At 43.7% G+C, this 72089-nt stretch overlaps 1 protein-coding gene across 3 annotated transcripts; it reads right to left on the reverse strand.

Moving 5' to 3' along the window:
* Positions 1 to 7888: 7888 nt before the first annotated feature.
* dag1 (dystroglycan 1) lies at positions 7889 to 48247 on the reverse strand. Of its 3 annotated transcripts, none has more exons than XM_066671752.1 (3): positions 47772 to 48247; positions 20183 to 20728; positions 7889 to 13758 (listed from the first exon to the last, which is right to left on the reverse strand). In XM_066671752.1, the coding sequence occupies exons 2-3, from the start codon at positions 20501 to 20503 to the stop codon at positions 11476 to 11478; spliced, it is 2604 nt and encodes an 867-aa protein (XP_066527849.1). In that variant the 5' UTR covers positions 20504 to 20728; positions 47772 to 48247; the 3' UTR covers positions 7889 to 11475. The 3 variants fall into 3 exon arrangements, with proteins under 3 accessions (XP_066527849.1, XP_066527850.1, XP_066527848.1); XM_066671753.1 differs by lacking the exon at positions 47772 to 48247 and adding an exon at positions 38155 to 38179; XM_066671751.1 differs by lacking the exon at positions 47772 to 48247 and adding an exon at positions 20828 to 20903.
* Between the last annotated feature and the right edge of the window lie 23842 nt (positions 48248 to 72089).

A 72089-nucleotide genomic window follows, 5' to 3' on the forward strand; every position in this document is an offset into this window, starting at 1 on the left:
AACATGGAGGTCATTAGTGTCTAAGTGTTGTGATTAATGTTGACTGGATGCAGGTATTGCTGGATCTCGCGAGGGTCTTGCGTAAGCTTGACATGTCAATTAAAATTTCACGTCCTCCTCGTGATGTCTGTGTTAGGTCTCCATCCCCCAGAGCCCTAAATAATAGAGGGATGCGGCAGGAGACGGACAGAGCCTCAATAAAACGGTGTTTAATGGTTCGACCCTCAGTCTGCGTGGAGCAATTTGTTTAGAGAACGAGCCACATTAGGCGGCGACACCCCAAATCCGTTATCCTGACGGATACATTTCCCATCCCGGCAGACGCTCTTTTATGTTTTGGGGAGCTTTTTTATTTCCAGGCAGTCATTTCCCTCTCCATCACAGGAGTGTAGGTTGGAAAGGCGGCGAAACAAAAAATGGGCGAGTATTTACATGAAAAGGCTTCATTAGGAGGGAATCACGTCGTGGAGGGCTTTTTGTGAGAGTCTGACAAGAGCACGGCAGGATTTATGTGGCCGCGTTAATGAAAAAGATAGAGTGTCATCCAGCCGGCGACTGCAATGATCCAATAATACAGTATGTGTTAAGCAGCCTGGCGAAAAGCTGCCTCTAATAGCCATGATCACGCTGAAGGGCCATTATGAGGTTATCAACACTGCATTAATTCCCCACACGGCCGCCCAGATTTACGCCGCCGTTCGCCTTCTTATTAAGTCCAGAAGAGGTGCTTCTGCCGATTGGTGTGAGTGCAAACATTTGGAGGAGGGCTGAAATGGCGGGTTGGTGGATCTGGATCACTCGCAGTTCTGCTTTGGCTCACTCTTTACCATCTTCTGACTTTGTAAGACGCCACACCTTAGAACGACCAAGCCTTTCTTCTCCACTTTTGAGAGCGATGTGAACGGTGAGACACATCTGTTGTTGCAGAATCATCCCTTGTGGCCGGGTAATGGGCCAGAAATAACAGTCTGTGCTCAACAAATACACAATAATGGATCTGGAGAATTAGTGACACGACTTCGAGAAAGAATTTCATCATGCACATAACACCATCCCGAAATTTGGCACTTGAGCACATGCTGTTCCAGTCTACACCAGGAAATGGGCACTGGGACTGGAGTTGAGGCTCAGGGAGGACGTCAAACAGTGCAGAACAACGTATTTCTTCGGTGTGGTGTGATTTTGGAATTCCATCATGTGTCTATAAAGGTTTGAAGCTGTGAATCTTTACCATATAAGGAGCTATGGGTTTAAACTGTAGTCACTCTGTAGATTGAGTCATGCCTGTAATTGGAAATCTTTTTTTTTAATCTTTAATTTTTTTAATCTTTTTCTTCTATGGGTGAAAGTAGGGTTAGGGGTCTTGCCCAAGAACTATAATTGGTGTAGAGTGGTATGCTTACCTGAGAAGGGAGCAGAATCTTCTGAATAAATGATAAAATGATGACCCACTACTCTCAATTGCCTCTTAGTTATTCCACAGATGATTCTGTAGGGGCAGTATGGGTTTCCACAGTGGCATCCTGGCTGTGGACGTTGAGGGAGAAGACAGTCCTGTTCCCTCAGGACTGTCCCTGCCCCCAATTTTCCTGTCAGTCGTGGGGATGAAATCAGTGACCTCTGTCGTCACAAGCCCTCTTCTCTAAGCAGTAGGCCGTGGCTGCCCTCAAAGTTTACTTTCATTTATTCATTTTCCTTCTCAGAGAAAAAGTCCTGGATTTCCTAATATGGGCATGACTTCTAAGGTCTTCACACGCCACCCCGGGCAGGAAGAATTTAATTCTTCCAGTGATGAGTAACCCAAAAGCAGATGTCTCTACATCCCTCTGCCTCCTTTTCATACCTGCCAGTGCATCCCCACCAGGTGTTTCTCACCAAGAGCCCACCAACAGGTAACAGCCTTGGAGCTGGGCTCTGAGCTCAACCTCCCATGTCCAAGTTAATGCTCCTTCTCAGTCATGTCTCCTCGCCAGGAATGTGGGACAAGGCCAGAATCTCACAAAGACTTTTATTAAGTTGATATCTCAGGGTATGATCACCCAAAAATACTCGTCTTTAAATGTCAGAGCCCAGAGTGGGAAAACACTTGTCCTTTCTTTCTTTTCAGCAGGAAAATCAGGGCCAAGCACTCTCGCCATGGCGAACACAATTTCAGGGGAGAGTTGAAAGCAATTCTCAGCCATTAAGAAATTGGAGCTTGGTTAGAATCCACATATCAAAAGGAATGAGTGAGTGCTGGGAAAGGACCATGAGCCTCTTAATTCCTTTTTAAATCACCCCACATTTCCTCTGCCTCTTCATGTGGCGAGGGGCCTTTACAGAGATCATGTCCCTAAATCAAACGCATTGGCTATAAACCTCGGCTTCATCAAACAGGAAGGTGATTTGCATTCGCCTACTTTACTGATGGTGCAAGACGTATGGAGACATGTATGTTCAAGATATCACACACAACATTCAGAGTCCATTAACGTCTTTCCCTGTTGTATCTCCTTTGATCCAATAGTGGATCAATACATCAAAGCCAGTGATTAGCATCAGTGATTCCCTTTGAGTAACATTTTTGGACATATCCTCATCCGCCATTTCAAGGGTATTAGCAGTGAGTATCATCCTCTTTGCTGAAGGAACAGCTTCTGATTTAATGTTGAACATCCTTGCCAGGATCTGATGGCAGCTTTCATGAGATACTGATTTTATGTTACATTCACACTATAAGCCTCAGTCGTCAATTAGGGATTTTTTTGTTCAGATCGGATTTGGCAGAACTCAAATGGTTCACATTCATCTGTAAAATGTGAATCTGTCCCTGACACAACAAAATCATTAAATTTGTTAGACGACTCATTGTATTATAACTGGAAAAACTGGGGTGTTAATGGCATCACATGTTGCTTGGGAATACTGCAAGCAGCTCATGGACATCATGATTAGGATGATTAGAAAGCAGTGGCGGATGCTGGTCTTTCAAGGAGGGGATGCTCAGTTTCAGCGTACATCATAAAATGTGTTTATTTATACGTAAATTCTACCCTCCGTTCCGTTTTAAGAAAATGATCTTTAACCCTGTCGTACCAACAAGACGTCTTTTCCAAGGACTTGACTAGTGTCCTCTCAATGGCCAGCAGAGCTAGTGCTCCCACGGATCTTTACACCAAAGGATCGCTGATTTGCTCATTTCGCTGTCAATCAAAAAGGACAGATCATCCAATCATCATGCAGAAGCTGAGCGTCCGGGCCAGCCGAAGCCAGCCCACTGCCCCATAGACCCCCAGAGACGCTGAGCGTCCGATGGGCAGGACAAAGCCCAGCATTTATCCAATGACTCGTCTCGTTTCGCTGCACTTTGCTGCTTCACTATTGAACTCTGTGGACGCTCAGCATTCTCACTGTTTAAAGCAATGTGAAGCTGCGGGAATGATTGAGAGGAAAGCCGCGTCTTTACCAGTGATAAGAAGCTGATTTTGAACAAAAGTTGAGTGCGTTGTAGTGCATATTTATTCAATGACATGCACACACAACAGTATATATTTGATCACTTTTTTTCTTTTTTTACATTTTAGGGGAAGCTGAGCTTTCCTTGCAGGCTTAGAGCAATCGCCGCTGTTAGAAAGTGAAAAAAAAATCCAGCTGACTTTTACTACTGCACCTCAAGGTCAAGATCAATCTTAAATGTAATGCTCCACCCTATGTAGTGCACAGTGTAGATAATAAAATAACCTATTCTGCATGCAGGGATGTAGAACTATAAAATCATTTATTTTCAGCAGTAAACTTAACTTGTCTTTATACCCCTCTGTCTGATCCTTGGCACTGAGCATGGTGACCTCAAACTCATCGTACGGTTTGTCGATGAACATTTGATAACATTCATTCATTGTCTGTAGCAATGAACTGTTATCCAGTTCAAGGCCCAGGTGGGTCCAAAGCCTACCCAGAATCATTGGCTGCAAGACGAAAACACCCCCTGGAAGGGGCGCTAGTCCTTCACAGGGCAAGACACAATCACACATGCCTGGAGTTGTGAGGCTGTGACTCTGTCTGTAGCACCACCGTGCCACCATCTTTTGAAAACCATTTAACAAAAATTATTTCCAATGTGGGAGAACAACAAAACTATTTTTCACAAACACTAACCAATGTTTAAGGGCTCATATCTTACATAATCTGTTGTCCTCCAGACAAGAGCTAAAAGTGAGAACAATGGAAGGCACACATGAGTAATGTTAAACTAAATTGTGGGTGTAGAATGCATTATTGTGGGATTTAACTGAGTGTGAAATTTTTAAAAGTATCCAATTCATCCTGTCAACCAAGTTAACAACTTCTCCCCAGATGTGTCTTCTTGTTATAGGATTACACACCTTGATGAGACAACATCTGGAGGCTTAGATTTAGGTTGGAATATGCACTCTTTATCATTCTCAATCTCCAGAAGCAAGGCTGGGCACATATGCCATGCAGCATTTCAGTGTTTTCAGATTATCACACACTTTGGAAGAAGCACCGCCACGTCTTCAGCATGCACTGTCATAACTCCAGGGCGATAATTTACACAAGCCACAAGCCATTCACAAGGCACAGATGGTCTACAGACTCTCTGCTACTGAAGAAGCTGCAGTAGATGTGGAAACGTGTCTGTCATCCATGTGAAATATCAGCAGAACCATCGGAAGTAGTCCCACACTTGAGCCCTGAGGAACCCCGATCTGGATTTCAAGCGTGTTGCACCAGTGGCGTTTTGGAATAAATCCCACCCCCGCCATCGAGTGGCGCCAACAATGCTCTGCTTGATGTTGACAGCTGTGTACTCGGCAGAGCCACATCAAATGTAAAGCACTGCTATTTTTTTATTTAGCTTTCAAACTTCAGAGGAACAAAGAAAGTGGAGAAGAAAGGAACGTTATTTCTTCATTTGTTTAACTCTCTCCTATTGAGGTTGTCACTTTTAGGACATGAACTGTTTTACAGCATGAATTTCAGAGACTTTTAAAAAACGTTTTGCTTTGAATTGAACTTGGTGGAGTTTCCAAAGCTTAAACCAACTCAAGAAATCCTGCAGGATCGTAGATTCCCAAGTGGGAACCCCTTGGTTTAAAACACACTATTCAAAAAGAGGGTTCTTCAAGCATTCTTTAGTAAGGGCAATAGACTCATGAGGTCTATATAGACACGTTTGCATGGTATGTAGTTCTTTACATGGCATATTGGTTCTCCAGAGTGATGGAGATCTAACAATCTATTAGATGTAGTTCCATACAGAACCAAAAATTGTTCTATGGTTACGAAGTCCTACTTCTTACATACCACTTTTTAAGATAATCATTTTCAAAATACAGAACCATAGACATACATCCTTCATCCATCCGCAGAACCACTCCACCATGCGAATGGATCTATAAAGAGTGGAAAAATGAGGGGAAAAATAGACATTTTTATACACAGCACTGCCAGTTCTCTCCATGACCCCCTGTTGTGTGTAAAGCTTGGAAGTAAAGCTCATTCATCCTAATACTTGCAGCTAAATAAACACTAGACTCAGGAAAGAGGGCCATCTGTGAGTTCCAGTGGGGGCCCTCTGTAAGACAGCTCACTTTTAATCATCATATGCATTGAGGCCTCGTGTGATGATCTGTAAACTACTGCAAGAACATTGAAACTGGGCGAGAGGCTCACAGCAAGCCACTGAGAAAAATTGTGAATGATGGAGTGATTTCAATCTTACATTTGCCTTAAGTCACCTCGATTAACTCGCGCTACTCCCAACAGCCAACAATCTGAAAACTGCTGAGGAAGCAGCTCAATTAAGTTTGGCCCCATGATTCCAGCTTTGAGTTTGGGAAATCTCCAGAGTCGCAGAGAGCTCTGTACATCAACTCACACATCTCGGCTTCAAATGCCTCTGAAGTAAAAGCAAGGACTGCTTGACAGTCGCTTCTTAACTCCTATGATACTGGCCGGAAAGGGAGGACTGAAAAAAACACTACAATCATGTTCACAACAAAGAGCGGCAGCAGCTTTTATCTCTGCTCTGTTTGTCAAAAAAGAGACACCCGGTCGGCTCCTTTACTTCTCCGTCTGGAGAAAGGAAACACACAGGTATAAATGTTAATCAGCTCCTTTGAGGGGTGAAGAGAGGGGATCTTGTTTGCAGTGTATGAAAGTGAAAGATAGACAAGGCCCATCCCAAGCTTCCCCACTGTTTAGGGGTTTAGAGACAGCTGTGCTGAAGTTTTGATCTCGTCTGGGGGATCCGAGCACTTTCCAAAAGGAAAAGTTGATGTTAGATAGTCCGAGAGAAAAGGTTACTGTACGGAAAGTCTGTTCTGATTCACAGCAAAGAAGAACCTTTTCAAGGAGAGTCATTTCAAATCACCTCCTTGTTTCTGCACTGTGTTCATTCTCTCAGTTCCGCTGACACACACAGGTCACTCTGTAGTTGTACAATTACAGACTGTAGTCCATATGTTGCTCTGTATAATTACGCTCAGGACCCCCACAGAGCAGGTGTGATGTGGTGGTGGATCATTCTCAGCGCTGCAGTGACACTGACGTGGTGGTGGTGTGTTAGTGTGTGTTGTGCTAGAGTGTAGAGTGGATCAGACACAGCAGTGCTGCTGGAGTTTTTAAACCCTGTGTCCACTCTCTATCCACTCTGTGAGACACTCCTCCCTCGTTGGTCCACCTTGTAGATGTAAAGTCAGAGACAGTAGCTCATCTGTCGCTGCACAGTGTGTGTCGCTCGTCCTCTAGTCCTTCATCAGTGACACAGGACGCTGTCGGCTGGATGTTTTTGGTCGGTGGACTGTTCTCAGTGCAGACACTGAGGGGTTTAAAAACTCCAGCAGCACTGCTGTGTCTGATCCACTCTACACCAGCACAAGACTGTAGAAACAAGGAGGTGTTCATAATGTTATGGCTGATTGATGTATATAAAGCAATGCTACATAAATGTATTACATTTAGACTGAGGCTCGCAATCAAGTAACGAACTGTAGCTATGATGGACACAAACAAACGGCAACCATTTTATAATAAAAAAATATTTATAAAGCTGTATTAGGCCTTTTTAAATTACTTATGTACAGTTTAATAAACACATGTACAGTGTTATTTCTTTAACGTCAGGGGTCAGGACACTGGCTGAGTTTTAATGCAATTTAAATGGATGAAAGAAACCTTGCAGTTGCTTGGGAGCTACTTGTTCCCATACACTCTTTATGCAAACGTTTTTTTCCATTTACTCAATGTTCAAATGTTTTAAAGCCTTATTATGTAAGACATAATTGTAATTCAAACATTCTCTGCTTGTTTTATGGTAACTGCTGTTTAGTATTAAAAATGACAATTGTCGTTTTATCCAACAAAAACAAAGCTCCGTTCCGATCTCTAACGCCGAGATCCCCATCTGTAAATCGTCTAAACCCACACTCACACGTACATCTGCACACAATATTATCCTCAAGAACAGAACAAATCCGTTTTCTGCAGCGCTTTCTCCTGATGGAGCTCATAATGAATGCAGCACCCAATAAACTTTTCACACTACTTCATTTTTAAGTAAGTTTTTGTTGAATCAAATGATAATTGTGATTTTTTTAATACACCACTGTTACCATGAAATGACAAAAGAGGAGGAGAATGTTTGTTTGAATTCTGAATTCCAGTTGTACATTACATTTTAATGCTTTAAAACCTGTGTACACTTAATTCCTCTGAAAGTGCACCGTTCTATAAAGGCTTTACACTAAATATTGGAACATTTCTGTGAGGATTTGATGGCATTCAGAGTAGTCATTATTGCCATAAGGAATATGTTCATAAAACCCAATAAATATATTGTTGTTTTAAGCTACAGGAAGCAATGAAGACACACTTCTTTGGTGAAAACACTTTGTTTTTAATACAAGATTCCAACGTACAGTGTCTAGTGGCATAAATTAATCAATGCTATTGAACACAGAAAGAAAAACAAATGCACTCTGTATGCGTTCTCAGTATTACTCTGTACTTGAGCCTGTATGCAACCCTCTCATCTCGATTGTAAGCTGCGGTAATTAGCTGTAATTGTCAGGCTTCATAAAAAGTGTGAACAAGCTCTGCAGTTCTGCTTTCTACTTCCACCATTATTGTTCTCCATTATCTCTGGTGTTTAGATGTGTACTAGGTCCAAGCCTCCCACACAACCCAGGTGTTAAAATTAAGCTAACTCATCTCGGAGCAGTGGAAGAAACGTTTTATGCAAAAGGGGGGAAAAATAGTGGGGCAAAATAAGGGAAAACAATCAAAGAAAATGAGAAGAAGCAGGAAAACATATGCAATAGCAGTCATTTCTATCCCTGAATGCATTGCAATGCATGCACACATTATAGCATCAACCTGCTGTGATGGTTAAAACCCTTCAGCTGCAATCATCAGGTTGATTAGACAGTTCTGTGCATTTTAAGCCAAAACCAAATAAACATGATCCCAAAGCCAACAGAGTGAAAAATCGATGCTGGGTACAAGTCATAAAATGGAGAATACACATGTACGGTTCACACTGAAAGGAAATACAATGTAGTATGGTGTTGGTTGAATATGAGTTGTGCTATCCCTCGTGAAGCATGTACAAACTAAAGATAATTATATATTTTCTAATGACAACCATTTAATATTTTGCATCTTTGGTTTTTCTAACAATTCCCCAGGTTACGTTTATGCCGTTTGATAAACAGCTGGACAACACCAGACTCATGTACAGCAGGATTTCATGAAATGCTTTACATTAAAACATAAACAAAAGGCCAAAAATGAAGGCAAAAATAAAGTCACTAATCTCTAAATCTCATCTACTTTCTTTTCTTTTTATTATTAATAGATTAACGCAGCGAGAGTAACTCACATTCTTGGGCAAAGTTTGTAACTTACTGATTAGCCCAAGGAGGTAGAGATAACCATGACGATGATCATAATAATGTTTGCAAGACAACAATTGACTGCATTGCATCCTTAAATCAAAATACAGAATCAAACCCAATACACGAAAACTCTCTATATATATTTTTATATTTCTGATTTTTTAATGATCAAAGCAAAAGGTGCTAAATATAATTCATTCCATTGTAAGTCAGTAGGCCCCACTGGCAGATCCTAACAGGAACACATTTACCAGCTCATATTGTTTAACATAAAATACAAAGGGAAAACAAAAATCAGTGATGGAACATGATGCGAAAATGGAAGCATTCATAAAAGTCTGTTACAACAAAAGCAAATGCACAAAAAAAAAAAAAAAAAAATCAAATCTAGGCTACGTATGAACACGTCGTTAAAGCTTCTGAACTGAAATCTCTCACACAGCAAGGAAATCTGAGGACTTGTCTGCTGTAGACTTTACTGGGGTTTATATTACAACGGTCCCCAAAAAGTCACTAATACATTGCTCATGTGAACACGGTTTTTACTGTGCCGAACTTTAATGATTTATTGCAATGGGTCAAAACTTAAACTCAAAAGCTGAACTAAATATTAACTGATATTAAATATATATATAAAAAAAATAAGAACAATAAAATTAAAATCTAAAATGGCAATGATTACAACAGGGTGATGTTTGATTTAGACACGCCCTCCATTTCCTGCCCCTTAAAAAGTATATATTAAAAAACAACAAACCAAAAACCACCCAAGAGACCCATGTGGACAAATACGTTGATGAATAAATGACCTAGGCTAAACTTTTAGAAATTGCAATACACTATTTATTTATTTCCTTTAATAAAACAATTGAGACTGTATCAAAAACTTTATAAAAATTAGATTTTATCAACCATTGTTTGTTTTCGGATGATTGTGATTAATGACACCAACACTTGCTCTCAACGCCTCATTCCCTTCGCTTAAAGCGACGGTAACCTCTGGGATGTGAATACCGCTATAATCACATGTATTTATTAATAATAGAAATAATAGAATTTCCCCTCCGTTAATGCAAGATCAATAGAGTCACTACTTAAAAAAATAATTACCCCTCATCTAAAACAAACTGCAGGATTCGTCTCAAACGCCGCCCACCCACCCGAGCCCACTCCCGGTATCTGATGTACACACATCTTGAACTATAAATACAGTTATATCCACAGGCAGGAATATTATTTACAGAAGACACTTGCTGCATTACCACCAAGGCAAAAAATGGCATTCAACTGTGATTACAGTGTGACCATTACAGTTAATAAATGTTTAGAGGATGGTTCGTTATCAAAAACTTCAGTCTTTATTTTCAGTTATTTCGAGTCAATCCAAGGCATACATGATCATTATTGAAAAGTAAAAAACAAAACAAAAAATTAAATAAAGTAAAATAAAAATAAACACAAAAAAACAAAAAACAAAACTTGAGTCTCTCAAATCATCGGCGCTGACTGACGTTTTCGGGATTGGTTCTGACCGGGGCTGAACGCCTGCTGCGAGATGCATTTATCCTGCCTGTGCTTGCTAGAAACGCTTCCTTAAAAGGGGCTTAGGCCACACATTTCCCTCAAATTTGATCACAAGGCGTCTTCACTACAAACAGTTAACAGTAATGCATATCAAAAAGTAGACGGAACAAGAAGACATCTTCATATCTGTGATTATCTGTCAAGGCCTAGGACAGAGTCAAAGGTCCACAAGCGATCAGCCAGAACTTACCCAAAGTATGACTGTAGTTTTTGGGGCAGAGATGTAACTGCAGGTTATTTAAAAAAAGAAAGAAAAAAAAGAGAGAGAGAACAACAACAACGAAAAAAGAGATTCTAGCAGAACAAACCTAATATACAAAAAGGTTCTATCTCACTCAAGCTTTTTGGCTACCTGTTGTTACGCTCATCTTAACTAGACATGTGAATAAAGATAAAAAGAGTATAATTAATGTTAAAAGGCAAACCATACTGAATCAAAACAGCCTGGAATTTTCTGCATGGCTGATCAAGTTTTTCTAGGTCATGTTTTATCCTCATTCATAGAATGTCCCTATTAATCACTCACACCTGCAGTCAGTTTACTTATTGTCTTTACGTATTATTCGAAAACAAAGAGTTCGGAGGATAAAAAGAGTGCTGTTAGGCAAGTAGTTTGATTCTGAAGTCAGTCAAAAAGAAACAGAAATGATAAATCAACAAAATAAAAGCCCATCTAGACACAAAAGCGCTAGGATTGGAGGGCACATCTCCCAACTGTTCAGCAGTAGCCAGAGTAGTCAGAGGCTGAGGTTGCTCTTGGTGTCTTTTCAGACTACCTAGTTACACTCCCCATCCTCATCCCCATCCCCATCCCTGCCCACTCCCCTCCCTCAAAAGTCCAGTTTCTTTTTAAACTAAATCCTCCCAACCCTCCCGACGCAATGTCCCAAACTGCAGAGCCCCTCCAAACATCCAAAAATGCAAAGAGACAACAATGGAGCTGGAACCGCAAAAGTTCCCCTTCCTCCAAAAGTGGAGGGATCAGCAAACATTAGGGCGGCACGTATGGGGGTGGGGATCTGTAGGGGGTCATGTTCTTGGGACGAGACCCTTTACCCTCCATGGGGGTAGAGAAGGGAGGTGGAGGCTGGTAAGGAGGGGCATTAGGGTCCTCATCTTGTAGGCCTGTGTACTCGCCCAAAAGGTCCTGGTTCAGAGGTGTTGTCTCTGGACTGGCCATGTTGGGATACTCTGGTGGTGGAAGAGGAGGTTTCTCCTCTTGAAGGATGAGGGGCATGCTAGATGAAGGAGGTGGCTTAGAATCGTCAAGTTCATCAGCAAAAATAATGGGCACTCCTTTTTTGATGAAAGTTGCCTGGTCTTCAATGGTAAGCTTGCCCTTGCGCTTCTTGCGATAGCAAATCATGGCAATAATGCCTGCAATCAGCAGAATCGCTGCAACAACAACAGCTGGTATGACCGTGTGGAGATAAACATCATCATGGCTCTGTCGTCCTGCTCCCACAGCGGGAGTACCTGCAGGAGGAACTGGGTCTGGGAACTCTCCTGGTGGCACGAACATGTAGTTCCGACAGCTTCCTGTTCCTTTGATGGTGATGTTAATAGGTTGGAATTCTGGCTCCATGGCATTGTTGAAGGTCCCCGAAGGTTTGCCTGTAGCATCAGAAATCCTTCGACTCATTGCCTGTATCTGCTCCTTGGGGCACGGATGTTGCTGGAGGCTGTTGTTTGTCCACTGCACTACAATAGATCCCTTGGTGATATTTCTCAGGGTTATAGTACTCGAGTTGCGGTCACCAAACGCATATGCCAGCTTCTTCACTAGAAGGATCTTCTTATGGATATCACTGTTAACAGAGTGAGGTTCTCCAACGAATCGTGCTGCAAACAGGACTGGATGCTTGACGTTATCCCTGAAGCGAAAGACACGGACCTCAAAGGCATCTGTTGTGTAGAGCCCACCTTTGTCAGTTGCCTGCATGAAGTACTCATGTTTACCCTCATGCTGCCAGTCTGGTAATCCATAAAGCAACTGGCTGGTGGTATTGAACTGAATCCAAGAGTCTTCACCCACAACTTCATTGTTTTTCCTCAAGGTTAGCCTCAATTTGTCTGTTGTACCATCCTCCTTGTCGAAGAACGTGTCGGAAGGAATCTTCACCTCAAAGTATGTGCCGATGTGTGCCTTCACCTGATCGATAGGGTTGCGCAGCTCTGGTCTTATGTTGCCATCAGGGAAAGGAACTGAGGGAGTGGTGCGTCTAGGAGACTTGGTTGTGGGAATCTTGGTTGTGGTCTCTTTTGGCACTGGCGTGGTCTTGGGCCTCTTGGGCTTCTTTGTTGGTTTTCTTGTGGTGGGTGTCGATGGAGTTACAGAAGGGCCAACATACACTGGTCTAGTTACTGTAGGATGGATAGCAACTGTGCTGGTGGTGTCCATAATTCTTGTGGGTTGAGGGGGCCCTATCGTGGGAGTGTGGGCAATGGGATCTCTGGTACGTTGGGTGGGTCTCACAGGCAATGGTACAGGTACCCATACAGGTGGTGCAGAGGTGTCTGAGGTTGGTCCAAATGATGGTGACGTAGGTGTAGGCACAATGCGGCTGGCTGGTTCAGGGTATGTTGTTGGAGGAAGCAAAGAGGGCACGGGTGTAGGGGTGTTGTTAAGCTGCCGCCGCACCCTTTTAGGTACATGAGGTTTCTTGTTGGCAATGTGCCATCCAACAACAGGGTATCCCAACTGTGCAGACATTGTCCCTTCCTTTGCTGGAATCTGAACACTGCTTATGTTGGGAATGTTGCTTTGATCCAGGGCACAGCCTAGTTTCCATGACAAAAGAGCACCATTTTCCACAACCTTTTTGGCATTTCCTGGGCCAGCCATAAAAGCGGACATATCAAACAAGCGATTGTTGACAACAGGTAGGATCCTCATGTGCTGGAGCCCCACGCCAGAGAACTTTTTCATTTTCCCCAAAAGTTCCACTCTCTGTTTAGAGCTCATCTTCGTAAGATCTGCGTCCAAAATGACCGTGAGCACAGTTACGGGCTCTTCGCTGCCACAAACGAAAGGTTGAGAATCACTGTTGTCTGACTGGATGGCTAACTGAATGGGATCAGGTTCGGCATGTTCCTCTGGATGAACCTCGATGGAGAACACATCAGGGCTCTGGGACACATTGCTTGAGTTTGTAATAGAGATGGATATGTAATGGACACCCTTGTCTACCTCCAGTGGAAGTCCTTGAAGGGTGTTGCTCATTGGTTCCCAGTGCAGCCAAGCTGGTAGTGTCTCTTTGCCTGCCTCAGTGACCTGGCAAGAACAGAAAGACAAATAAATTAATACGGTAGACTTTATTGATATTTACATTCAAATTTCTTAAATTAGGCGTTGATCTGATAGCAGTTGCATGTTAGCTAATAATACAATTAGATGTACTACTACTGTTGCTCCTACTACCACCACCAGTATTACAAGCACCAACAATACTACTACTTCCAACCCATTATTACTGCCACATTTACCACATCCATTACTCCCACTAACACTGGTAACAAAACCTCGATCGTTACTACTACAACCGCCATTACTAGCACTAACATTAGTAATACAACCACTAATATCCATACCACCATCTCCACTACCACTATTATTACAACTTCTAGCACCACCTTACATCATTACCAACACCACTAATACAATTGCAACCACTACTACTAGCACCACCATCAGCGCTATATGTATCTGTACAACTACTAATACGATTAACAGAACTAGCATAAAAAAAATTAATAATCAAATGATGAAACATACACACACTTGATAAGAAATATACAGAAATATCCAGATCCAACCCAAAGTACGGTTGCTGTCTGCTGGAGTTAAATGCTTGGCGTAATGACACAATGCATTAGTCAAAGCGGTGCAGTGCTCAAGTTACATCTAATATTAATGAACACTAGTTTTGAAATACAAGTTAATGGTTTGTTCCTCAAATATGAGTGCTCTCTCCAGTAGGGCAGCAATCCCTGGTCACACAGCTGGAGGAGAGATGTTCAATGAGCCCTCACAGTCAGAAATGTGTAATAATGAATCAATGGAATGCAATGGTACATTAAATAAACAAACTGCACTACAAATATAAAAATGCATATTCTACCGCCCCTTAATCTGGTGGCTAATAAATCCTGGCTGATAAATAATGTAGAGATGTTCCAGAGACAGGTCATTAATGCTTCAACCCTGCAGTCGCTGGGGGAGCGAGCTGGGTTCTTTATATATATATATATATATATATATATATATATATATATATATATATATATATCCGTGTCTCTTTTAAGCTCTGAGAAGCAAGCCACATCTTTTCAGAACCTTGATTTTACAGGTCAGTTTTCGTCACGTGCTGTGCTCCTAAAAGCTGTTTTCCCTTCAGTGCATTCCAGTGTCTACCTACCAATTTGTTCACTTAGAAAGATGTTAATAATTCAGGTGGGAGTCTAATTATAGGCTGATCCATAATCCAGTTGATGAATAGTGTGCTTAAAACACCAACATTGCAGCAATGAAAAAGGTTAGAACCCTGCACAGGTGTTATTTACCAGGATTAAATATAGAACAGAGACACAGCTATCAATTAGAGAATTACATTAAACCCAGGGATACGGGGAGTTTTTGTTCTGGGTCCATTACAAAACAAATGTAGATTGAGATGATATTCATTCAGTTTTCTCACTAATATCAAGGACGCCTGGTTTGGGGGAAAAAGGAGTAGCTTCTCCATCTGGGGTAGATAATATTTAAAGTTTGTAGAAAGGAGCTCTTCTCTCATGTGTCCTTAAATTTAAACATGTCCTAATTTTAGCGTTAGCCCATACTGTGGCTCCTGAAACCAAGACATCAGCATAAAACCCACTGCCAAATCCCTAAACTCACTGACATTTAAGCAGCCATAGTTTCCATACTGATGATTCATGCAACCCGCTGTAAAGAAAGTGAATCCTCTGCCAAAGGCAAGTTTTATTTGAATTAAAAGAATAAGGAAAAGTGGGGAAAGAGAAAATAATACAGAAAAAGCAACAAAGCCCCAACATGAGGCTTCTGGGCTCCATTTTTCACCATTGTGGCAGCTGTGACAAGCTTGCCATGATGATCCAAAGGCGTAATATGTCCCCACACTCTGTCCTCCCGCATAGAGGCATACACATCTTTAAGCTAAACCAGAGGACATGCCTGTGTTCTCCTGAGAGGCTTCCATATCTCCATCGAGTGAAGACTGAAGAATAGAACGCTCCCCCGACATGAAGGAATTAAAAGGAAAGAAATGAAAACTCCTCCGTGAAAGATGAAGAAAGGAGCTCATTGTTAGCGTGTGCTTGTGGAGGAGCCCGCCAGAAAAAAGGCCCCATTGTTGTGGTGTGAAGACGGCTGAAAAGATAAGATTCAGAGTTTTGAAGGAGTAGGCTCAGGCATGTCTTCGAGATATGAGGGCGAAATAGAGACCAAGAAGACACGAGGGGAATTAGCAGAGCAAAGAGTTTCCAGTGGAAAATTTCAGGAGGCTGGACCCCTTGGTTTGGACAAGAAGCTGTTTATAGGGAGGTTTCTAGCACTACAAATCTATATACAACTCACTCTCTGTAGCTACACTCAGAAAAGGAATACCAATAAATAATAAAACACATCTGGAAGCTAGAGCTGCAGGGTTTCAGCTACTTTTTATTTCTAACTCTGAAAATCTAAAGTTCTATTCAAGACGAGACGTTAAAATGGGGTCTCCTAGGGTCACCCAAGCATCCTCTCAAAAAGGCATGTAGTCCCTTTAATAGCAGAAATCCTGGCTTTAAAATGCCTTCCACCTGAATATTTGTGTTAACTTTATAAGAGCTAAACCCTGGTCGTCCAATCACTGTCACTTCTGAGTGCCAACATTCTCCGACAAAGGGAAAGCAATAAAGCATCTCTAGGAGAGAAATGCAGTTTATGTGCCGTTAAATTTGTATTCAGCCGGGAGAGAATGTCAGTCTTTGTTGCCAGTTGTGAAAAAGGCAAGTTTAAGCAAGAGACGGGGCATAAAGAGGTAAAGGAAAACATACGCTCTGCCAGCCGTGGGACAGGCCGGATGACTGGTAAGCTCTGTTCAAACCACGGCATGACACTAAACTAACATCAGCGCTCGGATTCGACACTCAGCCCCTTAGTCACGCTGCGTACCATGAGATGTTGGAATAAGGAGGGGGGATAAAGACTGAATACCAATAAATTTCTTTCTTAAATCGGCTCGGAACAACGTGCTTAATATGGGGGCGTCCCGGGGGTCACCTTAATTAATAAAACCTTTTTGATTTGTTCTGTTATTAGGGCAGATCCCCAAACTGAAACTGTATAAGATGATGCTATAGTGTAATGGCGACAAAAATAAGTGCAAATTTGTAGAAATATATTTTATGTATTACACTCAAATTAGCGAAGTCCTGGTTTTAATTTTCCTAACTAACAAGCAGAGAGGACTGGTCTGTCACAGGTCACACTGTAGCAAATTGGTCAATTATCACTCTCTTGTTTGCTCTGCTGGAGAAAATAGCAACAATTTTTGCACCCTGCCCTACTTTAGCTCTGCTCAAATACAGCCTTTAAATCCTGATTTACAACTAATACAAATACAGCGTATGTATCATGGGCAGTGTCTGATGTTATCTAGTAGCATTGGCCTAATTACCATTTCATTCTGCTGATGTATGATGTCACAGTTGAACACAGGGACCCACTGATTACAAGAATTATCTGGGGTAAATAGAAATAATGCAAAAAAGGGGTCGTCTGAAGAACGGCAACATAATATGCGAAAAAACGAGGGGGTTGGCCGTGAGTTAACTCTGAGCAGTGCACTCTTGTGGACATGGAGGATACAAAAAAAGCACATGTACTGGTGACTCCTCATACAATATGTGGGGTAATAATTCACCCCCTTTACCATTTCTACACTTTCTGTCTCTGTCTAAAAGGGTTGTCCATGAAACCAGTTCCCAAAATAACAGCCATGTCAGGAGTACAGAAATATTCTTCAAAAGGGCACTGGAGCATAAGGGTAATGCTAGCCTGCCATATGACACCGGCACCACAGAGCTGGTTGCTATGCACAGGGTATCAACACAAACACAGGGAAGAACCCCTTAACTTAACTTGGTCTGACTCGCCGTGATTTAGATGATGTGTTTTTTGACCATAAACATAGGACGGCTCACATTTCCGGGGCTGCTGGAATACGGAGGAGCTTTCCACTACTGTGCGGCCGCGGCTAATTAGATTTCAGCGCCTGGCTTTGTGTTGAAAAAAGGGAGGGGCTGGGGAATGAAGAAGGATCCTGCCGTCACTGGTGAATATGGAGGCACAGGAGGAGCGGAATTCAGACGCAGGGAAAGTGGGTGGATGAGGGGCACAAGAGATTCTCTGTGCATTTCTTTCAGGAATAAGAAACAGGGACGACAGCAGTAACAGCAGAACCATCTGTCATTATTTATCAGAGCCCTTGAGATTGAGATTGTGATGACTGATGTACCTGTCAATTTTGCCATTCTGTTGCTGCTGTTTTACTGTATGAAACACAATAAAGAAAGATCACAATACTAATGTTGTTCATTTGTGAAGCTCTGCAGGGTTTATGCTTTCTGATCTGCTATGGCAAGATAGATATAAAGCAGGCGATGAAGCTTGACGTAGGTCAGTATCTTCAATAATATCCTAATCACAGGGGGACACTTCTTTTTCTCCTAAGATTTGCGCCTCGTACTTGGGACGACAGGCTGGTTGATTCGTTCTCCACCTCTGTTCGACTTGACAAGCGCCAGAACGACTGGAAACTAGACACCTGCCTTATTAAATCCCATCATGCCTTTGAGGTACACAACCTTCCTCATGGCTCGTAATTTGAGCCTCAACAAAGGGTTGAATTAAATAGTTACTCATATCTGCTGAGGCCGGAATATGCTCCAACACTGTCAATCACAGCAGCTTTCATTAAACTGTCTTTTGTTTAGCCTACTCACTTCTTTTTTCACATTTCAAGGTATGAAAGTCTTTCATGCTTAGCACAGCATTCACTCCCTACAGAAGCCTAACTCACATTTTCTGAGGTGAGAACGGCAGCGCAAAATTAGTTTGAGTCGTAGAGACAACAGCTGTACCCTGCACAAATGGTTGGATCTTAGCATTCTTTGGCACAGCTGTCAGGGGAGATTTCCCAAATGTGCCCATAGGGGCTTGTGGTTCCAACTTAAAAATGCGCTTGACAGGGCAGAAATGATCCTGTGAATATAGGATTACACAGCAGGCATGGGAGAGTCTCCCAGCATTGACATGGGACAGAAGAACACAATGATGAGATATGTGCCGGGGTCATGCTTTTACAACTGTTGACAGGACAAGAAAAAAAAAAAAGACACAACGATCCAGCAATTTGCACTTTTTCTCGGCATGGATCAGCTTGGCTTTATTGCTTTCTACTAGTCAAATCAGGTCCCTGGAACTGGGCTCTTTTTTAGTCCCTGTGGTTCTCATGGTTCAGAACGAGTCGAGTAAGGACTAAACCATGGCGTGTAAACCTTGCAGAGCGCTGATTGTCCAGAGAGAGTCGTCACTCTACGCCACGCAACGCAGACGACCAGCACCAACGCTCCATCTGTAAAATCTCCAGCTGCAGCAGAGATCACGTTTGTTTTTATCCGACTCGCGACGGCAGCTCGTAAAATTACGCCGTGGTCTTTTGAAGAGGTTCAAACGCTCCTTGGATCGGTGGCCGACGAAAGAATCCAGCGAGAGCTGGACGCTGCAACAAGGAAGGAACAAACTCTACTGATCTGTCTGAACTGATGACGGAGCTGTGTTCAGTCCCAAACAACAACAACACGCCAATACACCATGAGTAAACACCGCTTTACGTTACTGCCGCAGTTGTGGTGGATTCAAGTGCATACCATGTGATGGAATAGTGTCAAAAGGTTAGTGTCATATTTTCAGCTTCTGTGTGTGCGCAACACGGGATATCAACCTCACACTGACTTAGCAAAGTGAGGTTTTGGACAACCAAGGAATTTCCTACAGATAAACCCACCCACCAAGGCTGTAGACAGACTGTCGCTCCTGGTGCTGAAAAGAACATCAAGTCCTATCAGCAACCAAGAACACACTGTAAACAAACTGTTTGTGTGTGTGTGTCTGCAGATTAAACATGAGCAAAACAAAGCCCTGGAGGACATTTTACAAAACAGGATTTCTCAGTTACCCAAAAGTCAACTTCATCTAATACGCATAGAGATATTGCACAGCCTTTTTGGTCAATCTTTACTTTGGGCTTGAGTTAGCTTTATGGAAATATCCTGCCTGACACCTGATCTGCATGCAGGGTGGGTGCACATCCAGTCAATTCTTTGAGATCCCTGGCCCGTGGTGCACGCAAGACTCGTGGGGTTTATAAGTGGTGTTCTGTTATTACAGGGAACGCTGTCTTTTATGGGCCATCACTCAGAAAGGGAAGCGTGGAATAAGTTTCAGGGTGCAGCGCTAGAGGCAATGTCACTTCTCCCACTAAGTGCGCTGGCTGGGGAAACGCAGCCTAATGCAAAAGCGTCTGATATGCAAAACGGGAAAGGGGATGAATACCGCTGGATAAATTCCCTTGCATACATTTGCAAGCCATTTCCGAGGTGGCTGTATAATTGTGTGAAGGGAGTGGTCTCACCTTAACTGTGCTACTGGAGTCCTTGGCTTTGGTGGGGACCTGCATCTGGAACACCCGGCCCACCACCGCAGACGAGTCTGGGAAGCCACTGCTGGGTTGCGCTGCCACTGCTTCTGCTTCCTGGAAGCTGGAGAGCACTGCCGAGTTCATGGAAGCCTCCAACTGCCCAACGTCCCCCAGAATCTCCATGGCCCCCTGAGGCCAGTTCGCCTGGGCCCCTGCTAGCATTACAGTCAGCAGGAGCAGCGCCGTAGTCCTGCCTCCGAACCTCGGCATGGGGCAGCAGCCCGCACCCCGGAAATCTCTCAGTTTATTGGGCATACTTGCTTTTGTTTTCTCCCGCTGGCACAAAAGAGGATGTCCAGTTGAGGGGGCAGCATGCACACCCCCCGCCGGGTCCAAAAGAACAGATTCCCTTTTCAAAATCGCCTCCAGCTGCCCTGTAACCCTCTCCTTTTGTTCTCCTTGCTTGCCCTCTTCCCTCGTCTTTTGTGGCAAGCTCTTCAGTAGCTCTGAAATCCCATTGTCAGCCGTTGCCTCTGAGACCTGTTGAAAGAGAAGGGAATTCATTAGTGTGCATTTCAATACCAAAGAAGACACCACAAATGTCTTGTAGAGAAATCTAGGAAGCAAAGAACCGCAAACCTCAAATGGCGCCGAGACTTGCATACAGTTAACAGTCTGGCCTAGTCCTTATACCAGCCCACCCCACCTCCCGACTGCACACACACACACACACACACACACACACACAGGTGGATAAACGTAATCTGATTAGCATTCGCAGCTCTCTCTCTGGTCCAGCAAACTCACCCAGCCGTTACCAAACAAGTCCCTAGAAAATGCACCCTTTGCACAGGCTTCCAAAGTGCAGAGAGAAATGTGTTGAGACAGGGGGTCACTCCACAGTGACCAAGTGAGTGAAGCACTTCTGAGGGGGTGGTGAGGATGAATGCATGCTTTTTCCCCTCCATTGTCTCATGGTGGGGGCAGAGGGAGACCGCTGAACTCTGGGAGTTTGTTATTCATACAAGTCTTTTCAGAAGAGTAGTGGGGAGAGAAAAAAAAGCAGAGAGAGTCTGGTATAAAAGGATGGGGGTAGGGTTTATGTGTTTGAAGGGTGGTGTGGATGGGGTTGGGGGGGGGGGGGGGGGGCGGAGGGGGGTGTTACAGCTCCTAACAATACAGCTGATTTCCCCAGAGGCCCTCCCCTCAGTGCCACTCAGGCTGGGGATCAGCCTGTGAACGGGCGAGGCAGAGAGAGGAGCTGGCTCTCACGCTCTCGGAGATGTTCATCCCTGATGAGAACAGAGGAGAGCTCCTTAAGCGAAAAAACAACAGTCCAGGACGTCTAGCTCACCCCGCTGATACCTTGTAGTGTTTCATTCCCAACACTAGAAAGCCTGTTAGTCCTAACCGAGATAAAATAATCAATTTGTCCATCTTTGAAGTCTGGTTCTTGTTAGCCCTGCAACCACCTGCACAAGGCAGGACTTTGATTCCACAACATACAGAGAGATATGAATGGAAGAAAAACAGGATTACTACCAGGAGAGGACCGTGCAGAACAACAACAGTGCTTTTCTGCTTAAGGATCCCTGTGGAGGTTCCAGATTAAGAGCTGCCGGAACGTGCCTGAGCGAAAAACAATATGACAGAGTTACGTAACAGGACTCGGAGCCAAGGTCCATCATCCACTCTCCCTGTAGTGCATTCCTCTTCAGAATTTAACCTCACTGACTGATGCCAAGCCATTCATCTCATGTCAGAGTGGCAGATCGTTGAGGGTGCTGCACTAATTTATATCACTGCAATCACAAATATGACAAACAGACCAGTGAAACTGGTCAGCTATTTGTCAACCTGGATATCCAGAATATCACGCTGAGCCACAAGTAACAAGGAACTGAAACATTTTTGCATTCAAATAGTACAGGTTCCTCCTTTGCACGGTCTTCCTTGTGCTGGTATTGTATTGAGAATTTCACCACAGGCTTGTAGTCTATTTCTGGGTTTTATTTTCAGCAGCAAAAGACACTACACTTAGAATTGACCTCAGGGTTCAGTGTATGGTCACATTGATGTGGGGATCTGGTGTCCACCCGGTCAATATTCTGTGGACTAATCCTGGGATAAAACGAGTCGTTCTGATTCTGCTTCACACCTGAGTCAAGTGCAGAGACTTTAGAATTGCCCCGCCCCCTCGTCTGAGTCTGCGCACTCACATAAACGCTGGTCCAGGGCTGTGATTGGACAAAGACGAGGTTAAACAGCAAAACAGACACAACGAGAACTGAGTAAGAATGGAGAAAACCAGAGCTTCTGCTCCTCGCTCCTCACTGCTGTGCACTCGGGGTTGGGGTGAACAGCGAGCGGCTCATTATCATTTAAAGGAACAGGTGCTGAAAGCGGGCGTTCTGAACAGGGCTGTTTACACAGGGGGAGAACACTGCTGTGGGGCTCGTGGGGTTTGGACCAAAGCGGGTAAAAGAACCAGAACTGTTTTCCACTGTGGAGTACAAGGGAGGAATGGATGATTTGGGCAATGGAAAGTGAAATGGTTCAGTCAAAGTCCAGTCAGAAACATTCCACACCAAAGAAAACAAGACAGTTCGATCAATTCAAAGCATTAGCTTAAATTCTACAAACACCATTGTCAGTCACCAGCAGAGCCTTATTGATTAACAAATAACACTGAATTGCAGCAACAGAAGTCTTGTGTGTGTGTGTGTGTGTGTGTGTGTGTGTGTGAGAGTCTGAGAGAGAGAGAGAGAGAGAAATAGGACTGGACAATACGGCCAAAATGTATGTCACAATATATTTCTAAATTTCAGTCGATGTGAACAATAGAAAAGCCACAGAAAAGCTGCCAAAATCAAAGAAGAAACTTGACATCGCTGTCAAACATAAACCTCTGGGCTTTGTCAATATTAATTAATAATGAAATAATAAAATGGACTGGAATGAACCAAAAACAGTGTCGTGTAATGAACACCACTTAATGACGGATGCTAATTTTATACTGAAATATTGCACCGTTCATTGGAACAGTTTGTGTTGTGATATTGATACTTAATTACTGTCCTGTCCTTAAAAGGAGGTGACATCTTTGTCTAAAACTACGGTTGCCTCTCCTTTCTCCATCTGAGTCTTATCAAACATTGAGACTGACAGGGTCGGGTAGTTGTACAGTAACAGCTTTGACAGCCTTCGCCCCTTTTCACCTAACCCCCCACAGCTGTAGTTTCCAGCATTAACAATAAGCCTGATGGAATTGGAAATACATGAAAGGAGTTTAAACCCATCTCCGGTTGCGGATAAAGACATCCATTCAGCACTCAAGAAGTGAGGGCTACTCACAAAAGGCAGAGGGAAGAAAAAAGCACCCATCACTACATTCCTCTCTTGATCAGCCTGGCACAAGGGGCTGTAGCCAGTCAGAAGAGTAGTGCCGCTGGGCTCGCTGGCAGCCTTTCAGTAGTCAAACACAACCCAATCTGCCTCTGAAGAGTGCCGTCTGATACCTTCCGCGCTCAGGAGAGGAGAAAGTCATTTCATCAAAAACACTGAAGGAATAAGGAGGCCCGAAGCAGGTCCGGCGCTGCGTGTTACTACAGAGGGCCATTGTGTTCGGGGACCGAAGCCCGTCCGCTGGGAGATTAAGATTTAAGAGGGAGGAAGGAAGATTTTAGGGGGCACGGTCTGGAAAGACGGCTGCTGCAAACAGAAGCTCTGGCAGGGAACGGACTCGTTCCCCCTGGCACTGCTGCGACACCCTTTGTCCGTAATGCTTTAGGGAGGGCTCACACCATTGGACGGGATTATAAAAGGCACAGAGTGAATCACTGTCGCTGTCTACAAACGCATTCCACTCAGGGAGAGTCAGTGGACCAGTGAAGCCCAGAGCCTTCGTTTCAGGAAAATGGAGGCGAGCAAGAAATGCCTTGTTGAACAAATCCGGGCGCACTCGCTCCCCATTAGCTGGTCCTGAGGAAAAGAAAAGTGCTCCGCCTCTTAATTCATCATTATTTCTAGACTTGTTAAACATGCAACAGCAGCAGCATCAGTAATTGGAGAGGAACAATGTTTAATCTTGGACTAAATTGCAGCAAACAGAGTGTTAGCACAGAAATAGCCAAATCAGGCTTGTGCTAGAAGTGCTGCATCCTTCCTCTAAGAATGGTGTTAAATAAATATGGTCGCCACACACACGTCTGACCACTTTTACATCATCTCCCTCAAACACACTCATAACCAACACCTCATTTGAATGATCAAATTGTAAAACGGCGTTTATAAACAACACTTAGATCAGATCACAGCCCAGAGCCAATTCAAATACATTCGTTTAGATGACGTTAAAGCAACACTAGATTCTACATCAGTGTAACGCTCCACTGTGTTGTAATAGGGAGATTATTGCTAATCTAGGCTCAGCACTGCAGAAACTGCACTATGTACATAGGATAAAAAAAAACGAATCACCCTGTGAGATTAGATGTGGAGACCTAGCACTGACGTGATTGGTCAGAACGGTCAAAAACAAGGCCTCTTTGGTGACACCTTTGTGTTTTAATCATTTGCATAAAATAAAGAGAATCTCAAATTAGTTTTTTTTCACCTGCTGTCACCAATCAGTCTCGAATCACCTTCTCTCATAGGAAATGATTAAACGGTGTATGGTTTATCGTTCTCTCTCTCTCACACACACACCAGTCTTTTCAGTAAACCCACAGGTTACTTTAAAAGCATAATCCCAAGCGAGGAACATTAGGACAGACATCCCCTCTGCTCTGTCCATATTTTACATTTTTTCTAATTAATGAAACAGCTTTAAAAAAAAATGCTGAAAATGTGAAAAGGGCTGATAAAACTGGGCAGGGACCCACTTAACACTTAGGACATTACGGTGACCTAAAACCAATTATTAAAAGTTAATTTTATCTGAACTGCATCAGCACACCATTTATTAAAAAGGACAGCGCCAAAAAGAAATGGAATAACTTTGAGGAAATGTCGCTGTTTTCTTTGAATGTAGAGGACAGTAGGTGCCAGACGTTAGAAAAGGAAAGATTAAAACTTTGACTACACTTGACTACAGATAAAATAAAGTAGAATTTCTTTCAATAAGTTTTCAGCACTTAGGCCAAAAAACACCACCTCTGTTTAAATACATGCTGTAGCAGGGAAAACAACAGAACACCTACAGTGTTATAGTTTCCATCCAACTAAAAACAAGATAAGGAATCGTCCAATAAGAAGAGGTTCCACTAGGGACCTCCCACACAAACATGGAGTGTCTTACCTCCACATAATATCCTTTAAAATAAAAGTCCCCCTCACAATACACAAGTGCCTTTCACAAATACAGTCAAATACCAAACCTTTTTAGAAACAAATAAAGAAAATTATTATTTACAAAAACATAAAGACACACTCTATGAAACCTACCGCCACACACACACACACACACACACACATTAACGAGACTAAACCCTGCTTCTACACTAGGCTTTAACAACTGTTGTCTGAAGACTATTGTCCTATACTAGCCCCAAGGGAGCAATCTCTTGTCTCAAAAGGATACCAGCCCTCAGCTTGGTCCATGACCTCCTCTTAAACCAAACAAGAACTAAACGTCATTTTTACTAACAATGTCTCTCTCTTTTGAAAAACACAAGTGCCATGGAAAAATGCGTGGCCTGAGATTCTTTCCTAAGATGCAGCATTCAAGAGAGGTCAATATTCATCAGCAGTGACTCCTCCTACTTCATCAAGTGTCAGGTTGTCAGCCATGTTCCCCCCTCCCCTCTGGAGTCCAGAGCCTTCCACTGCAGGCATCCACGAGCCACGATGTGGAATAAAGAAGGTGCTGTGAAGCGTTAAAGATGCAGGGGCAGGTCTTTGCTGACAACACCACAGTTATAGAAACCACTGCTTTTCTTCCCTGCTGACCGTCTCTTCCCAAACCTGGGCAGCACCCTTCGCAGGGTCAGGGGTTGTCAACTCACTCCTAATTTGGCAAGTGTGAAACTGAGCAGCTTTAGTGCTGGAACAGAGCTAGACAGTGATTAATGGCTCTGACCGACCTGTTAACTGTGCAGAGATCGTGCATACGCTGTGCCCCGGATGTTCACCGCCCTGGAACAACTCTGGCAGCCAATGAGATGCCTTGGTTTCTTCTGAGCCACAGTTGGCCTTCACTGCTTCTGCCCCTGCAGACGCCACTGATGATTCTATTAATGGTAATGACATGGCACCAAGAGAAGAGGAGATAGGCGGCTAAAACGGTTGCATTCTTGACAGGATGAGCTCCAACAGCCTGGCAACAGCAGAATCAAAATATCTGCTGTGAGACAAGTTGTGTGTCCTGGCTTTCTCTGGTTTGCTTTATTGGAGAAACTTTACATAGTTTCATTGCAAAACAGTGTTGAACAAACACATTTTTTCAGTGTTTAAAGGGGACCTCTATTGCCACAGTGGAACACAGTTCTGTTTCTTAATGAAATGTCTGTGACCTGCTTTGGTCAAAGCCCCACAGCAGTGTTCTCCTCCTGTGTAAACTGTTCAGAACGCCCGCTTTCAGCACCTGTTCCTTTAAATGATAATGAGCCGCTGGCTGTTCACCCCGACCCCGAGCGCACAGCAGTGAGGAGCACTTATTTCTCTGGACTAGGTGTGCTGGTTTTGCTGCGTTTGAGCTCATCTTTGCGCTCTCACAAAAACACTGGTCCAGCGCTGTGATTGGACAGACTCAGACCAGAGGGCGGGGCGATTCTAAGGTCTCTGCCCTTGAAGGCGGAGCAGAGTCAGAACGGCTTGTTTCATCCCATATATTGTGACTTGGTCAGTATTCTGCGAGCTGATTGGGTGGTTGTTTCAGTGTGAGTATGTCGCCTTTAAGAAGCTGAGAAGCTTTCATTACAGACTGGAGCTGCACATATGGCAGTATGTGTCATGTCTCACCAAGCAAATCCTGAACATGTGACCTCACCTTGGTGCTTGTGAGATGAAACAGGAAGCTGAACAGTGTGTGAGCACCAAATACCCAAATCCCATGAAGAAATAACACACAGAAACAACAAATATGAATGGACTCTGCAGGGTGAAAACAGCATGGGCCGGAAAAATCACACCCAGTCCGGTTTAAATTGAAAGTGCCCTTGCAAACATGCAGGTCCACACATGCCTGTAGAGCAAACATGAACCAAGAGCCCTGGCGGTAATGCTGATACTGAAGTAAGGGGTGTGGCAGCCACCTTGAACCCTCACGCATACCGGAAACAATGGGAAGCTTTTACTCTCCCATGGTTAGTTACACAGACTCCTGAGATCTTGTGTTACAAAGACGCACCCGTGGGCTAAAGCAAACGTTAAAAAGCTCATCTCCAAACAGATTAGGTTGAAACTGCTTCAAACCAACACATTCCTTCACAGCATTCATGGACACTAAGCTGGTTAGAAACGACTGAAACACAATAGCCAACCCATAACCCGGAATTAGGAATAGAGATCTAGTCGTAAGAATGTTCATTAGAACAAAAAGGGCCGTGGAAGCACTTGAAGGCCTAGCATGGCATTTTTAAATCAGGGCAAAGCTGAATAAGCCATGGGGAAACAATCCTGGGAAAGGCATTTCTTCCCAAACACAGTGGAACACATGTCCACTTTGATTAGAGTTGTGTAAACTCAGTCGTCAGCTCTTTTCTGAAGAGCTACAGCTCACGTGGGGCTTGGCTATGTTCCTCTGTCGAGCCTCTTCAGATCTCTGTAATTATATCACTGCAACACTGGGTGTGTGTGTGTGTGTGTGTCTATTAATACAGCGGCAAGGGAGAAATGCAATTATTGTTAAACCCCTTGGAATCTGTAGGTATCAGGGATAATTACATTTGACTAAAATTAGAAACCTTTACATTCTGGTCCAGACCTGACTCTCCGGGGTGCTTATTAAGGGGATGCTGTTACAGAGTCGGACATCTCGGCCAGATTAGGACACTGGAAATGATTAAGGAAAACGAGCTGGGATCGGGCGGATGAGGCCTGAGCAGACAAATAAGAACAGCTACATCCAGGCGGTAGCCTGGGCTTAGTAGATTTAAAAGCTCCGCCGCTTTGCCACTCGTCCAAATGCTTCTTGAAATAACTAAACGACCGCCCCGGGGAATATGGAGATCCTGGCGGTCATCTCAAAACGAGAGCTTCGAATAATATCCTTAAACCTTCTTGAAGAACTGCGCCTTAAAAAGCCTTCCCAGGCAATTTCTCAGACGAGGTGACTTCCCTTTCTCAACGTACTGTCAAAACATCACAACTACCTCCAGGAACATCTCGGCCGACGAGGAACAAAAAAAAATGCACGCTGCGACCTTCCTAATTACATCTGATGAGCTGCGTTAAAATCACGGTGATCCAGAAATAGCCCAGCATCAAAACAAGCATGTGGAAGTGAAGGCGAATCCATCTGCTTGACCTTTCCAAGGAGTTCAAGCTCCTGCCAAAGTTAAGAGTTTTGAAATCTGTCGTCTGTCGCTGTAAATCCAGTTTCAAACGTTAAATTTTAACGGTAACGTGAAGTAAAAAAAACAGTGGTCCAAGCCACACCACACCTACGCAAGCTGTTCCTGAGCTCCGACCAACCTGTTTATCTATCTTTAGAGCCTATGTCAACAAGCATCAGTTGTTATTACACCTGCAGAGGGCAAGTGACCCCAAAATGGACAAGTGCAGCATTAATGGCAAATTATTTATGCTGGAATTAGCCTTTACAGCAGTGTATATATGTTGTATAATGTTATTTTTAAGAAAGAGAAAGAAATTGTAAGCTGTCCTTGGCTGTTTTTTATAGCACACACACACACACACACACACACACACACACACACACACACATACCCTAGCAGGGCCCAGGACCAATACAGAGCTTTGGATGAAAGCTTCTCAGCAGCGAACCAATGACCAATATGTTTCTAACAGAGTTGACAGTAAGTGCACGCAGGGTTTAAAACTCCAGCAGCACTGCTGTGTCTGATCCACTTCAACAGGTGACCACAGAAGAACAGGGGAAAGGAAGCTAACACGGTTTGTGGAGCAACAGATGGACTACACGTTGTTATTGTAGAACTACAAAGTGCTCCTCTGTGGTCAGAAGATAAAAATAAAGATGCTCACGGGTTCTGTGAGCGATATCATAGAAGAACCTTTATGTTGGTTCCATAAAGAACCATTTTTGCTGATAAATTTCAAATGTGTGTTCGAGTGGTGATTTTATTAAACCTTTAAAACAAACCTGGTTCTGTACGGAACCTAACATTGTTCTTCTACAGCATCGCTCCAAGACGAGTGTGGGATAAAGACTCTGCCGCTCTTGCGTGTTTTATCAGGAGAGTCCGAAGCTCTGAAGACCACCATCAGATCCTCAGAGTCTGCGACAGATGGACAGGTGGAGGCAGTGACAGCTGGCACAGCAGGGCTGCTAACATAGCATCACAGCCACAGACACACCCCAACTGCTGTCTAACGCAGCCCACCCTGGCTGCCACCAGGCATGACAAACAACCTTCACGTCAGGGTAATCTCCCACATTTAGCTTTACCAACCCCCCCACCCCCCTCACTCCCCCACCCCTCACTAACCTCCTAGTGTGGTTTACAGTGTGGGTAGTTCAGCACAGCCTGGGGGCATTTCTGGGACCCGGCCAGCTTAAGAAATAGGTCCAGAGACATGTTCCACGTAGATAGATAGTGAGAGTGGTACATGAACCTGCTGGAAGTCTCCAGACTGGTGTCGGTGAAGTCTCATCTCACTTCCTTATCATCGACAGCTCTATAAATAACCCCGCTAGCCCCCTACCCACTGCACACACCGGCGCCCCCCCCCTAAAAACACAGCTCTTCTGTACCTCGTATCTTGATAAAAAATAGTCCCAGCCAAGGTCACAGCAGAGAGAGAGAAAAAGGCACAAGGCGACGTCTTATCTATACAACAATATTAAAAAAATGATCTGCAAAAAGCAATATATAGCAGTGGTTAATATAGCATTGGGGGGGTGTAGAGAGAGGGGGCTGGCGGTGGATGAAAAAGTTAGAAGCTACACCTCTGCTCAAGGACAAAGAATGACTCCGGCTCTAATACCTAGGACCAACACATCCTCAATCACACCCTGGATTTATCAGCGAGGAAAATCTCGCTCAGACTAGAGGCTCCCTGTTTAAATCGTAAGATGGTCTCTTTCTCTCTCTCTCTCTCTCTCTCTCTCTCTCTCTCTCTCTCTCATCCACACACACATACGTTGGCTCTGTACCAAGCGGCTGCAGAGAGAGTGAATCCCTGATCCTGTGAATGAACAGTTGAGCTCACACAGAGAAGATGCCAGCGTGTTAAAGGCAGGAGCAGCTAATCACTGCTACCCCCCTCCCACCCTCCCTCAGGCTTAAGATGAGTGATGTAGGTGCATGAGGAAGGAAGACACAGGCTCAGGTGACACAGCCAGGCCCATTGGCACAATTTCTTTTCATAAATCAAGTTATTGATTTAAAGGGAATAATTTAGCTTCTATAACAGATTTAGACCAATCACAGGCAGCCAGACACTGAGCTTGGACATGACCACACCCATGTGGACCTGGCGCTCCATGCTCAGATTTAAAGCCAGAGCTTCATGGTCCCCGGGGAACTTCATTTATAAAAATTAATAATTGAAATTGAAAAATTGATCAGAAATATCGCAATTAGAAATTTCCCCCAAATCGTTTAGGCCTTTGAAGCTGTATTTTGTTTTCCACACTTAAAAAAGAGGGCTCTTCAGGTGCTCTTCAATAAAGGCAACGATGACTCCCACATATTACTTTCTCCATCAGTCTGAAGAACCAGCTCACCATGAAAATAGTGCAAACAGCACCAAAAATGTCTGTTCTGTTGTAACAAGCTGGACACCAACAATAGAAAACCCTTGAAGAACCCTCTTTTTCTTCCCAAAGTATAAGAGAGAAAACAGTAGGGTACTTTAGACATTAATCATGATCAAGGAAACCGCCGATTCCTGTTGTTTTGGTAAAAGAGAAGTTCATAAACCAGTCATTTCTGAGGCCGTGTGCTGAAATACAGCAGGGAAAGTGTGCACTAAAAGCAGCAGCAGTGGAGAAGGACGTCATGTCAGTGATCTACAGAGGGGCAGCAGCTTGTCGTGTTTTTCTTGGGGCAAGGGGATGACAACAGAGAGAGAGAGAGAGAGAAAGAGAGAGAGAGAGAGAGAGAGAGAGAGAGAGAGAGAGAGAGAGATCACTCCATCCCTGTTCTCTTCAAGTGTTTTTTTTATTTATTTATGCATTACTGTTGATTCATCCATATACAGTGTGTACGGTACACACTGAAACAAGACAGAGCTCCTCCAGGGCCATGGTGCTACAGAAAATGATTCTACACGAGAATACATAGTGTATGAGTGAAAATGTGCAACAATACAAGAACAGTAACAAACTACAAATACGGTTTTGAGCAGTCACATTTTACACTGGGAGTAATGTAAGTGAAGTATGTTTAAAGGGGGTGACTGTCTGTGAGGAGTGTGTGGTGTTCTCTCGGTGTCCGCATGGGTTTCCTCCGGGTGACTGTCTGTGAGGAGTGTGGTGTGTTCTCTCGGTGTCTGCGTGGGTTTCCTCCGGGTGACTGTCTGTGAGGAGTGTGGTGTGTTCACCCTGTGTCTGCATGACTTTCCTCCGGGTGACTGTCTGTGAGGAGTGTGGTCTGTTCTCCCTGTGTCTGCATGGGTTTCCTCCGGGTGACTGTCTGTGAGGAGTGTGCTGTGTTCTCTCTGTGTCTGCATGGGTTTCCTCCGGGTGACTGTCTGTGAGGAGTGTGGTGTGTTCTCTCGGTGTCCGCGTGGGTTTCCTCCGGGTGACTGTCTGTGAGGAGTGTGGTGTGTTCTCCCTGTGTCTGCGTGGGTTTCCTCCGGGTGACTGTCTGTGAGGAGTGTGGTGTGTTCTCCCTGTGTCTGCGTGGGTTTCCTTCGGGTGACTGTCTGTGAGGAGTGTTGTGTGTTCTCTCTGTGTCTGCGTGGGTTTCCTCCGGGTGACTGTCTGTGAGGAGTGTGGTGTGTTCTCTCTGTGTCTGCGTGGGTTTCCTTCCTCAAAAGTGTCCGTCAGTGTGAGTGAATGTGTGAGTGTTTGTGTTGCCCCGTGAAGGACTGGCGCCTCCTCCAGGGTGTTTTCCTGCCTTGCGCCCAGTAATTCCAGGTAGGCTCTGGACACACCGTGACCCTGAATTGGATAAGGGTTACAGATAATGAATGAATGAATGAATGAATGAATGAATGTTTAAAGGGACCAGAAATGTAAACCTAGACCCCTAATATAAATATAGCACCCTCATTTAGCAGCAGAAGCAGTAGCAGTTGATTCTTATTATTATTTAAAATAAGTTAGAATAAGGAATCATGGGAATAACGGGATTGGGTTTATTCTTATATTCTGTGTTTGTTTGTTTTTGTATATTTTTGAGAAAATTAACTCTTAGGTGTGGTTCTTAGACAGGGATTAAGCCTAGTCCATTTAAGGAGGATATAATCCAGGACTAGGCTTAATCCCTGTCTGTAAAACCAGTCCTTACTGCTCAGATAAACAGCTTTTGAAATGTCATTTTGTGTCTAAAACTTTTGCACAGAACTCTGTATAAAGTAAGAAATGCTAAAATCTCAATTTTTTTTTTTGTGTGTGTGTGTGGCCCCCTGGGGGGCATGTGGATGCCTGGAAATGCTGCAGCACAGGCTTCCTATCTACACTAGACAATTTCTGACAAAATGCATGCATATATATGTGTGTGTGTGTGTGTGTGTGTGTGTGTGTGCATACGTATGTGTGGCGTGAAAAAGGGGGTGCAAGGATGCCACAAAGCCACAGCCCAGAAACACCGAGACACTTCAAAGCAGATCGATGTTTGCTCAGAACAAACCGCAGTACAGTGCTGTGGCAGGAAGCAAATCTATTTTCACTCTGTGTGTGTTCGACACACACGTATCAAAGCTGCGATTCTCCGGGTGCGAGAGCGCCGCTGCGCTTCAAAAGGACAAGGTGGATTCCATGTGCTGAGTGCGGCACAGAGCCATCCCTCGACGCCCTCCTCCCCAACCGTCCTTCGCCGAGAAGCAGATGGCTCCGCGGAGGTAAAAATTACAAAGCACACGTTAACTTCTAAACCGTCTAAACAGAAGCACATCTGCCGGACCCGCCTCGGACCGAAGACTGGAGTCAATAAACTGTTCAAACACGCACTGCAGACATCAACAAACTCGTCCCACGGCGTAAACTCGGGCCACACTGTGTAAGGTGTGATGTTTAGACAATGAAAGGCAATAAAGCCACCTGTTTGGAGAGAGGGAGAAGCTCGCGCTTCATCACAAAGCTGATTAAAATATAGCTTCAGGACACAGACGCCAGGAGAAGTGATTACAGCCTCAGACACTGAGACGACGACGCGGGCCACTGCGTGTTTGCTCAAAGGGGGGAAAAAATATGTCTCATTAAATCAAACACTGAATGAAAAAATACTTCCAGATGTTCAAAGACAGAGGAGCGTCTTCTGCTCGGAGTCACTGCGTCCGCTCAGGAAGAAAATCCCGACTCTCTTTGTGGAAGTCGGCTCCAGGTGATTCCAAAACAGAAAGTCTCCCACTGCTCAGAGTGCACTGTACCAGGCTAAAACCACAGGTTCCCACTCCAGACTTGAAAGCAGTGGCAAATTACAGAGCTCCAACACAGCAAATAGCTGACAAATTGTAGCTTACAATGGGACAGTGATGCGGATCCACATTGGCTGGTACAAGTGTGCATCGCTGATAAGGCTGCACGTTGTTTGCCATCATACATCATTCACCAACTACACAGGACAAATGCAGCTGCACTCCCACCAAAGCTTTCTGCGAAACCAAGAGCCAAACGAGACGTGCATGAATCCCACCGCCACGCCCTTCTCCTGCAAGACAGCTCCACACGGCTCATCCAGGGCTCGCAGACACTCCGCCGCATTCGAAACCAGGAAAAAGCCACACGAGACCAGCATTTTCATTTTCTCTGTGAAGCACCACATGGAACTGGTTTATAAAACACTCACTCACTCACTGAAATACATACATTCACTCACCCACTGATACATAAAAACATACATAATCACTCATTCACACACTCCACTCACTGCTTCACCACAATGGGCAATGTTTCTCACATACTCTCTCACATTTAAGGGCTGCTTCACCAAGGGGGTGCTGTTGTGCTTCACAATTCCATCCTTGTTTACAAAGTAAATATGGCAAACAATTTAAAAAAAGCCAACCCCTAAACCACGTGTTTTCACGCCTGAATCCTGCGACCGAGTGGCGCAGTGACGCTGAGAACACTACACACACCAGTCTCGGAGGGTAAAGCTCATGTAACACCGGTATTCAGCTTCTGTCACGACACGGGAAAGATTTAAAATCAGATTCAGGAAAACTGTCCAGCTGTAAACTCAGCGATCGACACCAATCTCTGACTTTCTCACACTGCAACATTACTTCAGAAGTTTAAGACGGACTTGTGAAAGGTCCCAAAACCTGGAGATAATCTGCAGTCAGTTCCTGATCCTGGGGAAGAGATGGGGAGCTTGATCTTGAAGATTTGAGGGGAAGAGGCAAATCGGGGATAAAAAAAAACGGAATCCTGCACAAGGCTTAGTGCCGTCAGCCAAATTAACAGCTACTTCTCTCTGTTACACGGATATTTATATTTAGTGCTCGCTCTTCCTCGTCATGAACTCTAACCACAGCCTCTTCCTGTAACACACCACACAGTTGTCACCGCTTTACCTCCATCATCAACCACTCTGCTATGGAGCTACAAATGTATTAATGCATCAAGATTGCACTTATTCTGGAATTAAAGGGGTAAAAGATAAACATATCGTCTCTGTCCCAAAGAAAATCTACTTCATTTGAACACAGCACAGTTCTTCACACGGTGTGAAAAGTTCATGATGAATGGACCAATAGAAACGCTGATAAATTTCTTGGGAAAAAATGATTTAAGAAGGTTTTTTCCCCTTCTTCTGTAAAGTGAAACATTGAGGATAGAGGTTTTCTTTGGAGAGTGATGGTATTTCAAAATACACAAAGAGGATCACTTTATCATCATTAATACAAGGCTCCAAATCCAATATAACTGCCCTGTTTATGTTTTCTTTGGACTGAAGCATGTTGTTTAAGAGCTGATGACACCCACAATACTTATCTATAATGATAAATGTATTCAATACTAGCAGCATTTTGTTGATATTATGAGCTTTGGCGATGAATCCTATGACTTTCCTAGAAACTCCGAAGTCACAGATTATCTCTTGTACAAACGAGTGTAAACAAAGAGCCCCCTCCGTCCCCTGCGTCCAGATGCATCGCCAGTGGTCAGTGTGAAAAATGGCCGTTGTTGTTTAACTGTGAGAAGTAGCACGGCCGTGCTCTGTGCCGTCCTCATCTCCAGCGAGGCCCTTGCCGTATTTACTGGGTCAGCGCTCTCAGAGCTAAGGGCCAGGTGGAAGATTTCATTGTTTGCTAGCGTCAAACACATAACCTGGTCTAACCCCACCCTCCGTCTCCACCTCCCGCTCTGCGTCTCTCCGGCCGGGGCTTTATCTGTAGCCTGCATCTCGCTTCTCTGACGAGCCGAGAGAATGGCTGCTGCGCTCTCCAGCCCTGAAAGACTCCCATGTCAAGGCTGTTTAACATTTTGAGGGCTGCTGGGGTAGATGAGCCCTATCTAATGATTACCTCTTCTAGGCTAATAACGCCGCTCGGTTCTCCCAGTCTCCCAGGGCACAGCGAGCTGCATCCGCCTGGAAACAATACAAGTTCTCTGACTTTATGAGCTCTCCCAGGTCCCACCTTCATTCTGAATAAGTCCTAGAAAGCTCAGGGGTGAAAGAAGCACGATCAGCCGTGTGTCTGTGAATGTAGAAGGACGAAAGGTCAGGAGATCGCCAGTGGAGCGGGGTAACAACAAATTATGTCGATAAATAAATAAATACAAATAATTCTCAACAGGAAAATGTTATTGAGAATATTTACATCTGGATGTTAGTCTAATTCTGTCATAATTACGTTATTGATTATAATACAATAACATATTATAATCAATAATACTGGCTACTGGGAGTCTTCCGTCTTAAGCTGAGGTCATGGTAGAGTTTAGTCTGAGAATTTGAAAATGGAATCCCAATGATTTCAATGGAATTAACCACTGAGACTGATTCAATTGTTGAACACCCAGATGGAGCCAAACGTTTGAGTTTGATAAAGTGTGACATGCAAATTTCCTCGACCAATAGCACAGAATAAGCCATTTAAAGATATAATAGCACTTTAAAAAGCAATGAAGATTTGATTATTCAAAATATTAATTAAAAAAAACGAAACGATATAGAGTGAGTGGCTTAAATATTGGTGGCATTCATGTTTATGTAAAAAACCACGCCTGCAAATACAGGGCAACACTAAGATCAGCAAAAATGACTGAGGTATGGCATGATAAGTCAATAATGTAATTACAGTGACAGGTCTAAGCAATGCTGGCCATGGTGACCTGAACATGCATGGCTTTCTGAAGCCAGTTTGTAGATCTAAAATGTAGGAAACGTCAGCAGTAGCCGTGTGTAAGCACAAATTTATATAACACAGTCAGAGCCGCTTTTAAAGTCAGTGGGGAGGTTTGATTAGTGAGTAACATGTCTTTTGTGGTCTTTGTTTTCTCTACTGTACATCATTTATGAGTTTGTTAGTTGACCACACCAAAATGGACCACAAATGTCTAGTGTGTGGTCAGACTTCGAGTACCAAGTGCTTGGGGCAAATTCCTAAGGGCCTGGTTGTGAAAGCCTCCATTAGCCCCAGCACTCCCAAACATATTTAAGAATTTGTCGCATGAGCATCTGTTTGTGGGGAACGTCTTTGCAGAGCCTTAGTATTCGCTTTTGGATTCTTCAGGAGTGGCCAAGAGAGTCTAGTTTCATGCCCTGAATTTCAAACCCAGTTGGTTGTGTTCACTTCGCAATCTGAACCGAGGGGTTTAATTGCCAATAAAATACCTCCCCAGGAGACCCAGTCCTGCACAGAACACATCAAAGTCATGTTTCTAAGAGACCCGCATTTGGCAGTGCCACTTCAAAAGCAAGGTTTCAACATTAGAGCTATTCATTACTGTTTTTTTCTTGGGTAATCTTTTTCAAAATGAAAGACAATAGGAAGGACGTCTTACAGGTCGCTGAGCCACATTTAGGTTTGAAATTAAATTCAAACAGAGATCAGTGTCAAGGACGGCGAGCTGAAAGGATATCAAGGTGCAATCAGGTCAAGGAGTCTGCAGAGGGGCAAACAGTCTAGACTCTTATTTTCGTTATCTAAGATAAGGACGGCTTTAAAATCCAAGTTAGTGTTTCCTTTTCTTTGAGGAGGTGACTTCCCAAATCATTTCATCATCTGCCCTTCAGAACCCAACCACGAACAGCCCAGTCGCCTAATCTTCAAGGCAAATGTACTTTAGACCAAACCCAGACATTGTTCTGTAAACCCGATATTTGCATTTAAATGTGGTCGAAAAAGAAGTGGCAGCCTAATCTTTAGGTTAATAGGTTATCAATTAACCCAGGCACTCTGCAAATTATTTCCCCCAAGGTAATTTTGAAAGGAGCCCACGTGAAACCGCATGCCATTCATGTGACTGCTTCTTTTGTGCGAGAACAGGTGGGTATGAATAGGCTTCCCCGAATCCAAATGACATTTCCCTGAATGACCACCCTCACTTTCCCCTGCTGTTCACTAGCCTAATCTGTTAAGTAATTGCAGGTGGTCCTTTTCTTTCCCTCCCTGAGACTGGGAGGGGGCAGCAGTGGCGGCAATGCCGGCTTTGGGGGGTTTTACCGGTTCACTGAACTCAGCGTAGGCAACTCAACAATTACCCCTTCTCCAGCGCACTCCAGATAGATCACAACAGACACTCTCCCACTTCAGGAAAACCTGGACAATTTGCAGAGAGGTCAGAGAGCACCTCGACCTGGCTAGATTGGAGGAGGGGGTGGAGGGGGGGAAATAAAAGAGAGAGAGAGAGTGAGAGAAAACACCTTTATTCACGAGTTGAACACAAACTGGCTCCGACAAACATTAATTGGAACAGTCAACAGAGGTGGTCTCAAATCACAGAAGCTTAACCGAAGCTGGACGATTGTGGAAGAAAGACTCCTGCCTAGATATGAAGTGCCGGGGGGAAACTGCCAGAAAATAAGAAGGGCTAGTTATTCTGCAGTCTGGCCAGAGTCTACAGCATGCACTCAATAAACTGAGCCACACAAAAGTACTGCAGAATCAGTGAAGAAAGCCAGCGAACCTCACCTTCTCCAGAATACAGATAGTTGGTGCATTCCAATGTCGCTGTACAAATAAGCATGGACTTCAGAGGAAGAAATAAAACAATTCAGTGGGTGAGACAAAGGTGATCTTTCCAGCACCGATCCTGGCATTCACGCCCCTGAAAAGTGGCTTTATCATGGCAATGCGGGAATGTTTCACGGAGGCGAAACTGCAAGGTCATGTGTCTACTCTCAGCCATCTGCCTTTCAAAATGTTTATTACATGTTTTATTAAATGTATTAAATGTTAATGTAAATTACAAAAACAGGATCGCTTCTGATGCAGCAGAAAGTCTGATGGAAGGAGTCGGTAGTTGGTAGCTTTTCTTTGACGTGTCCAAGGCCAACAGCACAGGCGCTGAAGCCAACGCTGATCCGGTTTGACCAATTTCGCAGCCAATTTTTGCCCATTACAGCCCTGAGCACAAGCAGTGGATAATTCCAAACAATTAGGATACTGTTTCTCAAAGGTGGGCGGCTGAGCCAGTTCACGGCAGAACCTCGTGACGAGGCCAGGTTTGTTCCAGACTTTGTTGCCGTCAACCTTGTGGTTTTAAACCAAGAGACGTATTTGAGAACACAGGAGAATCTCACGCAGTGTTGCTACACCATCTGCCACAGAGTCTAAAGGTGGCACGAGGAGGTCTTAGGTTTTAAAAAGGTCCTCATGTAGTAGTTTAGCCTTTAGAGACATCTACTTGCTTTTAGACAAGTCATTTAATAACAACGAAAACAACAACATTCTGTGAGGGCTTTAACAGGTTTATACTTCAGAACCGGTCCGGTTCCTCAGCTCTGGGTTCTGTTCGTATTCGTTTTTCTCAAATGAAGCCATTCCATCAATGACCTGTTTACAGTTCAGACCAAACATAACAATACCAAACAAAATCAATGAAATGCCTCATTAACATTTCTGTCCTTTTCATTCCAGAAGACACTGTTAATTAATCTTGACACTACGCTGGTGGAACTGTCTGTGCTCAATGTTATGAATCTTATTCCAGTGTAATTTGCTTCGTCCATTATTTTTCCACTGTCTTTTTCACTCAGAGACTTCAGTAGGTTTTATCAGGACTTTAATCACAGGTTCTCTACCGTACACTCCTAGAAACAGGGTTCTGTATTTACAACCGCATGCTGAAATGAATCTGAAAAAGACAATTTTTGTGGTAGAATGCGTCTGTAACGTTGAATTGGTTCTGGAAATGTCTTTTGGTTCGTGGAACTACTCTGGAGTGGTTCTGGAACCGTTCTTCATATTGAAAAATGTTTCTTTGCCAGGTTGAATGGTTCTGAAACTATTTGTTTTGTGGTAGACTGGTTCTGAATTGTATCTTTCCATAGTGGAATATGTCTGGAACGGTTCTCTTTCTGTGTGTTCTGGAAATTATAGAATGGTTCTGGAGTGGTTCTCTGCATGGTGGAGTGGTTTTCAGATAGATGAAAAACATGTATGTGGTTCTAGGCATGCACAATTTTTAAAAATGATTCAATACAGCACCAAAATGTGTTCTCCTTTTATGGTTCTGCATCTTGTTACAATCGAAAACAAGTGTTTGCTGCTATTTAGAGCCACTTCCAAAAAAGGTGTTAAATAGAACACTTCATCAACATGAAGAACCTCTTCCACATGAACACAACCCTTCCTCCCAAACCATTCTACACAGGACTCAGCATAAATAACTCCCACTTTATCAAGCGTGTACGCGTCCTGCCGAAGTTAAACGCCCTTCTGAACACACTGAATGCCTGCAGATGTTGCAGCTGTTATGTGATCATACAGTATGTAGGATGCGCTGCTCCTGCACCCCCCCCCCCTTTCCCTTAAAACAGAACCTCGGGTTATTTACAAGCGCTACTACAGAAATCTAGGTTAGGCTGCAATTGAAGTGCGAGCTCCTGCACGCCGCTGTGCTGCCGCAGACAGTGCCTCAAAAGGCTGGAGCCGCTCACAGGAAAATAAACAAGGCCTGTGTGCGTGAAGAAAGAGGTTCTTATGCTCCGAGCACGCAGAACCTGCCGCACACCGCAGCTTGTGTTTGCCTGCCCTGCGCCGTCTAATCTCAAATCCAATCGTGACTCCAGCTTACATGTCTGATTATGAAACAAAGAAGCTGTGTACGGGGGGGTGGAGGGAGGGTAGGAACACACCCTGACTGGGGAATCTCAGAGCTCCTTGCCTCTAGGTCGAAATGAAAAGCCGTGTTGAAGGACTTCATTTCTGAAGATCCAGGCGGCACCGCGGGCTTCTGACTACAGTGTTTCATCATTAACTCGCCTATACGTCACCTATAGGAAGCTGTGGCTCTCTTTTTATTTCTATTTTTAAACCCAAGTGGGGCAAAAACTGAGGGCTAACATTAGCTCACAGTGGGAAAAAAAAGAGGTCACTGCTCGCCAACACCCTTTTTTTTCCGCTTCGCTTGTAGAGCTTCTGAGTCAGTGCAAATGTACAAAGCAATGTGGGTTATTCACTCGATAAACGACACCTGAAATACAAGCATGAACTATGACTAACTGAACAGATATGACTCCTGTTTCAGCTTCAAACGAGCAGGAATACATACAGAACACCAAAATTTACGGCAAGGGAGTTGGCTTTAATTTGAGGCTGATATCCGAGGAACTCAGATAATCCTTCAGCTGGACTTCAGTTACCATCTTTTACTCGAATACAAAACTAGATCTACTTTAAAACCTCATTAATACACACTTACAGCAACATTTTAACACGGTTAAGATCTGGTGTGTTTACTCATTAATGGGGGAAGAAGAATGGAGAAGCAATGACACTCCAAGCTATAATTACAAGGTAAAAAACTACCACCTTGTGATATCAGGCCGAAAGGTGAATGGTGTTTAGAGCAAAATCACAATTTGTACAAGTGCAGTTTTCATACCACACCAGCTGCAGTTTTAATTCTGGCTTGTTTTAGACTAGTTTTAAACAGAGAGGTTTAACTCCCTGAAGCAGACAGACACAGTGCGGTAAATGACAACCATAACTCTTGGTCTCCCTGGTGATAAAACAAGCTTTGGCCTTCATTTATAGACAATAACTTTAACTTAAATCACAGCTACGACACTGAACAGAAAAACTGCAGCTAGACGTTTTCCCCCAAATCATTCAAGCCTTAATCTGTAGTGAGGATTTGGGTCAGAGTCAGATCTAGTATCCAGAATTTGTCATGCACCTATCAACAGATGAGACATGAGCTAGATCTACTTGGATTAGCATCGTTAAGAAAACATTTGCTCATAACAGAGGTTCCCAAAGTGGGTGGCACGCCCCCTGGGGGAAGCACAGTGAGGTGTAAAGCAAGTCTCTTTTAAGAAGTGTCAGTTATTTACACATTTTTAATGTGGGACATTGAGAATATTCTCGCCTACAAAGGGGGGTACAGTAGAAATGTTTGGGGACCACTGGCTTATTAAATTCAAGGTTAGAAATGCGATAAAAATGAATAGAACATGAGTCCAGAGCACAAAGTATACTGTCAAATACTGGTTTGAAACATCCAGCAACTGTAGACATTAGTCCATTGTTGATCCTTCTTTGTGCTGAAACATAAACCGCCCCAGAGTCACTGCACATCGCAAACAATCCGCTGCAACCATGAGTGAGCAAAAAATATAATCAACCTTGGGGAGAATCACTTTCAAAATCACCACCGAATTCTCCAGCACAACCTCGAACAGGGAACCTCTGGCATGCACCGAGAACAAAAGGCGGCCAGAGCGCTGGAATGAGGAAAACATGGGTAAATAAAAAGCTGCTCTCAAACCAAGGCAAACCACTTCATCCGCGAAGCATAAGCGCACGGGCAGCGGAGCCGGACTCGTATTATTGATGACGTGACTGCTGACGGCAGTGGCGGGATAAATCCTGAAGCATCTTAACTGCTCGGGTCCAGCAAAACGGCTCAACAATCAGCGGACCGCACTTCACTTTGCAGCAGGCCGTTTCCTGAAACTCACTTAATGCAGGGTCAGTGGAACGGTCAGAACTGGAGGAACCCCTGAACTGAACCCACTGAGCAGCACATGGCTTTAATATTTCAGCTTAAAGCCCTCTTCTGAACGTCTGTGACCTGCTTTGGTCCAAACCCCACAGCAGTGTTCTCCCCCTGTGTAAACAGCCCCTGTTCAGAACGCCCGCTTTCAGCACCTGTTCCTTTAAATGATAATGAGCCACTCGCTGTTCACCCCGACCCCGAGCGCACAGCAGTGAGGAGCGAGGAGCAGAAGCTCTGGTTTTTTAGCTGTTTTCACTCGGTTCTCTTTCTTCTCTGTTTTTACTCAGTGCTCTCGTTTGTGTCTGTTTGGGGGCGTTTAACCACGTCTTTGTGTTCTCAAATAAACGTGGGCCCAGTCCTGCGATTGGACAGGCTCAGACGAGGGGGCGGGGCACTTTGAGTCTCCGCACTTGACATCAGACATTAAACAAAACAAGAGATTTTTCCACGTCCACTTTAAAGTGTAGATGCAAACAGATCCGAAATGTATTATATGTTAACTACCACTTTTTTACTTTAAACATTTACTTCAAAAACAAAAAATACTAAATAATGATATAATAACCCTACAAATGAGACATACAGATGCCTAATTTGATCAGTGACAGACGTCTCCATGAAAGAGAGTGAATGTTTTTGATACTATTGAGAACGCTACACCCACACGGAGCAGCGTTTTAGTTAATGAATGTTACATTAACAGCAAAACAAGCAGAAACACAAAATGGCTGCATTACAGACCTGGCAGAGTGTCCTCCAAAAAGCACACTCAGCTCCTGATGATGTTTACGGGCCGAGGACAGAACAGAATATAACAATAATATTAGTCATTATGTCATTACTTTGAATTACTTTTGCCCTCCCTAAATGAGCGACCACGAATGAGGGCTGCAGATCCAGAAAGGCTTGTGATCCCAGAAGAGGCTTAAAAGACCTCATCATTAAAGCTCATGGTCATTGTTTCCTTTTCAATCCCAACGTCGAGGAAGTCCAGACCCACAAAGAGAAACCCGGACCCAGCCCAAACTCCTCCAAACAGCCACAGGAATAGTCTGACCATCTGAGTCCAACACAGAGAGGCTACAAATCACAAAAGGAGGACGCGAACGCAAATAAGTGCCTGCTATAACAGCTGTGGCGAGCTAAATCACTGAACGTAGGAATTCAGAAATTAAGAAATTAATAGCGGGTCTATATTATGGCAGATAATGCGCACTGGAATGGGCTGATGTATAATTTGGTCCTTGCTCCCGCTCTAATAGAAATGAAAAAGGAGGAAGACCGTGAACGAGCACGCAATTACACAGACAAGAAGGTTGTTCTCAAGACAAAACCAATCGATACCCCTGAATATCCGTACGCTCCGGTACACTACTCCGCAACAGCCTCGAGAGCCACAGCAACACCGTCATAATTACGCCGAGGACACCCGTAGCAAATCAGACTCATTCACTCGTTCACCATCTTTAACAGCTTGCTCGAGAGTTGGTGCAGGACCGACCCTGTGCCAAGGAACACAACCTGCGCAGGGCGTTTTAAACCACTGAGAAAGCAGGGCCAGTGTGTGAAACACAATCTGTAGTGGCGTCATACACCTGAGAGCAGAAAAAGGGGAGGAGGAGGAGGGGAGGTAAAGACAGAGGAGATATTAGGAAACTTATGCCTGTCTTCTAATTTTATCCCACCTCCTCTAGTTTGTCCCCAGAGGGGGAAAGAGGGAGCTGGCAGAAAATAGTCCATGTGCATGCCAACACGGAGCAGCCTACATGCCAAAACAGAACTACTGCACAGGAACATATAGGCCAGGCCAACAGCGCCTACAGGCAGAGGCATACAACAATACACACACACACACACACACAGTCTTTCTCCTGTAACACCAGCCCTCAATTTGTAAAGCCTTCCAAAGAATAATATATTTCAGCATCAACTTTCCTTTGTTTCTCGCTGAATAAAGCGGACCTTAATACAGTGTTTAAGGAGGATTACGGATTCCTGAATTCTTTCTCCTAAAGCCTCCCCCTCTCTCTCTTTCTCTCTCTCTCTCGTGAACACAGTCTTTTCACTGTAAACAGCGCTGAAGAACAAGCTCGGATTTTCATTTACACAAATATACAGTGTTTTTCTTTGTTACACTGTGTAACGTCTATGTTTTGATCCAGATTCAGTACAAAATGGTGTTTCCCAAGACCCAAGCTCCAGAAACAGGAGGAAACTGATTAAATCTTAAATAATGGAAATTAAACAGAACTTAACCTCGTTCAAGGGACGTCAACTAAAAAACTGTCTATATTTTTATCCTCGGAAATTACTCTAAATGCTTCTAGATTCAAATAAACAATTAATAAAGCATTAGATAAAACATCATATGAAGTTATTCCTGTTCAAATCTCATTAATTAATGTACAATAACACGAAGAAAAAGAGATTAAGATCAGGCGAGATCTTATTCTGGACGTTTATCTCGGTTCACTGTAAGGTTGCACCATCAAATCGACTGATTTAGTTTCAATTCTATGGCGTAAATCACGTGAACCAGGACAACGCTCTTCTCTCGAGGTGGATGCTGCTGTTGTACCAAATACACAAAATGTCAAATGTCTGGAAATATTACAAGGCATTGACCAGGATCTCAAAAAGCACAATCTGCAAAAGCAGAACCACAGATACTAGTGGGAGCCAGCCACTCTCGCACACGCTCAGATATCCCCTGCACTACTTTATAACCATTTTAATCTAATGTTATTAAAATAGGCAAGAGATTTTTCATTTAAATTCATCCTCTGGTCATGGATTAAACACCTAAAACTCATCTCTGTTCATCAAAATGACAGATTTAGAAGTTATTCCAGAGATAAATGTCCCCTAACGACTTAAAAATGGCTCAGCTGTAACTGTACACCGTCATGTCTTCATTCAGTACACAGCTCGAGGAATATGCCGTTGGTCCCTGCCTCTATTTCCACTGCTGGCCTGCAGTTAGAAAGCCCCGCCCCACAGGCCTGGTTCAGAAAGGGATTGGCTCCTTAAATGTGTGAGGTACGAAACTCTGGCGGTCAGAATCTGTGTATTTGAGACTGCAGTTTCTAACCAGAAATACTCTCAGTCATGACTCTGGACGCGAACACACATTCTAGCATGAAAGCAACAGCACACACACCACAGGTTAAACACTGGATTTACAAATGAGGGGGGTTTACGGGACATTACTTATACAAGTTTACAGTAGTATACTAAAATCATAACCAGGCGTTGGGTTAACCAGCTTTTGCTTAAGTTTCAGCTTCAGACAGCAGTTGTAGAGCAAGACAATGATTTACAGTTTGGTTGAATGGAATATGCACATCCACCAGAGCCCTTGTGTGTGTGTGTGTGTGTGTGTGTGTGTGTAAGAACAGCTTGAGCAAAGCTAACGTTAATCACACGTTCCCACCCCAACAAGGTGTGATTAAAACACTCGTTCCCTATCCAGTCTTCAGTTGCTTTCTCACACACTGAAAGAAAGGAGACTAACGAGTTTACGGTGAATCCTAATTCAGCAAGACGCCACTAAATCAGTGCAGTGACATTTTAGCAGATTTAAAGTCTGTGTTTTCTTTTTTTATTGCATGCCTCAGAAAACAAGAAGGGGTTTAAAATGTCTCCATGGAGAGCCAGACGTGATGAACATAATAAACATGATAAATACATCAAACAGCAAAGCCAAGACCCAGGACACACTGATACCACATCAGTACCGCAGTGACCCTCTCCACAGTCGAATTAAAGCCGTGGAGAACAGCTTCAGGACGAAGCAGCTCCAGGTATTTTTTGCTGTGCCTCCTTTCCCTGACACACACCGTAAAATATCGAAATGTCAAGCAAAATGATTGAAAAGGGCGACTGCACACACCACAGAAACACGGGGGTTCATCTCATTCTCATTTCAGTCTTTAACACCCACGTAGGAGGAATAGGTTGAAGAAATTATACAAGAAGTGTATCGAAAAAGGGTTTTGTACGGAGAGCTACACAAGCCTACGGCTTCCTTATGTACGCCAACGACGACCTTAAACGTTTCCAAGTATCTTATACCATGATAATGTCATAACAACTTTATTATAACTCGTTAGACCCATAGGTTTATACAGCATTCGGGCTGCTTTCACCTTCACCTCAAATGTGGTTGTGGTCAAACATTCTCTCTGATTTTTTGTGGCGAGATTATTGTGTTATTTTATAATAAAGACACATAGACTACACACTGTCTAGATGTAAAGCCAACCTAATTTAACCTGAACTTGGCTTATTTTGCCGAATTTCCCATTCCACCTTAAAACTGTGCGTCTGATACTTCAGCTCTTAAGGTGGAACTCTGAATTCGAACGAGGAGACAAGATTCAACCTAGGACAGTATGTGTACGTATCCAAAACATAACACTAATACGGATTAAAACAGATCACACAGCTGTTTAAAGGGGTTTCAATCTGTTAAACAACAACACACCGTCGCCGAGCTATTACTAGCTAACGTGCTAACACCTGTTCACTTAACCTGGGCAGAGCTAGTTAGCTTCACTAGAGGACAAACATCGGAAGGCTCGGTCTCTAACCGCACAATGCTCCCTACCAAGGACACTTATGTTTAGATATTTTAAGGCTTATAGACAGAGACTGTGCACTGTTTACGTCCAAAACGCACATTAGCCGTGAATACATATATATATCACGCGATATTTGATGTACATTTCAGTAAATTGAAGCCCTAGATAGCGCGCTATGTAGAAAGCTGTGGTGAATGTGAACCCAGCCTCAACTGAGCCAAGCAGATCACGGCAATGAAACGGCTAAATAAAGACACACTGGCACAGCCCTGGCGACAAGTGTCGGCTGTAACTCAGTTTTCTTACCTCCTTCCACTGTCACCCGACGTCTCACTGGTATCTAAAATGTATTTCTATTTTTAAATCAGTTTAAATCGCCGTGACTGCATCTCCTTTTCAGTTTTCTCTCGGTCTAAAGCTGCACAAAACTAAGCGCTCTTACGGATTCCTTAGTCTGGACTTAGACTAGTCAGGCCAGCGAGTGAGCGTCAATCTGGAGTGGTTAAACCAGGTCAAAACCTCTTTAAAAGCAGTGATTTAGTGATAATAAAAAGGGTTAAAATAAACTAACCGTTGCCAAAACTGGGTACACATCCCTTCACCGTGTCTTCTCTCCGAGATTACAGGACAGAAAACATCCAGCGACGAATAAAACAGGTCGACGCGCTGTAGCCTTCAATTTCTCACTCTGAATCTCAACGCCTTTCAAACTCCAGAGGCTTTTCTTTTATTGCAACACTTTCTGGGTTCCTTCCTCGTGTTCTTCAGAGAAAATCCACCGTTTCACACAAAGCACACACAGTCAAGCAACTCCTACTTTCACAGCGTGGAAAAAAAGACTAAATAAAAAGGAAAAAACAAAGTAAATGCTGGGGAAGCGAAGGCAATCACATGTCGTGGTTTGTCCAGGAGCAGAGCCTCGTCCTCCCCTCGCCACCGCGCTGCTTTAATTCAGAAACAGTGGGTTTCTCTTCTTTCTCTTTTCCTTTCAAAGCAGGTCTCCTCCTCTTCCCAGCTCCTCCACCAGCAAGCTACTGCAAACCGAGGCAGCAGCTGAGCTTTGAATACACACGGTGAAGTCACTCGGCCCTTTCTCCTCCTCTCCGAGGAGAGAAGAGGCGGTTATTATTTCTCCTTCACTCCACCCACTCCTCCACACACACACACACACACACACCACTGCTCTACACACACTCTACATTCACAGGGTTTGGGTTTCTAAAACGACCTCACTGTCCATTCTCTCAGCTCCGTTGACCACACAGGAGCATAGTTTGTGAGCCCCTTTCCCCCTGTCCTTCAGCGCTCAGGACCCCCACAGAGCATGTGGTGGTGGATCATTCTCAGCGCTGCAGTGACACTGACGTGGTGGTGGAGCGAGTGGATCAGACACAGCAGTGCTGCTGGAGTTTTTAAACCCTGTGTCCACTCTCTGTCCACTCTGTGAGACACTCCTCCCTCGTTGGTCCACCTTGTAGATGTAAAGTCAGAGACAGTAGCTCATCTGTCGCTGCACAGTGTGTGTTGGTCGTCCTCTAGTCCTTCATCAGTGACACAGGACGCTGTCGGCTGGATGTTTTTGGTCGGTGGACTGTTCTCGGTCCAGACACTGAGGGGTTTAAACTCCAGCAGCACTGCTGTGTCTGATCCACTGCCTCCTGTTGCAACTTCAAATTCACATTTTTTTTTTCACAATGTTGAGGATATTGAGGGTTTACCCTGGTTTTCCATTTTTCCATCGTGATGATCCACTGAGCTGTAACAGGGAGAAAAGAGCCTCTGTTGTGGTTTTCAAACTGTGTACTGCAGAAACTACACTATGTAATTTTGGAGGATGGTAGGAAACCCCGCCCCCTTAATTGCAGGACAGTGCCATAAAAGTCAATTGCAAACGGCAACTGTAGGTCGAGTGCAGGAGCAAAAATACCAAATCTTCCCTAGTGTGCCTTTAACACCATAAAACACGGTAATGTTCAGAGCCATAATACTCCAGCTTCTGTTAGAAACCAGGGCGCAGGGGGTAAGACTCAATTGGGAATCTGTAAAAGTACAACTCAAGCAATAGATCTGAAGTTTCTACAGTAGATACAACTCTGCGGCACTCAGGTGGAGGTCCCCAGACCGCATTACAGGCAATATCCGCCCATTTCTGGGTGCCGTCTAAAAGAAAGCCTAGGGTGAGCACAGATCAATAAGGCCAAACTTTAATAAGGTCAAATGTCCCCAACAGTGTCCAAGATCCTATTTACAGGAAATGATCTCAGATTGTGGACAGGTGATTGATGAGGGTGGGATTTCTGATTCTCCAAAGCCATGAAAACGACACTCAAGCCAAAGATTGATAGACAATATTCTCCGCTCGGAGACGGGGACTCGGTTCGCTGTTTGTGGCTTGTCACTCAGACATTAGTTTATTTGTTTTTTTATTTACTTTGAAATAAAATGATGTTTACATTAATTCTTATAAATCATGGTTGTTATGAAAACATGCTTATGGTCAAAGGGGATGATTTTTAATACCCCACATACACACTCACTGAGAATACACACCCACAGAGGATACACACCCACAGAGAATACACTCATATTTACATTATACTATTTAATAATTACTACTATAAATAATTTTCATTCACATTTTATGTTGTATTTAACTTATTCGTCACAAATGCTTGTCCAAATGCTGTGGTAAATTTTATATAAATAATAATAATAAAATAATAATACTGCTATTACTGATGATGATGATAATAATAATAATAATAATAATAATAATACTGCTATTACTGATAATAATAATAATAATAATAATAATAATAATAATAATTTCCACATGAAAAGGTGGATATATGTAAATATGTTTGGTTTTGTGACATCACAGTGTCATTGAAAATAAATCCGGTTGTTTATAAAAGTTAGTTTAAGACTGGAGCATGAATAGTACATTTTGCATTTTCAAAAATATGTAGAAGATGCAGCAGGCTCTTATTTTTTTAAAAGCAAATAAAAAATATTCAATTTTCTGTGGGGCACTTGACAGTTTTAACAAATTTATTTCTCATAGAGTGGGTCTTACATGGTGGCAGCCATTTTAAAATTATCTTTTGTGCTGAATCTCTTACACACCCAAGCCACTTGGTGTCAGTATAACAGATGTTTCATGGCGTGACGAAGAATTTTGGGAGAAAATGAGTGACTGTGACACGTATCTCAGCAGTAAAATATATCATCGTCAAAATAAAAGCCTCATCTTTCTTTTTGATGTTTTTTTTTTGGATATATTTTAAAGATTTTTAAAAAGACGGAAAGAAATAATAAGTTTCCCATGATGCACTTGCTTTAAAAGTGTGTTGAAACCTTTTTAGGGATCAAATAAACAGACGGTGATGTGGTTACCCTCTACAAAGTACTCGGTCAACGTACGAAAAGCTATGAATATCTGCATAGGTCGAAAATTCAAAATAATTTATTCAGAAAAATCCGAAATATTAATCACATTCAGCACGTTCTGGGTCACATAGGTCACAAGGAACCGTGTTCTTCTGTGTTAGAGGGTGATGAAATAATCAAGGCACTCCAGAGGGGTATATAACCTGCAGCACAGCGCTGTTATACGTTAGGGGAAATCCATTTGAGTGTGGCTAACGTAAAGTGACAAAGCAAAGTCCCTGAGAGCATTCATGTTCGCAGGGCTTCAAATCCTATTTGCTTTTTCACTTAAGGTATTAAAAATGACGACAAGGACGAGGGAAAAAAATAACAAAACAATGGCATTCGTGAGCTCCTTGGCATGTGGCTTTTTCTGCCGAAAATGTTGCTCTAAAGATGCGATTTTAGTGTGAGGTTTGTGAATGTGCAGGTGTTTCCGTGAATATAGACGTTAGTTTAATAAGTTTATGGTCTGGAATCAGAAATAATCTGGTTTTATTTGAAGTCATGGAGTTAAAGGTGATGGTTTCCAGCAGTGACACAGAGGCAGGGTTTTGAGTCCAGAGTTGGATCCTCTCCTTGGGAGTGTGTGTGTTCTCCCTGTGTCGGTGTGGGTTTCCTCCAGATGATAGGATCCATCCTAACCAGTAGGTGTCAGTGTAATGATTGTTTCATAATATGAAGAAGAATGTTTGGAGCAAACCTCTGATTATGTTCACACAACTCAGTCGTATATTTATTGTCAAATTTACAGAAAAACCTCAGGTCCCTTTTTGATGGTTTTGAAGTTTTTTAAGAATATTCTGAAAATGTCACATGGTGATTACACTACGGCAGACGTTTATAAGAAACAGACTGAAAGAAATACATTATTCATTCATTATCTGTAAGCGCTGATCCAGTTCAGGGTCGCGGTGGGTCCAGAGCCTACCTGGAATCATTGGACGCAAGGTGGGAATACACTTTGTAGGGGGCACCAGTGCTTCACAGGGCAACACACACACACACATTCACTCTCACACCGACGGACACTTTTGAGAAGCCAATCTACCTACCAACGTGTGTTTTTGGACTGTGGGAAGAAACCAGAGCACCCGGAGGAAACCCACGCAGACACAGACAGAACACACCACACTCCTCACAGACAGTCACCCGGAGGAAACCCACGCAGACACAGGGAGAACACACCACACTCCTCACAGACAGTCACCCGGAGGAAACCCACACAGACACAGGGAGAACACACCACACTCCTCACAGACAGTCACCCGGAGGAAACCCACGCAGACACAGGGAGAACACACCACACTCCTCACAGACAGTCACCCGGAGGAAACCCACGCAGACACAGAGAGAACACACCACACTCCTCACAGACAGTCACCCGGAGGAAACCCACGCAGACACAGAGAGAACACACCACACTCCTTTGATTGTAAGATAAAGGTGATTTTCCTTCTCCTGTATAGCCTCAAACATCCTCCCGAAAGCCCTGCATTAAATGGTTACAAAACATTTAAAAAAAGGCTGAAAATAGTCGTATGGTTTATTCTCTTTTAAGCGAAGCACACGTGTTAACAGCTAAACCCACAGCTCTCCAGCCTTCTTTGTTTTCATTACACCAAAGTCTGAAGAAACACGCAGCTCTGTACGAGGTGATATCAGACAGACGCTCAGCTGTTCATATCTTCAGCTCAGGTCTATATGGAATTAAGTGTGGAGATTATTTCTGCTCCACAGGAGGATGCACGAACACACACACACACAGTGTTATGGGAGAAGACAAACACGCCACTCGCACAACAGGAATTTACCTCCAGCTGGTTTTTATATCTTCCGTTTGCAGTGGATGTAGACCACACTGATCGTCCAAAACCATCCCAATCGGAGCACCCTCCAAGCGTGAGATCTGACTTATGAGGCTTGTTATATCATCCAAAAACAACAGTGTTCCTCAGGGTTTCTGCTACTCGTTCTATTAAGTTATAGCAGCGATCCGTAAGATGGTAAACCGTGTAATCTAGAACAAGATTCTATACGTTCAGTAATGTGAAAATGGGAGAAGGCTTTCTGTGGGAGAGCAGGGAAAGCCTGTGGTGTCTGGACAACATTGTACCATACAGTGCCTTGGCCACAAACCTTAGACTAAACCTGGCTTATAACGTCAGCGTGAGTGGACATGGCTGAAAAGGTAGATATATATAAATCTGTGAATCTGAAACAATGGTAGTCTTCACACTGGTAGATAAAGACAAGACTGGACTCTGTACACTGAGCACATTCAAAAACACTGAGTACACTGAGCACATTCAAAAACATGTATGTGTTATAGAAGACTCTTATTTTGTACGTTTTTCCTGATGCAGGTTGATTTATTGATCATTTTACTTCATACACATTCAGAATTCTTTCAGTTAAATAAAGTAGGTGCTGTTTGCAAATGTCGAACACCACCTTTTCATTTACATAAAACCTGAAGAGTGTTTTATTATTTTAAAATGAAAATAGTCTTTAACACATCACATCACATCTCTCTCTCTCTCTCTCTCTCTCTCTCTCTCTCTCTCTCTCTCTCTCTCTCTCTCCCTCTGTCTTTCTCCCCCTCTCTCTCTGTCTCTCTCTCCCTCTCTCTCTCTCTCTCCCTCTCCCCCTCTCTCTCTGTCTCTCTGTCTCTCTCTCTCTGTCTATCTCTCCCTCTCTCTCTCTGTCTCTCTCTCCCTCTCTCTCTCTCTCTCTCTCTCTCTCTCTCTCTCTCTCTCTCTCTCTCTCCTCTCTCTCTCTCTCCTCTCTCTCTCTCTCTCTCTCTCTCTCTCTCTCTCTCTCCCCCCTCTCTCTCTCCCCCCTCTCCCCCCTCTCTCTCTTTGTCTCTCTCTCTCTCTCTCTTAGAGACTCCTCCAGCTGTAGTCTGGCATTGCTCGGTCATGTGTTTTGTAGTAGTGGCTTTGAAAGTATGTCTCGATTTATTTATTTATTTTTTTATTTTTTTTATGAGATCACACTCACAGCTTTCTATGAAGTGACATACTGCAGTTTTAATTTCCAAACAAAACTGTGATTAAATAAAAGAGATCTGATATAATCCCCATAGGAATCCACAATAGGAGGAAGAGAAGTCAAATGACAAACTGAAATTTTGAATGGTAAAAAACACCTCTCTCAGGAACTTGACGTGGTCTGAACGAGTAGAAACTGTAAAGTCTGAAAAATAAACTTGATGATGTGTTGGTTTCTGTGCAATTTTCTGTTTTTGTCCTAAAGCTGTGAATGTTATGAGCTGTAAATAGCTGTTTTGAGTGGAAATTTAATACATGGTGGTCTCTGAATTTTGCACAAAACCCTATAATACATTCAGTAAAGCTAGAAATAATTGTGGAGAGCCTAAGAAGCAGACTGAGGTGTCTAGACAATCCTGCACCGTGTGATATCACAGCCACAGCAGAGATCTGCCTTTGTGGCTACACTGGTGGCACCAACTGTGACTGAATGAGTAAAATGAATATGACATGGTTATAATTTATCTAATGCACATAATCAAAACGCTTTGCATTTTGGTGGACACACACACACACACAAACACACACACACACACACACACACACACACAAAGCTTTCTGTGGATTTCTCTATTGAATATGATAAGGATCTTATTCACTGGGAAATCACAAAATAGCATGCTTTCATAACAGCTCCTTTGGGGACGTACCTCCTGCAATGAGGCTGCATTTAAAGAAGTACCCAACATTTTAATATCTAGTTTATAGAGTCTAAACACACTCAAACTCTCTCTCTCTCTCACACACACACACACACAGCCAACTCCCCGAGGTCAAAGATTATTGGAGTTTAAAATAAAACGATGCAAACTTTTCTTTCACCCAATTAATAAACATCTCAGAGTTCCCAGTCGGAACATGCCGCTCGCACGAGACGTGGCATGAATTTTTAATGCTTTGGACACTGCGTCTCCAATCGAGATCACGGCCAAAGTTTCCTCCTCGTGCCGCATCAAAAAATGTGACCTGCTTCCGTCTGAAGATGAACACATGCAGCAATGGACGGATGAACCCATGCTGCTCTGCTGCTGTTCGTGGACGGGATGGAAATGTGTATTATTCCCTTACAATTAACGCAGTCACATGCACCGTCATCTCAGGGCCCTCTTAGCAGAGCTTCTTCCCTCCTCATGAATAATTTACTACAGACACATAAATGGGACACATACAGCAACAAGATTCTGCAAGAGAGGGAAAACAGATGACACCCAGTTTTCCGTGCACCAAACACAGTGTTTAACACAGTAGTCAGAGATGGGTGTCAGTGAGGCGGTGAAAAATGATATAATTAATATTATGTTAATTTATAAGTGGTGTAGAAATTACATTAATTAATTTTCCCTGCATATTTCTGCACAGTGACATATTCAGGAATCATTAGAGATAGCACAGGCAGAGAAACCTGTAGCCTCTTTAAATAGACCATTCATTCATTCATTCATTCATTCATCCTCTGCTTCCATTTCACATTGATCAGGGGCACAGTGTGTGTGGTGACCAACCAGAATATTTAGTCTCAAGAAAAACACACTCTAGGTAAAACAAGACACAGTTTCACACACTCACCCTGTCACTCACACCTCACACTCAAATGTCCATCGGTCACACAGACACAGGGAGAACACACCACACTCCTCACAGACAGTCACCCGGAGGAAACCCACACAGGCACAGAGAGAACACACTACACTCCTCACAGACAGTCACCCGGAGGAAACCCACACAGGCACAGAGAGAACACACCACACTCCTCACAGACAGTCACCTGGAGGAAACCCACGCAGACACAGAGAGAACACACTACACTCCTCACAGACAGTCACCCGGAGGAAACCCACGCAGACACAGAGAGAACACACTACACTCCTCACAGACAGTCACCCGCAAGAAAACCCACGCAGACACAGAGAGAACACACTACACTCCTCACAGACAGTCACCCGGAGGAAACCCACGCAGACACAGAGAGAACACACCACACTCCTCACAGACAGTCACCCGGAGGAAACCCACACAGACACAGAGAGAACACACCACACTCCTCACAGACAGTCACCCGGAGGAAACCCACACAGACACAGAGAGAACACACCACACTCCTCACAGACAGTCACCCGGAGGAAACCCACACAGACACAGAGAGAACACACCACACTCCTCACAGACAGTCACCCGGAGGAAACCCACACAGACACAGAGAGAACACACCACACTTCTCACAGACAGTCACCCGGAGGAAACCCACGCAGACACAGAGAGAACACACCACACTCCTCACAGACAGTCACCTGGAGGAAACCCACGCAGACACAGAGAGAACACACTACACTCCTCACAGACAGTCACCCGGAGGAAACCCACGCAGACACAGAGAGAACACACTACACTCCTCACAGACAGTCACCCGCAAGAAAACCCACGCAGACACAGAGAGAACACACTACACTCCTCACAGACAGTCACCCGGAGGAAACCCACGCAGACACAGAGAGAACACACCACACTCCTCACAGACAGTCACCCGGAGGAAACCCACACAGACACAGAGAGAACACACCACACTCCTCACAGACAGTCACCCGGAGGAAACCCACACAGACACAGAGAGAACACACCACACTTCTCACAGACAGTCACCCGGAGGAAACCCACGCAGACACAGAGAGAACACACCACACTCCTCACAGACAGTCACCCGGAGGAAACCCACGCAGACACAGGGAGAACACACCACACTCCTCACACACAGTCACAGGAGATTATTTAAAAAAAAGATTATTATATAGAATATTATTTCCCATGTTTCTGGACTAGTTCCTGTGTTTTTAGTCACTGTTTCCACAGAAAGTGGTGTGTTCCATTCACAGATCATTTTGCTTGTGTTGTTGACAGGCAGATTATCTCACGCACTGGATAAAACTAGCTAAACATGTCTAGAAACAGAATAAATAATATTTATATTTGCTTTTTCATTGAGATTTGAGTCATTCGGCTCAATGACTCTATTATCAGTCTGCAGTGGAACACTACAAGACCTGCTTGTGAGTTCCCATGCACGTATTCAAGTACAGACCATGTATATCGGTGTGAATCTTGGCACTGTTTCAGCGCTGGACCTAAGTGAACTACTTACGCATAATTTAGTATAAGAACCATGCATAATTAAAAGAGCACTTGGTGCCCTACTGTTCATCTCATTATGTATACACAGGCTGGGTTTTGTAATAAAGAAGGGTTCTAATGCTGAGTGTTATTGGGTTTGAACTTCTGCATTATGCATCTGCGATTGGGTTCGAACTTCAAAATGCTGCGTGTGATAGATTACCTACTGAGATCTAATAATTATCAAGAGAATAAAATCTCCATAACGCCATCTGCCACAGCACGCGGTGATGGATACCCATGTCAGGAACGTCAGGACATGTATTTGTTGTATAGGGAATGACGATACTGGTCTTGAGACATGTTTTAATCGTATGATCTTGGGTTTAAATCCATACTGACTTTAAGCTACCACTTATAAAACAATCCAGAACAATACTATTCAAATATCATGTTAATATTTGAGAGTCCACTGCACGGTCCCTACTCTACTCGACTGTACTTGTCTTTTTTTTTTGTTTCCATGAGGCAAGTCTGGGCGGCACAGTGGTGATGATTCCAGGTAGGCTCTGGACCCACCGCGACCCTGAATTGGATAAGGATTACAGATAATGAATGAATGAGGCAAGTCTGGTCCTGGTTCTGGAAGTGGGCTCTTGTTTAGTACCTGTTCTCTCGTAGTTAAGAGCGAGTCGAGTAGGGACTAAACCGTGGCGTGTAAACCTTGTTGTCGTGGTTTCCAAAGCCCACTGTTCCTGTCAGAGATGGGAGTTAGAGACGACACGGGACACATTTCAATGGGGAGTTGTGGACCAGGGAACAAACAGAGATTAGACTCCAGTTGAGTAGGGACCATGCAGCAGAACAGCACCAATGGTTTCCCGGACCTCTGCTCCATCATCAAATTCAATAAAAAATCCCCCATTATTAGGTCCAGAGAGCAGGGAAGTCTCAAAGACTATACACCAGTCCAAACTGTTCCTCTATTATGATTAATCCACAGAGAAAGCACTGCCAATAGAGTAGGATGCTCTAAAGCAGCTGCACATGAGCCGAAGGTAACCAAAGGTAAGTGTAACTGTGGGTTAGAGGGATATAGTATACAACTCTAAGGTAAAATTAACTCAAACAAAGCAAGGATGCCAACAGAACATCTTCTAGGCGGAACCTGCTCAGTGTGAAACTGGGTTACTCCACTGTAATCGCTGCCATTTTGAACATCTGCTGCATGGGTTCGTCTGGTGGTTTCCCCAATTACATCCTAATTCAGCTTAAACAGTCATCAACACAGCCTCTTCTCCACTAACTGTTGGTTTTAGTGTTGGTGCTTCAGTGAATATTTTAATTTCTTGCTATAATCAGATCATTTAATTTCTCTACCTTGTGTGTAATTCTGTGGAAAGGGAGCAGGAACGTTTTTCTGGAGGTTGGGCTGTGGTGCATGTGACTTAACATTTACTTTAACTTTACACCTAAGAAACATTAACACACAAATACACACCCTGCTTCTCCACAGTGGAACACAGTTCTGGTTCTTAATGAAACGTCTGTGACCTGCTTTGGTCCAAACCCCTGTGTAAACAGCCCTGTTCAGAACGCCCGCTTTCAGCACCTGTTCCTTTAAATGATAATGAGCCGCTCGCTGTTCACCCCGACCCCGAGCGTACAGCAGTGAGGAGCGAGGAGCAGAAGCCCTGGTTTTTAGCTGTTTTCACTCTGTTCTCTTTCTTCTCCGTTTTTACTCAGTGCTCTTATTTCTCCGCGGTCGTTGTGTCTGTTCTGCTGAGTTTAACCTCGTCTTTGCGCTCTCACATAAAAGTAGGTCAGCGCTGTGATTGGACAGACTCAGACAAGGGGGTGGGGCAATCCAAAAGTCTCTGTAATTGACGTCAGAAACAGAGCCGAATCAGAATGACTTGATTTATCCCATATTTTGTGACTTGAGAACTGACTGGTTGGTCCTGTGTGTGTGTGTGTGTGTGTGTGTGTGTGTGTTGATGGGCTGCAGATCAACACTTTAATGTGAACACACACTGAAAAAGAAATTTTATCAAAATACGTCCCCTTTGATGCTGAGTATCTGACACTAATAAAACCTGCTTCAGAAAGTTTCTGAAAGGACAAATTAAACTGGGAAACTCAGCTTCACAGCACAAGATGCAGCTGGGCAAACAAGGAACAAACAATGGCAGCTAATCGGCCTGATTACTCTTGCACCACATGCTCACTGTCTCTCACTCACTCACACACACAAACACACCACTCTCTCATCTGCTGCTAATCTCTCATCTCATTGCACACGAGAAGAGAATGGGCAGTGGGTGGGCCTCCCGTCTCAGGTGCAGGGCGTGCAACACTATCACGTCACTCAACTCATAGATAAGCGTCTCAGGGATCACCTGGACTAGTCAATGAGAGAGAGACATGCTCAGGCAAAAAGAAGAGTGTTTAAAAATATGTCTGAAAATGAAAGATCTCATGGGAAGAGATACATAAATGATTCATTAAGACCTAAAGCTACAAGAAAGGCATTAGGCCACTTCTGGTGTTTTTCCACTGCATGGTCTCTACACTACTCGACTCTACATGGCTCTTCTGCTTCTCCACCAGGTGAATCAGGTCCTGGTTCTGGAAGCGTGTTCTTGTTTAGTGGCTGTTCTCTCGTGGTTCAGAGCGAGACGAGTAGGGACTAAACCGTGGCGTGTAAACCTTGCAGAGCGCTGATTGTCCAGAGAGAGTCGTCACTCTACGCCACGCAACGCAGACAACCAGCACCAACTCTCCATCTGTAAAATCTCCAGCTGCAGCAGAGATCACGTTTGTTTTTATCCGACTCACGATGGCAGCTCGTAAAATTACGCTGTGGTCTTATCAGTCTGGTTTCCAAAGCCCACTTTTCCTGTTAGATTTCAGGTTGTAAATGTACCATGCAGTGAAAACACACCACAAAGTATCAGGAGGTAAATTATAATGCCTCCAAGAAGCATTGGGCTACTAAGATATCAAACAAATAGAGTCCATGAAGGTATCTGGAACCTACCACGTGTACAGATTTTGGGCTGCACCAACTATTGGAAACATTTTGAACCACTAAGCAATCGAGCTCACATTCAGAGAAGCATTGGTCCGTTATCAATTTAATATTGCAGCATGATTATCTGCTGATTGTGGGAGTAGTTGAAGCATCAAGCGTCCATACTTTAAAACTAAGAGATCAAGCCTTCAGAGAAGCATTGGGTCACATCAGGAACAAATTAATAAACAGACACAGGTCTCTAAGATCATGTGCTAATGAACTCCACCTGTCTAATGTCCCCTGTGATCTTTAGACATCTCCTTTCAAAGTTATCAGCATCTGTTGCACTGTAAACAATCGGCAGGGTCCACCCTCACTTCTCTTCCCTCGGGCTGTGGGAAAGTTGGCGAGAACCCCACAGTCCCCTCCATTCCTCTCTCTCCGTCTTTCTCTTTTGGGCCCCTCGGGCGTCGGAATGGCTCATTAAGGCCAGAGAATGAGGCGACATGCAAAGTCATGCCATTGATCCCTTTGTGTCGGAGGCTCCTTCAATGACCCTGCCCTGAATGCAGCATGCGCTCCATCCACCCAATGGAATTCCAGTCTCCAGAAAGCCGCAGAGATGACCACCCGAGGCCTCCTACCTCCCTCCACCATTGTGGGAAAGCTTGTACGTCCAGGAGGCACCAATTTGGAGAGCAGTCTCACCTTGCCCGTCTCCCATTCTTCTGTTAAGAGCCTTGTTTATCCCAAAACAAACCAAACGCCGACTGCCAAAAGACACATGGAATGCCACAGTCAGTCCATGTGGAACCGCAAAAGCAAAACAGGGGCCTTAAAAGCTCAGCCTTGGCCCTGGGGCCATGGAAGCATTCCAAAGTAATTTCAGCAGGAGAAAGCACTGTCACCTCTCGCCCAGGAATTATCAGCATCGGGCTTTATATCAGGACGACTCATTATTCACCCTAGAAATTACTGTCGCTGTGCATCGGAGCGGGCTGCGGCAGGGTCCTCACCAGTCCACGATGCCATGCGCTGTCTCTGCCTTTGTGAAGAGGAGAAGCAATCCTCCGGGGAGGCTTTGGGGTTTGCTGTGAGTTAAATGAGCCATAAAGTAAACAGTAAGTAAATTGGCTGCAGTGAATCCTTTATGGGAGTTCCTGGCTATAAAAGCAACACTTGGAACAATATTGAGCTTAGGCTACTGTGCAAAGAGTAACACCAGCAGAATCATTGGGACCTGCATTGTGGTTCTAAGAAACTTGTTAAGTCTAATATTACCGTCGAAGTCAGTGGTGTTTACATTAATTAAAACATTTTCAACTCATATATCAGATAAAATATGGATGCTATATCATCAAATGTTTTACTGCAGGGGGAGAATGTGATTTAAGGAGCACTATATATTCCAGATATCATTTTATTTATTTATTAATACATTTTTTTATGAATAGTCATTATTAGAATACATCAGGTGTAATTATTCTGTTATGTAACGACACTCACATTAAACTTGTGATGAACTCTCATTAGCTTTAATTAGCTACAAAGGCTTAGCTCTTGTTTTGTGTGAGAGCACGAAGATAAGTCTAAACTGAACAAAACAAAACAGACACAACAAGAGAAATTAAAGCACTGAGTAGAAACATATAAAACGAGAAATGACTTTAAGTGCAGAGACTTTAGAATTGCCCCGCCCCCTCGTCTGAATCTGTCCAATCATATCGCTGGAGCCGCGTTTATATAAAAGGAAAACAGACACAACAGAGAAAACAAAAACGGCTAAAAAACCAGAGCTTCTGCTCCTCACTCCTCACTGCTGTGTGCTCGGGGTCGGGGTGAACAGCGAGCGGCTCATTATCATTTAAAGGAACAGGTGCTGAAAGCGGGCGTTCTGAACAGGGCTGTTTACACAGGGGGAGAACACTGCTGTGGGGCTCGTGGGGTTTGGACCAAAGCAGATCACAGTAACTTCAGAGATGTGTCATGGAAAAGAGGTAGAATTATGTTTAAGAAATATTCATCAACCCAAAGTACAATTTTCATAAAGATACTTCAGGTATCTAAATGTGGTTCTTTGTCTGGCAGAGAGTTCTTTGTAGCCCCCTAAGCCTTGACAGACGAAGATGTCTAGGTCAGGCCTATCCCTGGTGAGTTAAACCCATGTTTGTCTGTCTTATTTCAGCCTATAGCTTTCACCACTTGGAATATAAAGTGTCTCTTTTCTCTTCCTCAGACCATGACCATCTTTCTGTGACATTTCCACCATGGCACAAACTATAAGATTATATCAGCTTTCTAATCACCTCCCAGATCATGGCACGGCTCAGTGTGCTAGAGCTTATTACTCGTCCGTTAGCACTTTTGGATGGATCAGCTCTGGCTAGAGATGCACTATCACTCCAGGCTTGAGGATGACGCAAAGCACTGAAATGGGGAGATTCGTGTTTACGCAGATTGATGAGCCACGGGTAAACAAGTTCAGTATGAACTGAGGGTGTCTATTAGCTTTCAGACACTACTGTATACAGTAACAGTGCTGTGTTGATATGCAGGGAAGTATATCACCAGGTGTGTGTTAGTGTGAAGAAGAAACTGATGTTTAAACTGTATCCCAGGGTAGAAACTCTTGTTATGAGTCTTGTTATCTTCAAAGATTTCTCTCAGTGTAGAGACAATGCTAAGATTCTTAATTATTCAGAGTGAATCCCATTTCCCACTTTGTCCCAACCATGTACCCCTACCCCTCCATTTTGCCTAGGGGTGTGTCTCACCCAAGGATCTCAGTCCTTGTTGGGATAGAGGGGTAGGGTGAAGTGTGAGAGTGACATGGCTCTTGAAACAGTGACACTCCACAGCGGCCAAAGGAACCCACAGATATCTTTATTGTTTTCTTTAAACGCTATGATCACCAGTGTAGTATCTTTAATATTTTTATTTTAATAGTTTCCATATAACCCTTTACCTCATAACAATCATCAAACAGCACTAGTAGCAGCTGATGTCTCAGTGGTTAGCTGTAAATGTCCAGTTCCACATTAAATGGTGAAGCAATGACATTATAGCACCTGATGCTACAGCAGCATTTAAGGTGGAACTGAAAGGTCTGAACAGATATCTACAGAACAAGAATCTGAGCTGAGCTCCATGTCACAGAAGAGTGAGGAGAGGGGGTTAATCTCTGATTGTGGAACTCTTCTGAAGAGAGTGAGGCCATAAATGTAAGTCCAGCAGCTCCTCTGATATCACTGCAGACTGGTGTAGAGCTGTTACAGAGCAGCACTATTTGCCTGGGAATGAAGTGCTGCTCTGTTTTATTTGTGTTCTCATGAGATATCAGGGTCCCGTTTTGTAGGGGAAGATTTTAACCACTACGCCCTCTAACCCAGCTCCAAGTGGCAAGAGGAAATTCAAAATCAACTGGGAGGTGTAAAGAAACAGAAGTCCATGATTTTGCAGCACATACAAATCAGTAATCCAGCTTCAAAATTAACTAACTCCAAAGATGTTTATTCTCAAGAGATTTGCCTGATACTCAGCTATGCCTCTGAATTCATTTGCAATGTAAAATGAACGGCATTAAAAGATAGTGCCCACTTTCTTCCAAGTTACAGGGAGTAGAAGGGGTTAAAGGACTGGGATGTTGCTAGGCAACATATAATCTCCTTCAGCTATCTCACCGGCATGTCATCATCCAAATGAGGGCTCTACACTCTAATTATTCACTTAATTGGCGAGTATGGAGATAGCATCATATTAGGGCAATAGTGCACGCCTTTCACATCGGGTCGGCAAACACGGCTCAGGGAGACAGAGCAGCCTCGGAGAGAACACGTCAGGACGACAGGGAACAACGTGACAACTTCTACAAACGGCAACAACAACAGCAACAAAAGAACAGGACGGTGTGTGATGCTAGTGAAACAGAGAGCAGTGATTAATACATTCTGTTTAATTACGAAGACAAGGCTTGATGTGTTTCTGTACGAATTGAAAGGATGACAGGAATGTGACAGGGACATGTTTACCACGGTCTTACATCACCCTTCTTTTTATCAACACTTAACAGTCTGTCGGAAACGTCAATTGATCCAGTTTTGAGAGCTCCTTTAGTCTTCCGCTGACCAAATGTACAAGAGCTCCTTGTCAGAGTTTTTTTCCTGGATTTTTAAGAGGTTTCCCCAGATTCTCGGTGTCCTTTGATGGTTTTATAGGGAAGGTCTACGGCTGTGGGGAAACACAGTTCTAAGCTCTGCATTTTTTAAGGTGGAACCATGTGTTTGAGGAGAATAACGACTGTTGTATGCAGCTGTAGTGTAACTTGTCTGTAAGCTTTTATTCACTGTTTGAATTCCCACAGAAAGTCATTTATAACTCGAGTTGTTTAGTTTTGTAGCGCTGTCGCTAACGCAGTGAGACGTCTTTTGAGATTGGAGACATTTTCACCTTAAGTGATCACAAACAGCAACAATAGGTCAGTGTTTACTTCCCTATGGAGCAGGAATACAGCAACATCCTCATCATTGTTTGTGCTTCTCAATGTTTGGAGTCTCTCCATTGTCTAAAAAACTGCAGATGTGTGTGTGTGAGAGAGAGAGAGAGAGAGAGAGAGAGAGAGAAAGCCTATCTACACCTTTAAGGGTTGTTATCCTAACACCCTACAAATCATTTTGGAAAACAGTGAGCTTTGACACATTCGTGCTCAGGAAGCTGCCTGATGTCAAGGTGAATTTGTACATATTTGAATAAGGAAGCAGTTCCAAGGTTTGTACTCTGTGTACAAAATATAGTTGACCCTTTGTGGGTGTTACATTGTGATGCACCCCAACCCTGCCATTAATCTTATAGTTAACACTAAACTTGCCTCTTTCTGAGCCTAATGCTGATTTCACATTGGAAGGCTTTTTTGCCCTGCATTTTCCAGTGATGATACCATATTCAGATTCTTTATTATTTGTAGATTGTGTCAATAAACTTTCTATAGACTGAATTTAAGCATAACTTTAGTTTGAAAAACATCCAACAGTATAAAGCTGCCACATCAGGCTGTTGGTCTTGTACAAGGTCAGGGTCTGAATTCTTGAAATGCTGCTACAATTTAAAATACAGCAGTTTTTTTCACATGTTTATTGGCATAGATTCTACATTCAGCAGGAGAACTGGCTTCTGCACTGTTTCTGCATAGAACCTGAACAGTACACGTCAAAAATAAACCCAAAGTGTATTTTTGTGCTTCATAATGTGGTATTGCCGCAATGCCAACCATGTCACACACTCACCCAGTCACTCACACACTCACCAAGTCACCTTTGCGCTCACTCACACACTCACCAAGTCACATTGAAACCCACACAGACACAGGGAGAACACACCACACTCCTCACAGACAGTCACCAGGAGGAAACCCACGCAGACACGGGGAGAACACACCACACTCCTCACAGACAGTCACCCGGAGGAAACCCACACAGACACAGAGAGAACACACCACACTCCTCACAGACAGTCACCAGGAGGAAACCCACGCAGACACAGGGAGAACACACCACATTCCTCACAGACAGTCACCTGGAGGAAACCCACACAGACACTGAGAGAACACACCACACTCCTCACAGACAGTCACCCGGAGGAAACCCACACAGACACTGAGAGAACACACCACACTCCTCACAGACAGTCACCAGAAGGAAACCCACGCAGACACATGGAGAACACACCACACTCCTCACAGACAGTCACCCGGAGGACACCCACGCAGACACAGGGAGAACACACCACACTCCTCACAGACAGTCACCCAGAGGACACCCACACAGACACAGGGAGAACACACCACACTCCTTACACACAGTGACCCAAGGAGAGGATCCCACCCAGGACCCAGAGACCCTGCAGCTGTTGGTAGAGACACCCCCTGCAGCGCCACCATACAGCACACAGCTGAAATAGCATGTAGTAAATCACAAAGTGCATGTCAGGGTCTGAAAACCACTGTCATTACCGCTCTCTCTCTCTGTAAAGTGTTTTCTCTGAGTGTGAGTGAGTTTGTTATGTAACTTGAGGGCAGCCCTGATTTCCTTCATCTTTCAGCTCTAGATGGGTCCACACTGGGCAGTACATTATGAAACAAAATGGACAATTATGGACAATTACTTTCTTCCATAAAGCCCTTTCAAGCACCCTTCCTGCGAGCTTTCAATGAGTTCAAGGCGCTGCACATCAGCCCGTAAAAGACTAGTTCAAGATTTGAGCAATTAATCCTTCCTTTCTCTTTTTTTTTTCAATGACCGAAGGTCAGATGAATTCATCAATACCACTTTTTCTCTGCGCGTGCAGCCTGAAGATAGGGGAAATAGTGCTTAGCTTAGCACAATGAGCAGAGGCCTACTGGAGCGGCTAGCTTCTCTCACAGACTGTGGACTAAACTTTCTTACATCTCAGGAGTTGGATGGTTAGCACTTTCCACATTGGGTGGCTATTTATTATGTTTGAGTATTGAGTACAAATAATTAGCCTGTGGTCACCTTCGAAGCATCTGTCCTTGGAGCTACTTTCAGCTGAACTATGGAGTTTGTTCACCAGCTCTGTACATTCAGAGACATTGGTAAGACTTTGTTAATGGTTAGTCTGTAGAGGAAAATGAAAAAGAAATATGATAGGGAATGTGGTGGGTTTTTTGCTAGCTCTTTGGTCTGTCTTCACTCTGTTAAAGGTCTTGTGTTTGTACACAGCCCTGGCTCTGTAAATGGGTAACAAACTAAAAAAAAGTGCTACAAAACTAAACAGCTCAAATGAGTTTCTGTGGGAATTCAAACAGTGAATAAAAACTTACAGACAATTTACACTTCAGACACCAACAACATACAGTCGCTTCTTACTCACACACACTGCTCCACATTAAAAGATACAGTCGCTTCTTACTCACACACACCGATCCACCTTAAAATATACAGTTGATTCTTACTCACACACACCGCTCCACCTTAAAAGATACAGTTGCTTCTTACTCACACACACCGCTCCACCTTAAAAGATACAGTCGCTTCTTACTCACACACACCAATCCACCTTAAAAAATACAGTTGATTCTTACTCACACACACTGCTCAACCTTAAAAGATACAGTTGCTTCTTACTCACACACACCGCTCCACCTTAAAAGATACAGTCGCTTCTTACTCACACACACCGATCCACCTTAAATTTTAGTGGACCATTGTGACTAGGTCTCTGTTGACTCCAGTAAAATCAGTTACACTTCAACAACTCCAAAACTCTGAGAAGGAAATTGTGTCTGATATGTAACAGAATCATTCCAGCTTTTTGATTTTGGCTCCAGATCGAGTCGTCTGTGTGGGAAATGCTCCGTATCGCTGATTAACACTGTCTTTATATTTGAAACCAAATTTGCATTGACCTTTTTGCTGTGATCTGAGTTTGACTAAACACCACCTGGAAGGCAGATCCAACGCAGAAGCCCTAAAGCCGCTTACTTACAGCTACTTTAGATCAACAACCACATTCCTGCTCTGTTTACATTCAAAACTACCATCTGATCACCATGATTAGATCATCACTCAGTCAAGACCCAGCACGTTGACACACTTTAAATTGACCGTCTTTGTCCAGTGGCCTCGCAGTTTCTGATGTCTGTGTTCCACCAGAGCTGCAGTAATCATTACTGGTATAGACAGTACTGCGCAACTTAGACAATGAGATTTAAAGGGTTTATTTATTTATCTGAGCAATAAGAATTAATTTAAATGGATTGGAGACACAAAAGTGTCCATAGGTGTGAGTGTGTGTGTGGAAGGATGAATGCACCTCCAGGGTGTGTTCCTGCCTTGCGCCCAGTGATTCTGGGTAGGCTCCGGACCCACCACCACTGGCCTGAACTGGATAAGGGTTACAGACAATGAATGAATGATAAATGATAGACGTGGTTGCCTAAGACATTTCCACAGTCCTGTAGATGTGAGCTGTAGCATTCAATGGCGACACGACTGTATGTTTTACTTCTGAAAATGCTTCAGAAAAAACATTATTGGAAGAAATAATATAACAACTATTTGTGTGAAATAACTTTCTGGGCCAACCTTGACCCGAGTGCCCCACTTTGGACAACCATGGTGTAGTTCACAAATAACTTCCCGACTGAACTCAAAAAAGTGGCTCGACTTATATGCAAGCATCCAAACATCCGGATTGCGCAAAACATTTTAAAGCTGAGTGTTGACAGGGCCCAGGGCTTTGTTGGCATCTGAGCCAATGAGTGAAAAAATGCCACCCACACAAGAGCGGCTAAGAGACCTCCAACTCATCACTCTGTTCCAGTGCTGATATGATACCGAGAGACAGAGCACCACAGGCAGTGAATTCCAGCAGTGTCTTCTTCCCTCTCCCCTCACCCTTTTACCCAAGAGTCCTCCCCAAACTGGATCAATGACTATGGGCAGAGCTGAAGTAGATCAATGGCAATTACCCAGAGCTCTGTGCTCTTTGTAATTGCAGAGCGAAGAGAGATTGGCCGAGTGCCACCAGGCATCAGGGGGGTTCCAGGCCACCATTGGGTGGCTATTGTTATTTAGATGTGCTGACAGACCCTCTCTTCCCTGCCCTTTCATGCCACAGTCCTCAATTGTGTTGCCTCGCTTCGACAGATGCCTCTCCGCCTCCACTGTCCTTTTCATTTTTTCCCCTTCCGAACAATGCCCTCCTCCGAGCTACCCCCACAAATCAGCGCTTGTCCCAGCTTCTTTTTTTTTTTTAAAGCTTGTTGCACACTGAAGCGCTCGGCAGTAAATATCCCAGGCAGGACAAAGTGCACTGTAAACCCAGGGCAGAAAAAAAAACGGCCTGAACTCCTGTTGTGTTACTTCGCAGCCAGCCAGACTGTTGTCAAAATCTGGTGCCTGCTTTAACAAGTCTGGAATGAATGTTTAGCCAACAAGAGGAGGTCCCACGGGCAGCTCACACCAAGCATCACACTGTCTTTCACATCCCGTAGCTGTGGTTTCTTGTTTTAGATCAAAACAGAGGAGAAACCACCATCACTAATACGAAATATAAAACAACACAATGCAGTGTGTTCAAAATGCTTTCATTTGAGATACTGCAGTGCCATAATAGAGGAATATATTAGCCCTCTTTCACCCTGGTTTTGATGTAGTGGTGGATCAATCTCAGCGCTGCAGTGACACTGACGTGGTGGTGGTGTGTTAGTGTGTGTTGTGCTGGTGTAGAGTGGATCAGACACAGCAGTGCTGCTGGAGTTTTAAACCCTGTGTCCACTCTCTGTCCACTCTGTGAGACACTCCTCCCTCGTTGGTCCACCTTGTAGATGTAAAGTCAGAGACAGTAGCTCATCTGTCGCTGCACAGTGTGTGTCGCTCGTCCTCTAGTCCTTCATCAGTGACACAGGACGCTGTCGGCTGGATGTTTTTGGTCAGTGGACTGTTCTCAGTCCAGAAACTGAGGGGTTTAAAAACTCCAGCAGCAGTGCTGTGTCTGATCCACTCTACACCAGCACAACACACATTAACACACCACCACCACGTCAGTGTCACTGCAGCGCTGAGAATGATCCACCACCACATCACACCTGCTCTGTGGGGGTACACTTCTTGCCAACATTTGCATTGAATCTGTTGATCTTAAAAGCATCCTGTTTTATTCCATTCTTTTCTATGGAGATTTTTCTATTGGACATTTTTATACTCATATGTTGCTCTGTAATTCTCAGGAGACAACTGTGACTCCCCTAAAATTCTTATGTAGAGATAAAAAAGATAACACAAAAGATACATAAAGGAGGTAATAGATAGTAGGGTTTATTTCTTTTGTCAAATCTGAGCAGTTTGTGACTTTACTGAGATCTCCACTGAAACTCCAGAGGAGACACCAGAGAGATCACTGAGGTCTTAGTCTCGGGAGACACATTTGAGCAGCAGGAGACTTATGTCTCATGTATCTTTCCATCCATTGTTGTCTAGGAGAAACTACTACTTGATCAGATCGGTACCTCAGAGAATAAAACTACACTTATAATGCTTTATAAATTGTTTCAAATCTTATTACATGGTTATTAATTAGGTTGTATACATCCTAAATGTCATTTATTATCATTTTTAACAGGAATAGGAAGTGTGACAGTTTTAACTAATACTGAAAGTGTCAGAACGTGCTGAAAATATCGAGGTAAACAATGAGCTCAGACCTGAGAATGTGAATGTCATTTCACCCATTAATGTACACACCACATTATCATTAAAGTATAAAACGACAATCTTAAACGACGATGTTTAATTCATTAAACGGTTAATCTTACTTCTAACAAATTTGTTCTAAAGCTGACAGGGTTAATGCCGACTGATGGAGAAGACAAAAGATCTGAGGTTTACCTGTAGATTGATGTGGGTTCACAATTTGGCAAACAGCAGTTCACCAGTGCCCTTTCAATCTATGTGTAATCTTTGTGTAACTGATTATTGATGATTATAAATGTATTAACAACATAATAACTATCAATAAAGAGTGCAGTTTTAAACCATTTATGAAGCTTCATAAGTGTAGTCTTACTCTAAAGTGGCACCATGAGATATAATCCTTCTTTCCTCTGAAATAAGTTATGCCTTTTGAGATAAACAATTGTATCCATAAAGAATGCACCTTCATTTCGTGTCTACAGTTGTTTGGACATGTACACAGCCCACGCCATGCTTTTTGATCGAGGGCTTAGATCTGTATCGTGGCCTGGGACAATAAAGATCTGGAAGAGCAGGGCCATGAAGAACACTGTCCTCCCTTTCTCCAGAAATGTTCTTGTTTCCACTTCCCGAACATGTGCCAGGAGATTGCTCAGCCCTCCCCAACAAGCTCCAGGAGACTCAGGTGTTTCTTTATTCGCTCAAAGCCCTCTCTCCAGAATCACACACATTAGCCAAGACTGACCGAGCAGCTCTAACTTTAGCCAAGACTGACCCGTCAGCTGCGGAAGACCACATTCTGATTAGAGGCACTCACAGACTTGTTCGGGGAGAGCTGTACTTCCCGGAGCTGCAAGGCGCAACTAATGAAATGACATGGCAGACCTATTAAACAGATGTGCAGGAGGTGCACGGTGAGTGTTCATATGAGCGCTTGACCAGCGCTGACCCCATAAAGTTAACATGCATCTGTGATGAGCCTTGACCTGAAACACGTTTCAGAGGATTACAGCTTTTAGACTCTGTCTAGACTTTAGTTTTGTACATGCTGCCTCCAATAGGTCTATAACATGGACCAGCATTGGTGGAGAGCTTCTTTAACCTCTTCGCAACCCTCCACACAAGGGTTTTGCCATCTATATTTTAGGATAAACTCTTCAAAGTGACATTGACGTTGCATAAAACGTTGATTCTGGTCTTAGATTAGATTGTAGTATTTATGTTATTTGTGGTTTTACACAGGGGTCAGGAGTGTGAGATTATATCCCTCAGCGTCATGTCGGAGATGATGATTTGATATAGTTGTGGTTTATTGATGTTTTCTCACAACAATAATGTCTCTAACATTAGTGTTGAATGAAGGGTTTTATTTGTATTATTTACTTATCTTCCACCATCAAGGTCCCTGGACCTCTTGGTGATTTACAATGAAAGTCCAATGAAAACCATTTATCTCCCACAATGGTAACTTTTCAGGAGAACTTTCAATGGATGTGAAGTGAACTTCAAAGGAAGCTCCATAAAGTGCATCCTGTTGTTACCTACTAATGTAAAATGACTGTTTTGGAGAGACATGTTTTTGTTAATGTTTTTATTTTATTTTTGCTTTGGACACTGATGACATATATACAGCCACTAACATCTGTTGTAATGCTTTGATGTTCAGAGATGTCCTCAGTGCTGCTGTCCACCCATCAATAAATACAAATCTCTAAGGGTGGTCCCAGTGAAGTCAACACCCAAGTGTTAAAACACCCCCCCCCCCCCCCCGCCCCCTCTCACCAGAATAACAACCACCCAAACATGTTACTCCAGGGAGATGGACGCTAATGACTAATCAATAGCTCTGAGCCACCCCTGCCATGTTCAAATTTGTGGTTACTAAGAGAACAGCAGCTCATTGACTCCTGCACCAGCAGCTCTCAGTGTCGGAGGGGGTGGGTGTCTGTGTGAATCATGATACATTGGGGCTTCCTGAGTTGTGCAGTAGCCTAGCAGCAATTTGGAACCATTCGGCACATCTCCACCAGCATCAGTAGGTTCAAGAACCAGAAAAGTTTGTTCCCAGATGGAACCAAAGG

This window comes from Hoplias malabaricus, chromosome 5 (genome assembly GCF_029633855.1).
Source record: "Hoplias malabaricus isolate fHopMal1 chromosome 5, fHopMal1.hap1, whole genome shotgun sequence".
Classification (NCBI taxonomy): domain Eukaryota; kingdom Metazoa; phylum Chordata; class Actinopteri; order Characiformes; family Erythrinidae; genus Hoplias; species Hoplias malabaricus.

What these genes read in the sequence shown, in the direction of transcription:
- dag1 (XM_066671751.1), bottom strand. Translation starts at nt 20,851, where the DNA reads ATGCAAGTCTCGGCGCCATTTGAG. An exon ending in AAGTCTCGGCGCCATTTGAG is followed by an intron (nt 20,729 to 20,827) that starts GTTTGCGGTTCT and finishes CTCTTTCAACAG; the next exon opens with GTCTCAGAGGCAACGGCTGA. An exon ending in ACTCCAGTAGCACAGTTAAG is followed by an intron (nt 13,759 to 20,182) that starts GTGAGACCACTC and finishes TGTTCTTGCCAG; the next exon opens with GTCACTGAGGCAGGCAAAGA.